General features: G+C 47.3%; 3 protein-coding genes across 8 annotated transcripts in view; 1 reads left to right on the forward strand and 2 right to left on the reverse strand.

Moving 5' to 3' along the window:
- Window positions 1-27,018: 27,018 nt before the first annotated feature.
- LACC1 (laccase domain containing 1) lies at window positions 27,019-45,330 on the reverse strand. 4 transcript variants are annotated; one of them, XM_038761874.1, is made up of 8 exons: window positions 44,412-45,330; window positions 42,471-42,590; window positions 41,141-41,751; window positions 35,080-35,261; window positions 33,419-33,584; window positions 31,536-31,761; window positions 30,224-30,399; window positions 27,019-27,289 (listed from the first exon to the last, which is right to left on the reverse strand). In XM_038761874.1, the coding sequence occupies exons 3-7, from the start codon at window positions 41,697-41,699 to the stop codon at window positions 30,225-30,227; spliced, it is 1,308 nt and encodes a 435-aa protein (XP_038617802.1). In that variant the 5' UTR covers window positions 41,700-41,751; window positions 42,471-42,590; window positions 44,412-45,330; the 3' UTR covers window positions 27,019-27,289; window position 30,224. The 4 variants fall into 4 exon arrangements, with proteins under 4 accessions (XP_038617802.1, XP_038617803.1, XP_038617800.1 ...); XM_038761875.1 differs by having other exon boundaries at window positions 35,080-35,258; window positions 42,471-42,610; XM_038761872.1 differs by having other exon boundaries at window positions 42,471-42,610.
- A 3,663-nt stretch (window positions 45,331-48,993) lies between these two features.
- Window positions 48,994-57,245, reverse strand: LIG4 (DNA ligase 4). Of its 3 annotated transcripts, XM_038761869.1 has the most exons (4): window positions 57,064-57,245; window positions 56,428-56,494; window positions 56,095-56,161; window positions 48,994-51,815 (listed from the first exon to the last, which is right to left on the reverse strand). In XM_038761869.1, the coding sequence occupies exon 4, from the start codon at window positions 51,807-51,809 to the stop codon at window positions 49,083-49,085; it is 2,727 nt and encodes a 908-aa protein (XP_038617797.1). In that variant the 5' UTR covers window positions 51,810-51,815; window positions 56,095-56,161; window positions 56,428-56,494; window positions 57,064-57,245; the 3' UTR covers window positions 48,994-49,082. The 3 variants fall into 3 exon arrangements, with proteins under 3 accessions (XP_038617797.1, XP_038617798.1, XP_038617799.1); XM_038761870.1 differs by lacking the exon at window positions 56,095-56,161; XM_038761871.1 differs by lacking the exons at window positions 56,428-56,494; window positions 57,064-57,245 and adding an exon at window positions 56,272-56,336.
- Window positions 57,246-57,363: 118 nt separating this feature from the next.
- ABHD13 (abhydrolase domain containing 13) overlaps window positions 57,364-71,073 on the forward strand; it is a 16,741-nt gene continuing 3,031 nt past the window's right edge. The window contains exon 1 of the mRNA XM_038761877.1: window positions 57,364-57,507. The gene's annotated coding sequence lies outside the window, so the exon portion shown is untranslated. The remainder of the gene's footprint in view (window positions 57,508-71,073) is intronic.

Genomic DNA, 71,073 nt, shown 5'->3' on the forward strand with positions numbered 1-71,073 from the left:
ATTTTTCACTGTACTTTATGTAAAGCCACAGTTTTATTGATAATCAGTCAATCAGTGGTATTTATTGAGTGCTTACTGGGTGCGTGCCACTGTCCTAAGCCCTTGGAAGAGTGCAGTACAACAGAATTAGTGGACATGTTCCCTGCCCTTAACGACTTAGGGTCTGGAGGGGACAATTCAGTCCTAAGAACGCTTCTTCGGTCTGAATTGGTTGACTAACTGAAGAAAAGGTGGCTATCGCGTACACTGTCCAGATAATGTCCGTCTTCCATTCTGCCTCGGGCTGTGTGCTTAATATCATTTCTACCAAAAAGAAAGAGAGACTGAAGATGGAAAGCCTTGAATTTTAATGAGTTTCTTTTCAAAGAAGCTTTGAAATGGCATCAACAGGATCGATTGGGTGCCCGTTGTGGACTGTGTGCTGACTGTGGGCTCAACACTGTGATAATAATAATAATTATAATAATGGCGTTTAATAGGTGCTTACTATGTGCAAAGCACTATTCTAAGCACTGGGGAGGTTACAAGGTGATCAGGCTGTCCCACGGGGGGCTCGCGGTCTTCATCCCCATTTTACAGATGAGGGAACTGAGGCCCAGAGAAGTGAAGTGACATGCCCAAAGTCACACAGCTGACAATTGGTGGAGCCGGGATTTGAACCCATGACCTCTGACTCCAAAGCCCGGGCTTTTTCCACTGAGCCACACTGCTTCTCTGTACTGAATGCCCAATGTGTATCTCGTACCATGGGATACTGAGCATTGCGGCTGAGCACTTTACTGAATGCCCACTATATGCTGAGCACTGTATTGAAGGTCCTTCCTGTTTTGAGATGGTCCCAAGCCCCCATATTGAGCATTATACTGAGCACCGACTATATAGGGAATACTGTACTGCATCCCTGCTGTGTCCTGGGCACTGTACAGAGTACCCACTGCATGCTGAGCACCGGAATGGGAATTTGGGGAACATAAAGAAAACGTAGAACTGGTCCCTGACCCTCCAAAATAGTACAATCTCATTTCTCCAGGTTTTAATCCATCAATCAATCAATCAATCGTATTTATTGAGCACTTACTGTGTGCAGAGCACTGTACTAAGCGCTTGGGAAGTACAAGTTGGCAACATATAGAGACGGCCCCTACCCGACAGCGGGCTCACGGTCTAGAAGACTGTTTTAGAAAGAAAGGTCTGAATGTAAATAGCACCGACCAGAAACACAAGTCCGTTCTGTTCCATCCTTGTAGCAACAGAGGCAGCTCTTACCAATTAAGGATGGAAAAAGACAAACAGACCTCCGTGGGTGTCGTCGGACAACTCGGAAAAGAAAAATCAGACCCACTCGAAATGATTCTTGTTTCTAAAATCAGACGTGGCGGCTCTGGCCCCCAGTATGTGGTATCCCCTCGATGCGACCAAATCTAGATTATAAAGGTTGAGCATTTCCACCTCCCGGTCTACCCCTCTGGCAACTGCACAGGGTAGAAATTCTTCTGAAAATTCATTCCCGTGGAGGAGCAGGAGAAAGGGCCAGAGGTCAGAATGGCGTGTGATGGAGTCTCTCGGCGAGAACAAGGGACGAGCTTCCGTCCTGACGGGTCCTGCTCTAGTGGGAGGGTCTGAATTTGAGGTGCCATCCTGCAGGCCCAGGGAGGGAGCCAGTAGTGTTCCGTTATTGCCTGGAACTCGGCAGCCGTGATGCCAAGGGGCACTGCCCATCAGTGGGGCATAGCTGGACCTGCTCTGCTGACCTCATCACTGCCCGCATGGCTGAACTGGCTCATCTGCGAACCTGGGGGGTGGGGAGGCGGGTATTTGTTAAGCAGCAGGGAGAAGCAGCGTGGCTCAGTGGAAAGAGCCCGGGCTTTGGAGTCAGAGGTCATGGGTTCAAATCCCAGCTCCACCCGTTGTCAGCTGTGTGACTTTGGGCAAGTCACTTCACTTCTCTGGGCCTCAGTTACCTCATCTGTAAAATGGGGATGAAGACTGGGAGCCCCCCGTGGGACAACCTGATCACCTTGTAACCTCCCCAGCACTTAGAACAGTGCTTTGCACATAGTAAGCACTTAATAAATGCCATCGTTTTTATTATTATTATTAAGCACTTTCTCTGTGCCAGGCACTGTACTGACCTCAGGGTTAGATAGAAGCTAGTCAGGTGAGACACATTCCATGTTCCACCTGGGGCTCACAGTCTTCATCCCCATTTTACAGATGAGGTCACTGAGGCATGGAGAAGTGAAGTAACCTGCCCAGGGTCATCCTGCAGACAAGTGGAGGAGCTGGGGTTAGAACCTAAATCTGTCCGACACTCTGAACTGTGTTCTGTCCACTAGGCTATATTGATGGTGCCAAAATCATCATCATCATCATCATCAATCGTATTTATTGAGCGCTTACTGTGTGCAGAGCACTGTACTAAGCGCTTGGGAAGTACAAATTGGCAACAGTCCCTACCCAACAGTGGGCTCACAGTCTAAAAGGGGACTTTTAGGGGACAATCCCGGGAATTGTCCAAGGAAGGGCCAGTTCAGCTGTGGTGGCTAACGGTGGGGACTGATCCTGTTGCTACTGAAGAGAGGACTGAGAGGAGGTCAAGTAGTTCTCTCGCCCCCCACCCACCGCTTGCTGCTCAGATTCCCGCCTTGGGAGCGGTGGCCTTAGCAGGGGAAGCGGAGAACAGCCTCTCTTCCCTTCTTTTCCCATTTCTGCTGGTCTTTCTTTTCCTCCCACCCTCTCTCTATCCCACACTCTCTCAGCCTCTCTCTTTTTCTCTCTCGCCCAACCCCACCTTGAATAGGCCGTGTCCAGGGAAGCAAAGAGGAGGCAGTGTACAATAGAGGGATCGCTTAAAGTTCAAACCCGGGATGCTAAGAGGTGGCCCCTTCTTGTCGTCTCCAATGTGGCGCACTTTTGGGGGGCCCCAGTGCCCAAATTTCCATCCCTCACCGCGTTAGATCCACTGAATCTACCTCCGCACTCAGTACCGCGCTTGGCACACGGTAAGCGCTGAACAAATCTTCGCGTTCAGATGAGAACGAGCCTGGAAGGCTGTGGGAATCAGTAGCTGATCGAAGGAGAGAAGCCAAATGCCACGAGGCCATGCTGAGTTGGGGAAGTGGTTGGAAACGAGCCGAGGCATTTCAGAAGAGAACAATACACTTTTGGTGGGAAAACAAACTGTACCATTGTAAATGGGGAAGTCTCTGTCTCTGGACAAATATGATTAAAAAAGATCCCCGATTGCCCCTTCTCCTGCAGAGTCATCGCAGGCCTTGCCGGATTCCCCAGCTACATTATGGGAGGCCCAGATGGGAACGGCAGAAGTTTTCCCACTAGACTCAGGATTCCGTTTCAAGTAAAAAGGGTCAGGGAGAAGTCAGGGGGAGTTTAGGGGTGAGGATCGACCAGGTGAAAATCGGAAGAGTGAGAAAAGATGAAAGGAATCAAGGTGAATTAGCCTGGGGCGGAGAAGGCTCGTAGTGGTCTTCTGGTAGAAAAAAATCATATCTGGAAGCAGCGTGGTCTAGGAGAAAGAGCCTAGGCCTGGAAGTTGGAGGACCTGGGTTCTAATGCCGGCTCCGCCTTTGGCCTGCTCTGTATCCTTGGGCGAGTCATTTCACTTCTCTGGGCCTTAGTTTCCTCATCTACAAAATGGGGATTCTCAACACCTGTTCTCCCTCCCACTTTGACCGTGAACCCCGCGTCCAATCTGATGATCTTGTATCTACCCCCGCGTTTAGTACAGTGGCACGTAGCAAGCACTGAACAGATACCCCAGTTAATTAACAATTCAGTGTTGACTGGAGCACTTGGGAGGGGTGGAAGCCGAGGGAAGGGATTTGAGGGCTTGTCCGGCAGACTATTCTCTCAGCAGCTCCTCAGAGCTCCAGTCATGGAGGAAGCTTCTGGGTTTCTGCTGTGGCCTCATGGACACCCGCTCTTCTGAATGACCCCACAGCTCTGGCCTGCCTCCAGTTTCACCGACGGTCAATAGAGAGAGAGTGCTGGTTGGGGAGATCTCCGTCGCATGGAGAATGAAAAGAAAAACTTTCAAAAGGCAGGGACTTGAGTCAGAGATGAGGAAAAACTTCCCGTCAGAACAGGTTGTTCCCCACACAAATGAGTTACCAGAGGAATTTCCTTCCCGAAGGTCTTTAGACTAAATATACACATCTGTTAGGCAGAATTCTGCCTGGAAGCATCGAGCTGGGGGAAATAGTCTCACAAGATCCTATCGAGCCTTGTAATTTTAATGTTTGGGAGTCACCAGATCCTGTGTGGGGGAAAGCCCCTTCCCATCCTGAAAGTTGCAATCTTCCACCCACATATTTCCTCTCGGTCTCTAATCTTAGACTGGATTTGCCATCGCTCCCCCAGATCGAAGGTGAGACCAGAACCGTCAGGCCAACAGTTCAGATAGGCTGGGCATGCAAGTCCTCCCAGCCACAAACCTCTCATCCCTGTCCTCGTTACGTTCTAGAAGCATTCATTCAATCATATCTTTTGGACGCTTACTGGGTGCAGAGCTCTGTACTGAGCACTTGGGAGAGCACGGTAAAACAATAGACACATTCCCTGCTCACAACGAGCTTACAGTCTAGGGGGTTTGGCGGAGAGAGGATCGCGGGGCTAAGACTAAACAGAACTGTGCCCTCTTGCCTGCTCTGCTTCTGACTTGCTGTTGAGATCCAACTGCTCAAGATCCGAATTTGCTCGTTCAGATAAAGCCCTCTGAGATTTCTGATGGAGACATCGCTAAGCTCTCGCCAAGTGTTATTACTGTAATTTAGACTGGACGGGATAAATCCCCCATCCAGGTGGTATTCTTTCTCGTCTCCCTCGATCTCTACTCCAGAGGCCATTTGGGGTCCTTGCTGGCCTTTCATTCATTCATTCAATCGTATTTATTGAGTGCTTACTGTGTGCAGAGCACTGTACTAAACGCTTGGGAAGTCCAAGTTGGCAACATATAGAGACGGTCCCTACCCAACAGTGGGCTCACAGTCTAGAAGGGGGAGACAGAGAACAAAACAAAACATATTAACAAAACACAATAAGTAGTATAAATATGTACAAGTAAAATAAATAAATACGGTAATAAATAAATAGGGTAATAAAGCAGAGCCATGAAAACCATCTTTCATTATTAGTTTTGAGCCCAGATTTTCTCCGTAACTTTGATCTGTAGAAGTGGGGATATGCTAGGGTGAAGCTCTTTTTGAAAAGATCACATGAGGCTTGTGAAGAGGAAGGACAGGTGGGGTTTTTTTGGTTTTTTGGTTGTTTTTTTACCATATTTACTTCTCAATCAATCAATCATATTTACTGAGCGCTTACTGTGTGCAGAGCACTGTAATAAGTGCTTGGAAAGTCCAAGTTGGCAACATACAGAGATGGTCCCTACCCAACAGTGGGCTCACAGTCTAGAAGGGGGAGACAGAGAACAAAACCAAACATATTACAAAATAAAATAAATAGAAATGGAGAGAGAGAAACAGAGAGGGGGCAGAGAAACAGAGAGACAGAGAAAGAGAGGAAGAAATAAAGAAATGGAGAGAGAGAGAGAGAAACAGAGAGGGGGCAGAGAAACAGACAGAGACAGAAAGAGAGGAAGAAATAGAGAAATGGAGAGAGAGAGCGAGAAACAGAGAGGGGGCATAGAAACAGACAGAGACAGAAAGAGAGGAAGAAATAGAGACATGGAGAGAGAGAGAGAGAAACAGAGAGGGGGCAGAGAAACAGACAGACAGAAAGAGAGGAAGAAATACAGAAATGGAGAGAGAGAGAGAGAGAGAGAGAGAGAGAGAGAGGGGAGAGAAACAGAGACAGAGAGGAAGAAATAGAGAAATGGAGAGAGAGAGAGAGAAACAGAGAGGGGACAGAGAAACAGAGACCGAAAGAGAGGAAGAAATAGAGAAATGGAGAGAGAGAGAGAGAAACAGAGAGGGGGCAGAGAAACAGAGACAGAGAGAGAGACAAACAGGCAGAGACAAAGAGAAACAGAGACAAACAGGGAAACAGAGACAGAGAAACAGAGACATGTCCAAATAAGCAGTGATGCAGTCCAGGACGCACCGGTCTTACATCAAGCACTTGAGATTTGGGCCTGAGGTTGCGCTAATTCCTGGATCAAGTTTGGGGAGGGGGTCAACTCGGAGACGGGGGGCTTGAGGAGAAGACGCTTCCACGAGGGCTGGGATGAGTAATATTTCGCCGGCTGGTGTCCGAGACGTGACCCCAGAAGGGTCCCTTACTGAGTCACGGCCGATACTTGTTGTCTGAGCCTCCCAGAGGAAATCTAACCTTGAATATTTTTGATAGACCGGAAAACAAAACGACCCATTTGAAGAAGAAGCTTGTATTCTCCTGACGGGAGAACGCACGCCCCACATTTCTTCAAGCTGCACACCCCAGTAGATACTCAGTCTTTTAGACTGTGAGCCCACTGTTGGGTAGGGACCGTCTCTATATGTTGCCAACTTGGACTTCCCAAGCGCTTAGTACAGTGCTCTGCACACAGTAAGCGCTCAATAAATACGATTGATTGATTGATTGATTGATTCAATAATCATTGTGGTATGTAGTAGGTACTTACCATGTGCCAACCCCTGGGGTAGATATTACTACTGTTTTATTCTTGTTATGGTATTTGTTAAACCCTTTCTGTGTGTCAAGCGCTGTTCTAAATGCTAGCTTAAATCAGGTTGTACACGGTGGGACTAGGATCTACCCCAGCATTTAGCACAGTGCCTGGCACATAGTAAGTCCTTAATAAATACCATTAAAAAAAAATCTCTCCTCAATTACTCAACTCATTGGTGCCCTATTAGATTAGGGTCTGAGGGGACCAAATCTCATGTATTTCTGATTTATAATATATATATCAGTGCTTAGAACAGTGCTCTGCACATGGTAAGCGCTTAATAAATGCCATTATTATTATTATTACTATTATAAGGCCGATGCAACTGCCAGGGAGAATTGGAATTAGTACTTATTCCAAGTCACCTAACGTCAAAGACCAAAGAGCTGTGGAACATCCCCAACGGTGAGGAAGGCGGGATGTCACAGACTTGTCAGACGGAATGAGTGGACCGATCTGGTTTCTACAAACATCTCGGGAGAGCATCCCGCCCTCTGTGAATCATACCCAGAGGTCATCCCCGCCAGTGACGAAATAAATATTTATCCTGATGCCAGCTGTTGAAGAAGAGTTTTGACGGGATGGGTCTGTGAATTTGGGGGTTTCCGTGGTTCCTTCCGAGTGGTTGGACAGTAACAGAGAAGCGGTGTGGCTCAGTGGAAAGACCCCGGGCTTGGGAGTCAGAGGTCATGGGTTCGAATCCCACCCGGCTCCACCACTTGTCAGCTGTGTGATTTGGGGCAAGTCACTTCACTTCTGTATGCCTCAGTTCCCTCATCTGTAATATGGGGATTAAGACTGTGAGCCCCACTTGGGACACCCTGATCAGCCTGTATCCTCCCCAGCGCTTAGAAAAGTGCTTTGCACATAGTAAGCACTTAACAAGTGCCATCATTATTATTAATAATAATAGTCACTGTGCTATCCGTTAAGCACTTTCTGTGTTCCAAGCACTGTGTTAGACACCACACAGGACGCAGTTCCGGTCCCACATAGGGCTCATAGTCTAAATAGAAGGGAAAAACGGATCTTGCATCCCCATTTTGTAAAATGTAGGTGAGGAAACCGAAGCACAGAGAAGTGAAGTGACTAGGCCAAGGTCACCCAGCAGGCAAAGGGCAGACTTGCGATGAGAACCCGGGTTCTCTGATTCTCAGGCCCATGCTCCTTCCCCTGGGCCACACTGCTTCCAAGCCTTCCCGTTTGTCAGCCGGCACCTCCGTCATCCCTTTCTCACCCCTCCACCAGCCTACCTGGACTCTGGAAACACCCCTCAATGACTGACGGGTTCGCTGGTGCAGTCAAGAGGGAAAAGCACAACGCAGTCTATCGATCAAGTAGATCAATCTCAAGTAGACCGTCTCTATATGTTGCCAACTTCGACTTCCTAAGCGCTTAGTGCAGTGCTCTGCACATAATAAGTGCTCAGTACAATTGAATGAATGAATGAGGCCCTAAAGACTAGGCCTAGAACTACCTGTATATATGTTTGTACATATTTATGACTCTATTTTACGTGTACTCTATATTTATATATTGTATTCTATTTATTCTATTCTATAGAATTCCTGTATTCTATTTATTTTGCTAATATGTTTTGTTTTGTTGTCTGTCTCCCCCTTCCAGACTGTGAGCCCACTGTTGGGTAGGGACTGTCCCTGTTGCCAACTTGGACTTCCCAAGTGCTTAGTACAGTGCTCTGCACACAGTAAGCGCTCAATAACTATGATCGAATGAATGAATGAGGCCCTAAAGACTAGGACTACCTATATATATATGTATTTAGGTACATATATATTACTCTATTTTACTTGTACATATTTATTCCATTTATTTGATTATGTTAGTATGTTATGTTTTGTTGTCTGTCTCCCCCTTCTAGACTGTGAACCCGCTGCTGGGTAGGGACCGTCTCTATATGTTGCCAACTTGTACTTCCCAAGCGCTTAGTACAGTGCTCTGCACACAGTAAGCGCTCAATAAATATGATTGAATGAATGAATGAATCAATCGATCAATCATTCAGTCAGTCGATCAGTGGTACTTTTTGAGTGCCTACTGTGGCGGAGTGTTGTATTGAGCGCTTAGGTTGATAGGTGTGTTATCCCTGTCCACAGGGAGCATACAGTCTACGGGAACGTGCTCCCCGTGGTTGCTTGGGAGGAAGGCGGTCCAAGCCCCGATTCCTAACTCTGAAAATATCACCGGCTCTAGCGCGGTCTCCCACACGCTTAGTACAGCGCCCTGCACATGATCAACAGTCAATAAATACCACCGATCGATTGATTAACTGATTGATTTCCAAGTCACGTGTTTCAGCCTGCAGTGGTGAACTACCCAAACTCCTCCCCCCCAACGCCACTTCAACTTCTGAGTGTTTCAAATACCGTATTTTACAGGTGAAAATTATAAATTGCTAAATTCTAAGCAGCTGTTATTATTGCTCTATGAGTGTGTCCTCCCCTTCTTGAATTTCAGTCCATCAATCAGTGGTGTCTATCATCATCAATCGTATTTATTGAGCGCTTACTGTGTGCAGAGCACTGTACCAAGCGCTTGGGAAGTACAAGTTGGCAACATATAGAGACAGAAGAAGAAGTTAGAGAAGTTAGGTTTCTAGACTGTGAGCCCACTATTGGGTAGGGACCGTCTCATGCTTACTGGGCAGAGTACTATAATAAGCGATTGGGAGAGTCCAGTACAACAGAATTAGCAAACACGGTCCCTGACCATAACGAGCTTTCAGCCTGATGGGTGGCTCATGCCTGAAATGATTTTCTGGTATTTAGTGATAGTATTTAAGTGCCCACTGTGTGCAAATCATTGTGCTAAACACCGGGAAAGGAGTCTCACAGTTTAAGAGTAAGTGGGAACAGGGAAGAGACACAGAAAGAAAGATGAAAAAAATATAAAAGATGAGGATGATGATAAACAGTGAAAAACCTAACTGCAGTAACAACAATAATAGTACACAAAATATGATGATGATGATGATAATTTATGAGTCTAGACTGACACATGGATAGTGGAGATAGTTATTCACAAATAGCTTAGCAAACACCCAGAATCACCAGTAAACTTAAGTAGAAGGAGTGCAATTTAATATAGTATTTATTCATCAGACTTTTCCCGTGTGCAGACCACTGCTCCGAGCACTTGGTGATGTGCAATAAAAGTAAAAGACACAGAAGCTAGTCCCCAAGAAGTTTATAGTCTAATGAGCACCGTTGTTTGAACTTGAGTTTATTTTCCCACGTTCCTCCTGATTATGCTTGCCAAAGGATTCGTTAAGGGGAATTATCTAACTTGTGAATTCATTCCCTGCTCTGAACTGTCTATTTAGTTTTAGACTTAAAATTTTTTTTTCAAATATAAGATCTAGATTTTCCACTATAAATATAAGTTAACAAAGGGTCAAGGGCCCCTAGTCTATTTTTTTTTTTTTTACAAATCCCTTGTGTAAAAAGGGATATGGCATATTCCGTGGACTTTGGCCATCCTTGCAAACTAGAATATCGTTCATCTCAGTTGCTAATGGAATCCATGAGTCGTTGGATTCTCTCAATAAAGCACGTTTATTGCTTTCCTTTGGCGTATTCCATGGACTTTGGTCATCCCTGCAAACTAGAATATCGTTCATCTCTGTTGCTAATGGAATCCATCAGTCGTTGGCATTTATTGAGTGCTTACTGTGTTCAGAGCATTGTACTAAGCACTTGGGAGAGGAAAACACAACATTATAAAAGACACATTCCCTGCCCACAACGAGCTTATAGTGATGAGAATGAGCTTACAGCCTAGGAATGGATTTTTCACACAAGAAAGCTCCCACAAATGCCTGGAGACCAGGTATGGGTCCAACAGTTTTCGTAAGTGAAAATTCATTGATTAATTAATTAAATTAATTTGTAATGAGACCAGGTATGGGTCCAACAGTTTTCATATGTAAATGAAAATTCATTGATTAATTAATTAAATTAATTTGTAATGAGACCAGGTATGGGTCCAACAGTTTTCATATGTAAATGAAAATTCATTGATTAATTAATTAAATTAATTTGTAATGAGACCAGGTATGGGTCCAACAGTTTTCATATGTAAATGAAAATTCATTGATTAATTAATTAAATTAATTTGTAATGAGACCAGGTACAGGTCCAACAGTTTTCGTATGTAAATGAAAATTCATTGATTAATTAATTAAATTAATTTGTAATGAGACCAGGTACGGGTCCAACAGTTTTCGTATGTAAATGAAAATTCATTGATTAATTAATTAAATTTGTAATGAGACCAGGTATGGGTCCAACAGTTTTCACATGTAAATGAAAATTCATTGATTAATTAATTAAATTAATTTGTAATGAGACCAGGTACGGGTCCAACAGTTTTCGTATGTAAATGAAAATTCATTGATTAATTAATTAAATTAATTTGTAATGAGACCGGGTACGGGTCCCACAGTTTTCGTCTGTAAATGAAAATTCATTGATTAATTAATTAAATTAATTTGTAATGAGACCAGGTACGGGTCCAACAGTGTTGGTATGTAAATGAAAATTCATTGATTAATCAATTAAATTAATTTGTAATGAGAAGATTTCACTAACCAAAGAGTAGACAAAACAAAGAAAAAAACCCTATTCGGTCCTGAATTTTAGGGTAATTCCACATTCCCTCAGTTATCCCGCTCAGTTGAGTTTATGGTAATGGTCGGAGAAAGTTTCTCACAGAAATCCTACTGACCTATTCTTTAGCCTCACTGTTGTAAACATGCTCTTATTCTCCCCAGCCGTATAACTTATCGCGGGATCAAATCTGCTTGTATGGAATTATTAAATCAGCCCGTCCCTGTTTCAAATATTCCGGGACTTGGCGGGAACCTAACTGGAATATTCCCAAGCCTAATGCTGGGAGTGCTGATTTAACCTCTTGTTGGGAACGTGGGCCCTTGAATATGCAGCCCAGATGCCAACTGTCAGCTGTGTGACTTTGGGCAAGTCACTTCACTTCTCTGGGCCTCTCCCCCTCGTCCCCCTCTCCATCCCCCCCAGCTTACCTCCTTCCCTTCCCCACAGCACCTGTATATATGTTTGTACAGATTTATTACTCTATTTATTTATTTTACTTGTACATATCCATTCTATTTATTTTCTTTTGTTAGTATGTTTGGTTTTGTTCTCTGTCTCCCCCTTTTAGACTGTGAGCCCACTGTTGGGTAGGGACTGTCTCTCTATGTTGCCAACTTGGACTTCCCAAGCGCTTAGTACAGTGCTCTGCACACAGTAAGCGCTCAATAAATACGATTGATTGATTGTGCCTCAGTTCCCTCATCTGTAAAATGGGGATTAAAACTGTAAGCCCCCCGGGGGACAACCTGATAATACTACTACTAATAATAATAATTGGCATTTGTTAAGCGCTTACTATGTGCAAAGCACTGTTCTAAGCACTGGGGAGGATACAGGGTGATCAGGTTGTCCCACGTGGGGCTCACAGTCTTAATCCCCATTTTACAGATGAGGTAACTGAGGCCCAGAGAAGTTAAGTGACTTGCCCAAGATCACACAGCAGACATGTGGCAGAGAGGGATTCGAACCCATGACCTCTGACTCCAAAGCCCGGGCTCTTTCCACTGAGCCACGCTGCTTCTCACCTGATCACCTTGTCACCTCCCCAGCGCTTAGAACAGTGCTTTGCACATAGTAAGCGCTTAATAAATACCATTATTATTATTATTATGATGATGTTTAATTGGGTCAAATATTGGTGTAAGACTTGGCGGTGTTCAAATGGTGGGCCTGCGAGACTTGCTGCCCCCTTCGGGAGAAGCGAGGAACTACCACCAACCACCCTGACATCATCATCATCATCATCATCATCATCATGGTCTTTGCTCAGCGCTTACTATGTGCCAGGCACTGTACTAAGCACTGGGGCGGGTCCGAGCAAATCGAATTGCACCCGGTCCCCATCCCACCTGGGGCTCACAGTCTCAATCCCCGTTTTACAGAGGAGGGAACTGAGGCACAGAGAATCAATCAATCAATCAATCGTATTTATTGAGCGCTTACTGTGTGTGCTCAATACTGTGTGCACTGTACTAAGCGCCTGGGAAGTACAAGGTGGCAACATATAGAGACAGTCCCTACCCAACAGTGGGATCACAGTCTAAAAGGGGAGTGAAGTGACTTGCCCGAGGTCACACAGCAGACAAGTGGCAGGGCGGGATTAGGACCCATGACCTTCTGACATTGCTCCCTCTTTTATATATATATATATATATATATATATATATATATATATATATATATATATATATATTCATTCATTCATTCAATCGTATTTATTGAGCGCTTACTGTGTGCAGAGCACTGTACTAAGTGCTTGGGAAGTACAAGTTGGCAACATATAGAGACAGTCCCTACCCCACAGTGGGCTCACCCTCTGAAAGGGGAGTGAAGTGACTTGCCCGAGGTCACACAGCAGACAAGTGGCAGGGCCGGGATTAGGACCCATGACCTTCTGACATCGCTCCCTCTTTTATATATATATATATAAATTATAAATTTATAAATTATATATATATATAAATTATAAATTTATAAAATATCAAATTTTATTTAAATTTATTTATTTAAAATTTATTTTATTTAAAAATTTATTTTATTTATTTATTTATCTCATTCGTTTTATTTATTTATTTATTTATTTTGTTTATTTTATTTATTTATTTATTTAGATTTATATTTAATATATAATATATTTGATGTAATATATATAATATATAATGTATTGAATATATAAATTATAAATTATATATATGTGTATATTCATTCATTCATTCAATCGTATTTATTGAGCGCTTGCTGTGTGCAGAGCACTGTACTAAGCGCTTGGGAAGTACAATTTGGCAACATATAGAGACGGTCCCTACCCAACAGCGGGCTCCCAGTCTATCTCTTTAGATTGATAGATAAGTCCATGTCTATCTAACTGTAAATGTACGGTGAACCCGTTGTCGGGTAGGGACCGTCTCTATATGTTGCCGACTTGTACTTCCCAAGCGCTTAGTACAGTGCTCTGCACACAGTAAGCACTCAATAAATACGATTGAATGAATGAATGAAGTGCTTACTATGTTTTTTAAGCACTGTTTAAAGCATAGGGCTAGATACCTATTAATAATAATAATAATAATAATAATAATAATAATAATGGGATTTATTAATCGTTTACTATGTGCAAAGCACTGTACTAAGCGCTGGGGAGGTTGCAAGGTGATCAGGTTGTCCCATGGGGGGGCTCACAGTCTTAATCCCCATTTTACAGATGAGGGAACTGAGGCCCAGAGGAGTGAAGTGACTTGCCCATAGTCACACAGATGACAATCGGTGGAGCCGGGATTTGAAACCTTGACCTCTGACTCCAAAGCCCGAGCTCTTTCCACTGCGCCACGCTGCTTCTCTTAATCAGGTCGGATACAGTCCCTGCCCCACATGGGGCTCACAGTCTAATCGGGGGCGAACAGGTAACCAATCCCCATTTTGCAGATGAGGAAACTGAGGCCACAGAAGTGAAGCGACTTGTCCCAGATCATATAGCAGGCAAGTGGCGATGCTGGGATTGAAACCCACGTCCTCTGGCTCCTGAGCCCACGCTTTATCCACTAGGCCACACTGCTTCCCTCCAACACCTCCCCCTCTTGCAGGTAAAACTGAGGTCAATTTATCTCGCTCCATTGAGAGAGGTCAGGGACAACTTCCCGTCTGCGGAACACCTTTTTTGCTGCGGCATGGCGTGGAGCCGACAAGTGGAAGTCCGCCTGGATGAATTCTCCCCCTGGATCTACTAAGGATGCAGCCAGCGGGAGGCACTTGGAATACTAAGTAGGAATGCGAAGGGTGGGCCCTGGTAGAGTTTGGGAGTCAGAAGGACCTGGGTTTTAATCCCTGCTCCGCTACCTGCCTGCTCTGTATGACCTTGGCCAAGTCACTTCAATTCTCTGGGCCTCAGTTCCCTCATCTGCCAAATGGGGATGAAGACTGTGAGCCCCATGTGGGACGGGGACTGTGTCTTACCCGATTTGCTTGTATCCACCCCAGTTCCTAGAACAGTGTCTAGCACATAATAAGCGCTTAACAAATACCACAATCCTTATTAGTAGTAGTAGTAGTACTAATAAATAATCGTGTTTGTTAAGTACTTATTACGTACCTGTATATATGTATATATGTTTGTACATATTTTTTACTCTATTTATTTATTTATTTTATTTGTACATGTCTATTCTATTTATTTTATTTTGTTAGTATGTTTCGTTTTGTTCTCTGTCTCCCCCTTTTAGACTGTGAGCCCACTGTCGGGTAGGGACTGTCTCTGTTGCCAATTTGTACTTCCCAAGTGCTTAGTACAGTGCTGCACATAGTAAGCGCTCAATAAATACGATTGATGATGATGATGATGATACCAAGCACTGTGAGAAGCGCTGAGGCGGATATAAGATCATCAGGTCGGACGCAGTCCCTGTACCACAGGGGCTTTACAGTCTAAAGGGAAGGTGAACAGATACTTAACCCCGTTTTAAAGATGAGGAAACCGAGGTACGGAGAAGTTAAGTAGCTTGCCCAAGGCCACACAGCGGACCGAATTAGGACCGAAACTTTCATACGCGTAAGCACTATGCACCTTGTAGCATCGAGGCATCAATTCCGTCCTCCTAATCTCTCTCCCCTGCTAGATTATAAACTCCTTGAGGGCAGGGATCACGTCTATTAATCCTCCCGTATTGTGTCATGGACTAATACAGTGCTCTGCACACAGTAAGCGCTCAATAAATAGGATTGAAAGAGTGCTGTTCCAAGGTGGATCCTATTGGTGGATTGGCGTGATTTTGTTTGAAGAGCCTCCTTTCCCCCACAGCCTCCTGACTCTCCCCCACCAAGGCAGACCTTGTAGACGACAAGCTCTGAGAGCAGACGCTCACTACAGGCCCTGTCCCACCGACTGCAGAAGACACCTCACAGCTAAGGGTGACCTCCTACCGGGATACTTCCACTCCTGGAAGACCGCACGGAGGTTGGAAAATCCGGATTCCCTTTTTGGCGTAAGGCAGACGGAACAAAGCAACCCCGTTTCCCAGTTTCAGGGTTGGGAACGTGGCGCAGTGGAAAATGAGCAAACCGTCTTCCACTTCGGACGGTATTAGGTTTCCCAACAAACGTCTCCTACTGGGATATCCAGAACTGCTGCTGAGGATTAGGCACCAGGCAAACATGCGTAGTTCCATGAAACATAAAAACTCAAGTGCAGTACGCTCACATAGTAAAAGACCAGGGACCATTAAAATCGAAATATTCCATTGATGTCAATAATCAGGGCCTTTTATCTATGCATCACGTGAGTACCGTAACTTTTTTTTTTCCATTTTCCGTTTCTCCTCTTAAATGAAGGCCATATGTTTTCCGATGACTATTTTCTGTTGAGGTTCTTCTGGCCGTATTCAAGCATCCCGTTTCAGGCCGTCCGTTGGCTATTTTTAAAGTTGCCTTGTTTTATTTGAGTTCGACAAAACGTGGAGATTCGACCCAAAGCCAAAGCCCTGAGCTGGTCTCTGAAGTGACTGCAGGTCATGCTTGACGTATGCTATTTGACTCTAAACCCCCTTCTAAACTGTAAGCTTGTTATGGGCAGGGAACGTGCCCACCGATTTTCTTGTATCGGACCCTCCCCAGTGCTCAATGCAGTGCTCTTCACATAGTAAGTGCTAAATAAATCCGATTGATTCATTCATTCATTCATTCATTCTGAGGGGCCACAATCATGGACTGCAGAAGGAAAAAACTGGAGAGAAAACTTCAATTGCGTATCTTTTATAAAGTTATCTGATCCATTCTTAACTTCAGAAGGAGTTCCTGGGGTTTTAATTTTCCTTAACTGGAGTCAGTCTGACTCAAACCTTTGAATACCTAACGCCACTGCTTAGCACAGTGCTTGGCACAGAGTCGACACTTAAAAATACCCCAATTATAATTAGTAGTATTAGCATTCGCAGTAGTAGCGGCTGTAGTACTAGTAAATGTCTCATTCGATTTGACTTGGTTTAACTCTTCCTCGCCACATGAGCGCTCAACATTTCACTCCCAGCTTCTCGGTTTGGCTCTGGGAATTTTCCTAATTCTTTCCCAACTCGGCCTTCTCTCGGTCCCTAATCGCCTTGCCGACGGAAAAGGCTAAGCGCTAGAGAATAGCTTGACGCCCATTTTTACCGTTTCTTTTGCAGGACACATCTGAATTGAGTGGTCTCGAGGGGCCTGCTGGAAAACGTGCTCTCTCTGTAAACCGAAACCCGCGGTCCTTCCGGAGAAAACAGTTGCCGCTTCGTGATCAGCTGAGACTGGGGTGATCCGACCAGAGCGGGAAGACCATCCGTGCCACCTGGGGGAACGGCCTCTCGGTAAGTTTTCCCGATTTCCTTGCTCACGTTCCCCTGCTTCCCTTTCCCTGCCGCGGGAAGCCGCGTGGCCCAGTGGATAGAGCACTTTCCCAGGAGACAGAAGGAGCTGGGTTCTAATCCCGGTTCTGCCACTGTCTGATATTATCACATCCCCCCACTGTCATCAGTAGTCACTGTCATCTCCAGAGTGCGCTGAGTTGAACCATTTCATTTGGTTCTCCAGACGTGCTGATCCACCAGTGGTAGTACTGTTTGAACACTCACGGCATGTACGGCTCTAGACTAGGTGTCTGCGAGAGTACGTTAGGAGCCAAAGGTCCAGACTCTTGGCTTCCAGGAATTTTCTGTTGTCCTCGGGGAACACCCTCTAACATTATGGGTCGTCGGCCCTTCTGTCTGTAGCAAGCCACTGGCCGTAGCCAGGCCAGATTTCTCCAAGAATTAGCTCAGGGGTTAATCAAGCCTGAGCCCTCCGACTCCTCACTCAATGGGTGGATTAAAAGGTTTTTGTTGTATTCCCCAGGCTAAGCTTTTGGTCTCTCTTTTGGATGTGGTGAACTGTGTTTGAAAAGGGGATACGTAATGCTGGTACTGTGCACGTGAAAAGCCTCCGTCACTCACGGCTCCCCAAGCTTCCCAAACAAATACGAACATCTCCATTTCGCAAGGCTGAGTGATTCTCTCAGAGTCAAGAAGTCGGGGGCAGAGTGGAATCTTTTAATATACCCAGATGCGTAACCCCAGTACACTGCATTCCTAAATACACTCCACTGTGATCGTTTTTTCATTCATTTATTCATTCAGTCGTATTTATTGAGTGCTTACTGTGTGCAGAGCACTGTACCAAGCGGCTGGAAAATACAATTCAGCAACAGAGACAATCCTTGCCCCCAGTGGGATTGTAGTCTAGAAGGGGGGAGACAAGCATCAAAAGGAAGCTTGTAACATTATTATTATTATATTATTATCATGACACCCCACAAAGTTACAGCAAACCATCTCTCTATGGATGGCCCCCCGTCGACCTCACCAGAGCCAACCTCCCATCTGCCATATAAGCTCGTGTTTTCCCCCTGCTCCTGGCTCCTTTTTGTTTTTAAATGGTATTATTTAGGTGCTCACTGTGTGCTAGAAATAGTTGATGTGGAGGTGGATGGGCAACCACTGGAGGTTCTCAAGGAGCGAAGAGAGATGAACCGAACGGGTTTTTAGAAAAATGATCTGGGCAGCGGAGCGAGGTGGGGACTGAAGTGGGGAGAGAATGGAGGCAGATGCAGTCGTCAAGGCAGGACAGGATAAGTGTTCTCGGTTCAGTATAGTGACAGTTCGGATGGAGGGGAAAGGGCAGTGAGGTGGGAGGAGGTGGGAGGCAGAGGAAGAGCCTGTGAAAGGTTAGGAAATGTCCAGCTTCCACGAAAATGGTGTTGAAATCGATCCGACTCCCTGTAGCAAGTTACGGCCAAGAAACTGACAGTCGGTTTCAAGGAGAGAGTCCGGGTTCCTCAGGAACTTGTACTAGTTAGGCACGGTCTCTGTAGGGTTTGACAAAAAAGAGAAAAACCAACCCCTCAGACCGCAGGAATGAACGAGGACCGTATAATTGAGTTGGAAAGGCTACCAGACCTGTTAGCAACTGGTACTTGAGACAGCTTAACTGACCCAAAAAGAAAAAAAAAAGATGCAGAAATGACTCTGCCAAATTTGTTGGGTTTTTTTTTTCAAAGGTTTCTAAGAAACCAGATGAATTACAGTCCAGCTAAGAGTAATGGGGTGAAGTCCGGTTGGGGGTACTTTATAATGGACTGAATCCAGAGCAGTGTGGCCTAGTGGAAAGAGCGCAGACACCTGGGTTCTAATCCCGGCTCCACTAATTGCCCGCCGGACAAGTCGCTTCCCCTCTCCGTGCCTCAGTTTCCTAATCTGTAAAACAGGGATTAGATACCTGTTCTCTCCATTCTCTCAGCCCATGTGGGAAAGGGACAATGGACGACATGTTTTTACCCTGTATTTATCAGAGTGCTAGGCACAAAGCAGACACTTTAACAAGTACCGCAAGTCTCATGATTATACAGGTCTATGTTAATCACTTATTGTGTGCCAAGCATTTTGCTAAGCACTGGGTTAAATACAGCAGCTTGGTATATTGGATAGAGCACGGGCCTAGGAATCAGAAGGTCGTGGGCTCTAATCCCAACTCTGCAACTTGTCTGCTGTGTGTGACCTTGGGTAAGTCACTTCACTTCCCTGTGCCTCAGTTACCTCATCTGTAAAATGGGGAATGAGACTGCGAGCCCCCTGTAGGACAGGGACTGTGTCCTATACGATTCGCTCGTATCCACCCAGCGCTTAGTACAATCAATCAATCGTATTTATTGAGCGCTTAGTGTGTGCAGAGCACTGGACTGAGCGCTTGGGAAGGACAAGTTGGCAACATATAGAGACGGTCCCTACCCAACAGTGGGCTCACAGTCATCATCATCATCATCATCAATCGTATTTATTGAGCGCTTACTGTGTGCAGAGCACTGGACTAAGCGCTTGGGAAGGACAAGTTGGCAACATATAGAGACGGTCCCTACCCAACAGTGGGCTCACAGTCTAGTACAGTCCCCGGCATGTAGTAAGTGCTTAACAAGTACCACAATTGTTATTGTTATTATTATTATGGTTATATTTGTGAAGCACTTACTATGTGCCTCCAGACTGAGAGCTCGTTGTGGGCAGGGAATGTGTCTGTTATTGTATTGTGCTCCTCTCCCAAGCGCTCAGTGCAATGCTTCGCACGTAGTAAGCGCTCAATAAATACCATTGAACGTGCCCACCTCACCGAGTGTACAGTGGCTGCCGTGCAAACCGCAGGCTGAAATCTGCCACAGAAACTGAGAAAATCGCTGTGAATTTAATTATGCGGGCTTAATTAAAAGCAGTGCCACAGGTCATTTCCCATACAGTGGAGAAGGCTAATTTCAAGCTGTGCTAGATTCTGGACTTGCACAATTCTCATTGGCGTAGTGTTGGCTTCATAAAAGGTCTGAAATTATGTAGGAGGCTAATCAAAATAATAACCGTTGTATTTGGGAAGTGCTTACTATGGGCCAAACACTGCACTAAGTGCTGGGGCAGATTGGACACAGACCTCGTTCCGTGGGAGGGGGAAAATGTCCACTGTCAATAGCCCCTTCCTTCCCTCTCCTTTAGCGTGGTTTAGTGATGATGACGAAGCAGCGTGGCTCAGCGGAAAGAGCCCGGGCTTTGGAGTCAGAGGTCCTGGGTTCAAATCCCGGCTCCGCCCCTTGTCCGCTGTGTGACTTTGGGCAAGTCACTTCACTTCTCTGGGCCTCAGTTCCCTCATCTGTAAAATGGGGATTGACTGTGAGCCCCATGTGGGACAACCTGATCACCTTGTATCCCCCCCAGCACTTAGAACAGTGCTTTGCACATAGTAAGCGCTTAACAAGTACCATCATTATTATTATTATTATTATTATGACATTTATTAAGCGCTTACTATGTGCCAAGCACTGTTCTAAGCGCCGGGGAGGTTACAAGGTGATCAGGTTGCCCCACACGGGGCTCACAGCCTTCATCCCCATTTTACAGCTGAGGGAACTGAGGCCCAGAGAACAGACAGAGCCCAGGCCTGGGAGTCAGAGGACCTGAGTTCTAATCCCGGCTCCGCCACTTGCCAGCTGTGTGACCTTAGGCAAGTCACTTGACTTCTCTGGGTCTCAGTTTCTGCCTCTGTAAAATGGGAATTCAGTGTCCGTTCTCCCTCCCCTTTACGGTGTGAACCTCATGCGGGACATGGGCCGTGGCCAACCTAATTAACTTATATCTAATCCCAGAGTTTAAAACAGTGCTTGACACATAGCAAGCACTTAAATATAATAATAATAATAAATAATAGCCAGGGGAAGAGAGGTGTTCTTGTCCAGAGAGGGATTCCTGCTACAGACCATAGCCCGTGTGGTATAAAGGGCTGTCGCTCTATTCATACAATCGTATTTACTGAGCGCTTACTGTGTGCAGAGCACTGTACTAAGCGCTTGGGAAGTAAAAGTCGGCACCATATAGAGACGGTCCCCACCTAACAACGGGCTCACATCATCATCATCATCATCAATTGTATTTATTGAGCGCTTACTATGTGCAGAGCACTGTACTAAGCGCTTGGGAAGTACAAATTGGCAACACATAGAGACAGTCCCTACCCAACAGTGGGCTCACAGTCTAAAAGGGGAAGACAGAGAACAAAACCAAACATACTAACAAAATAAAATAAATAGAATAGATATGTACAAGTAAAATAAATAAATAGAGTAATAAATATGTACAAACATATATACATATATACAGGTGCTGTGGGGAAGAGAAGGAGGTAAGAAGGGGGGATGGAGGGGGGACGAGGGGGAGAGGAAGGAAGGGGCTCAGTCTGGGAAAAATGTGGAACGCTTCACGAATTTGCGCTCACAGTCTACGCTGTAGCTCTCCCCTCTAGACCGTAAGCTCACTGCAGGTAGGGAGCGTGTCTACCCGTTCTCTTGTATTCTCCTCGCCCAAGCGCTTAGTACAGTGCTCCGCACACAGTAAGTGCTCAGTAGATAACACCGAGTGATTGACTGCTTGGAAGACGTCGTTTGAGTGGGAGCAGACAGAGCTGGTGTTAGGGGGTGGGAAAGCAGCCCACTCTTCTAGACTGTGAGCCCACTGTTGGGTAGGGGCCGTCTCTATATGTTGCCAACCTGTACTTCCCAAGCGCTTAGTACAGTGCTCTGCACACAGTAAGCGCTCAATAAATACGACTGATTGGCTACCCTTCCTGCCCCACCCACTTTGAGGGAGCAGAAATGACCGCGGTATTTGGTAAGTGGTTAGTATGCGTCCGCCGCTATACTGAGTGCTAGGGGAAGAGAAGATCATCCAGTCGGACACAGTCCCCGGCCCACAGTGGGTTCCCAGTCTAAGGAGAAGGGAGAACAGGGATTTAATCCCCATTTGACTGACTTCCAGGGGCGACTTTGACATTTGACAGCCTGGCCCTTTCATTTTATCATCAATCGTATTTATTGAGCGCTTACTATGTGCAGAGCACTGTACTAAGCGCTTGGGAAGTACAAATTGGCAACATATATTTTAGACTGTGAGCCCACTGTTGGGTAGGGACCGTCTCTATCTGTTGCCAACTTGTACTTCCCAAGCGCTTAGTACAGTGCTCTGCACACAGTAAGCGCTCAGTAAATACAATTGATGATGATGATTGATGATGAGTGGAAGCAACACCATAGAGGCTTTTCCAAGCCGTTCAAAACCTACGCGGTTGATTCGTTTGCAGAGGAAGCTCAATCGGGGCGAAGGGTTGGTCGGGCCCAGAAGACCGGATCAAACTTCAAATTGACTTTGGGCAATTAGGAAAAAAAAGGTCAGCGCTTAGAACAGTGCTTTGCACATAGTAAGCGCTTTATAAGTGCCATCATTTATTATCATTATGTCAGGTCCCTCGGTGGTCGAAAGCGCCCAAATACAAGATGAGAGGATTTGAGATCATTAGTGACAAATCAATCAGCCGGTGGTATTTCTTGAACTCTTACCGTGGGCAGGTCACTCTAGTAGACACCTGATTAGCCATGAATCTGGAACATAATCTTCTAGCTAGAGAGATGTGAGAGACTCCGAAAGGCTTAAAGAGGGTCATGTTTTATAGGAATCATAACAAAACACGCCCATTGCTCTCCACCCCAGCGAACCTCTTCCTAGAACACCTTGTCCAGTTCCGAGCTTCAGGGAGAAGCAGCGTGGCTCAGTGGAAAGAGCCCGGGCTTGGGAGTCAGAGGTCATGGGTTCGAATCCCGGCTCCGCCACATGTCTGCTGTGTGACCTTGGGCAAGTCACTTCTCGGAGTCTCAGTTACCGCATCTGTAAAATGGGGGTGATGACTGTGAGCCCCACGCGGGACAACCTGATCGCCTTGTGTCCCCCCAGCGCTTAGAACGGTGCTTTGCACATAGTAAGCGCCTAACAAATGCCATTATTATTATATTATTATGACGAACGAAAGATTTGGAGGGAGTTCAACCACCAAGTGGCTGGAAGCATGGGAGAGTGATCCCTATGAGGAAAAGTCAGAGGAGAATTTGGATAATAATAATAATAATATCATCATCATCATCATCATCAATTGAGCGCTTACTATGTGCAGAGCACTGTACTAAGCGCTTGGGAAGTACAAATTGGCAACATATAGAGACAGTCCCTACCCAACAGTGGGCTCACAGTCTAAAAGGGGGAGACAGAGAACAAAACCAAACATACTAACAAAATAAAATAATACTAATGGTGGTATTTGTTAAAGGCTTACTGTGTGCTGATTGATCCGTCAAGGGCATTCACAGAGCGCTGTGTGCCGAGCACTGTACTAAGCTCTTGGGAGAGTACAGTATAATAGAGTTGGTGGATACGTTCCCTGCTCACCAGGAGACTGCGGTCTAACACTGTACTAAGCGCCGGGGTAGATTTAAGATAATCAGAGCGGACGCAGTCCCTGCCCCACGTGGGGCTCACAGTCTAAGGAGCCGGAATAGGTACTGAAATCCTAGGGAGAACACGATGAAATAAAAACCTCCAAATATACGAAGGCCTGCTATACTGATACTTTGCTTCCAAGCACTAGCTTCGGCTCTTTCCTTCCCCTCAACTCATTTCTGCAATCCCTGCGTCTTTATTTCCCCGTGCATTTATGCTGCCTGTGGGTTGGTCTGCCATACTGTACTCTGCACCCTGGGAGAGCTTGAAGAATTCATTGTCTGTCTCCCCCTTCTAGACTGTGAGCCCGTTGCCGGGTAGGGACCGTCTCTATATGTTGCCGACTTGTACTTCCCAAGCGCTTAGCACAGCGCTCTGCACACAGGAAGCGCTCAATAAATACGCTTGAATGAGCGAATGAAAGCTGCCAAGAGTGCGGGACTCGGGAGACAAGGACCTAGCTCTGCAAGTATCTCCTCACTTGCCAAAACCCTCCGATGGTTGCTCATTCCTGTCCGCATCAAGGAGAAACTCCCGCTCCATCGGTAAGCTCCTTGTGGGTAGGGCACATGTCTACCAACTCTGTTAATAATAATAATAATGATAATGGTATTTATTAAGCGCTTACTATGTGCAAAGCAGTGTTCTAAGCGCTGTTACAGTGCACGCTCCCAAATGCCGAGTGCAGTATCTCAACGGATACGATCGGCTGATAGACAGGCATTGGAATTAAGGCCCAAATCATGTCTCTCACGGCTATTTATCCACCCTCTTCTCCCACTACACCCCAGCTTGCGATTTCCGTCCTAATCGTGCCTGTCTCTCAAGCTCTTTCCTTTCTGACCCCCTTCGTTCATACCCTTCCTGCTGCCCGGAGTTCCCTCCTCATTCACATCAGCCAGACCACAGCTCTCTCCCACCTCGAAAATCCTTCTGAAGGCCCACCACCTCCAGGAGGCCTTCCCCGATTAATCTCTCCCCGCCCTTGGTTTAATTCAATCAATTCCCCCAACTCAGTCAGTCAGCCGGATTTATTGAGCGCTTCCCGTGTGCAGAACACAGTACTCAGCGCTTGGGAGAGTACAATGCAACAATAAACTGACATATTTCCTGCCCACACCCCAATCCGCTGAACCGACCACGCAGTAATGTGCAGCTAAAAGCAGTGTGGCCTAGCGGAGAGACCGTCAGAAATATTCTTAGGTGCACATTGCCTCTTAGTGGATACACGATAGACTGTAAAAGGCCAAATTTGAAGACAAGCCTTTGGAAGATAAAAAAACACAAGAACAAGAGAATCGACATCAGTTTCGTTTCGGAGCACCCAAGGGAAACCATTAGCACTGCACCGGAAATTAACCTCAACTTAAATTCAGTGAAACCTTAGGGGGAATCACTTAAATCTTGTGTGCCTCAGTTCCCTCATCTGCAGAACGGGGATTCCGTCCCTGTTCTCCCTCCTACTGTGAGCCCCATGTGGGATGGTGATGGTATGTTAAGCGCTTACTATGTGCCAAGCACTGTTCTAAGCGCTGGGGCGGACACAAGGTAATCACATAGGGCTCACAGTCTTCATCCCCGTTTTACAGATTGAGGGAGCTGAGGCACAGAGAAGTGAAGTGACTTGCCCAAAGTCACACAGCTGACAAGTGGCAGCTTTTAGACTGTGAGCCCACTGTTGGGTAGGGACTGTCTCTATATGTTGCCAACTTGTACTTCCCAAGCGCTTAGCACAGTGCTCTGCACACAGTAAGCGCTCAATAAATACGATTGATGATGATGATGAAGTGGCAGAGCCGGGATTAGAGCCCGCGACCTCTGACTCCCAAGCCCGGGCTCTTGGAGCCACGCTGCTTCTCCGATCTGGCTGCAGCGCTTGACACGTAGCAAGCACTTAACAAATGCCGTAATTATGATTATTATTATCACTGCTATTATTGCGGTTGTTATTATTAATATTAATCGACGTACCCAGCATTTATGCTCCATAGTGGAAGGGCGAGGTGGAACATGCAGTAGTGAAATCACTCATGCCTACCTGGGCTGTGAGCCCACTGTTGGGTAGGGACCGTCTCCGTATGTTGCCAACCTGTACTTCCCAAGCGCTTAGTACAGTGCTCTGCACACAATAAGCGCTCAATAAATACGATCGAATGAATGAATGAATGGGCTGAGTTGAGTGAATAGGATTCATTCATTCCATCGTATTTATCCCAGCCTCAACTAACAACCCAAGAGGGGTGTGGGTAGGATACTATAGAGCAAAAATGTGGAATTCACACCTATCTGGCATTATCCATGGATGGCTGGAACTCAGGTTGCGTTGACCATTGCTTTATTTCAGCGTCTGTCTTCCCTGATAGAAAGTAAGCTCCTTGAAGTCACGTCTGCCAATTCTATTGTCCTCTCCCAAGCATTTAGTTTGGCGCTCTGCCCGGACCAAGTGCTCGATAAATAGAAAGGTAGTGATTCTATTATTGTAATTATGGTACTTGTTAAGTGCTCGCTATGTGCCTAACAGTGATCGAAGCAAGTTAATCGGGTTGGGAACAGTCCCTGCCTCACATGTATCCTCCCCAGCGCTTGGAACAGTGCCTTGCACATCGTAAGCGCTTAACAAATGCTATCATTATTATTATTATTATGGGGCTCACAGTCTTAATCCACATTTCACACCTGCAGTAACAGGCCCAGAGGAAGGGAAGGGGCTTGCCCACAGCAGAAAAGTGGTGGAGGCAGAATTAGAACCCAGTCCTTCCGACTCCCAGTCTCATGGTCTTTCCACGAGGCCAGGCTCTCTATTATACTTGTACGTATACTTCTCTATTATACTTGTACATATCTATTTATTTTATTTTGCTAATATGTTTTCTTTTGTTCTCTGTCTCCCCCTTCTAGACTGTGAGCCCGCTGTTGGGTAGGGACCGTCTCTATATGTTGCCAACTTGGACTTCCCAGGTGCTTAGTACAGTGCTCTGCACACAGTAAGCGCTCAATAAATACGATTGATTGATTGATTGATTCTCTAAGACTTCACATGCCTTATATCGTCTCTCGGAAAATCTTCCTAAAAGCAAACGAAGCTGGGGAGAAACAGGAGGAAATCTCAGGAGGTCGAGGCAGTTGGCGCATTCTGCTCAAGCGCTTAGTACAGTCCTCTAATGATAATAATAATAAGTGTGGCATTTTGTTGAGCGCTTTCCATGTGCCAGGCACTGTAATGAGCACTGGGGTGGATACAATCAAATTGGGTTGGACACAGTCCCTGTCCCAAATGGGGCTCACAGTCTCAATCCCCATTTTACATGTGAGGTAACTGAGGCACAGAGGAAGTGAAGTGGCTTGCCCAAGGTCACACAGCAGACAAGAGGCAGAGCCGGGACTAGAATCCGGGGGTCTCTGCCTCCCAACCCCGTGCTCTACGCACTAGGCCGTGCTGCTTCTCACATAGTAAGCGCTCGACTGATCATTTGATCGATCGGTTGCTTGAAAGCCTGCCGCTGCCCCCGCCACCACCAAACGGCTGTTCAGAGAGTCGGAAATTCTCTCGGGGACCAAGTTCTCCGTCTTCAGCATCTCCAGATTGAAGGCTGATGAACTCAAATCTCTGTGTTCTTTTCGCTGGGCTTCTCCACACGGGGCTCCTTTGTGGAAAATGAACAGGTGCTCTAGAAGACGTAAAAGAAAAAAGGCAGAGTATGGAAGGAAACAAAAAAAATCGGATATGAAACATCCCTCAAACATGGAGCATCTGCATGGGCTGTTCTTATCAGCATCCTGCTCCGATAGCTGGTCACATCCCCTTTGATTTTAGTGTCTGTCTGCCCTGCTAGAGAGCAAGCTCGTTGAGAGCAGGGACCACGTCTATTTTTTCTACTGCCCTCTCCCAAGTGCTTAGTACAGAGCTGTGCATCATCGTCAATCGTATTTACTGAGCGCTTACTATGTGCAGAGCACTGTACTAAGCGCTTGGGAAGTACAAATTGGCAACATATAGAGACAGTCCCTACCCAACAGTGGGCTCACAGTCTAAAAAGGCTGTAACGAGCACTCCGTAAATATCATCGATTTCATTTTTAATGATATTTGTGAAGCGTTTTGCCGTATGCCAGGCACTGTACTAACCCCGGGGTTAGATAATCAGATTGGATACCTTAATCCCCATTTTACAGATGAGGCCACCGAGGCCCAGAGAAGCAAAGTGACTGGTCCAAGTTCCCCCAGCAGACAAGGGACGGAGAATCCAGGTCCTCCCACTCCCCAGGTCCAGACTGTTTCCACTAGGCCACGCTTCTTGGTTGATTGATTGATTAATGGTGCCGACGCGGATGATTTGGTGGAACCTGAGTTGAAGTTGATGAGGGCACCTTTTTTTCATCGGGGCCCGCTGTCATTCCCAAGCGGACGTGGAGGGAGACCCTGTGGACTTGTCCCAAGGGTGCTCATTAATAAGAATGACAGTGGGATTGTTAAGCGCTTTCTCCGTGTCAAGCACCGCTCTAAGTGCTAGGGAAGATTCAGATTAACCAGGTCTTGTCCCACATGGGGCTCACAGTCTAAGTAATAATAATAATAATAATAATAATGATGGCATTTAAGTGCTTACTATGTGCAAAGCACTGTTCTAAGCGCTGGGGAGGGGAAACAAGACAACGAGGTTGTCCCATGTGGGGCTCACAGTCTTAATCCCCATTTTACAGATGAGGTAACTGAGGCTCAGAGAAGTTAAGTGACTTAACCAAGGTCACACAGCAGACATGTGGCGGAGTCGGGATTCGAACCTATGAACTCTGACTCTAAAAGCCCGTGCCCTTTCCACTGAGCCACGCTGCTTCTGGGAGAACGGGGATCGAACCCCCATTTTACAGCTGAAATGAAGAGACTTGCCCAGGGCCACGCTGCAGAAGCAGGATTAAAACTCAGATCCTCTGATTCCTTGGCCTGTGCTCTTTCCGGCTGGCCCCGCTGTGTCTCCGATCTGTCTGGGGGCACACCGTGAGTCCTGCATCCCAGCCATAGGAGAAGCAGCGTGGCTCATTGGAAAGAGCCCAGGCTTTGGAGTCAGAGGTCATGGGTTCGAATCCCGGCTCCGCCACATGTCTGCTGTGTGACCTTGGGCAAGTCACTTAACTTCTCTGAGCCTCAGTTCCCTCATCTGTAAAATGGGGATTAAGACTGTGAGCCCCACGTGGGACAACTTGATCACCTTGTATCCCCCCCAGCGCTTAGAACAGTGCTCTGCACATAGTAAGCGCTTAACAAATGCCATCGTTATTATTATTATTATTAAAGGACATGCCTTGAACTTGGTCACAGAGGAGCTTCTTGCCCCGTGTTGGGAAAAAGTAGGCTGCGCTAGACTATAAACTCCTTGAGAGCAGGTCAGTCGTACTTCTTGACCACTTACTGTGTGCAGAGCACTGTACTAAGCACTGGGGAGAGTACAGTAGCGTGGCTACTTAAGCAGCAGCGTGGCTCAGTGGAAAGAGCACGGGCTGGGGAGCCAGAGGTCGTGGGTTCAAATCCCGGCTCCGCCACTTAGCTGTGTGACCTTGGGCAAGTCACTTCACTTCTCTGGGCCTCAGTTCCCTCATCTGTAAAATGAGGGATGAAGACTGTGAGCCCCACGTGGGACAATCTGATCACCTTGTATCCTCCCCAGCGCTTAGAACAGAGCTTTGCACATAGTAAGCGCTTAACAAATGCCATCATTATTATCATCATCATCATCATCAATCGTATTTATTGAGCGCTTACTGTGTGCAGAGCACTGTACTAAGCGCTTGGGAAGTACAAATTGGCAACATATAGAGACAGTCCCTACCCAACAGTGGGCTCACAGTCTAAAAGGGGGAGACAGAGAACAAAACCAAACATACTAACAAAATAAAATAGAATAGAATAGATGTGTACAAGTAAAATAAATAAATAATATTTATTATATAATAGTAATATTATTACTATTATTATTACAGTTTAACAACGGCAGAGTGCATAGGAGTCAAAAATGGTAAGGGCTGTAATCCTGACTCTGCCCCTTGTCTGCTGTGCGACCTTGGGCAAGTCACTTCACTTCTCTGGGCCTCAGTGACCTCATCTGTGAAAGGGGGATTGAGGCCGTGAGCCCCACGTGGGACAGGGACCGTGCCCAACCCTATTTGCTTGTATCCACCCCAGTGCTTAGTGCAGTGCATGGCGCATAGGAAGCGCTTAACAAATACCATAATTCTTCTTATTATAATTGTTACTAAACGGACACATTCCCTGTCCGCAGTGAACTTACATGTCTATCGATTCTCCTGCACTGTACTCTCTCCTGCCGTTAATACAGTACTGCGCACACCATAGGTGCTCAAAAAGTACCACCGACGGATCGATTAACTGTCAGTCCTACGTTTGCCCGTAAGCCTGAGGAGGGTTTGTTTAGCTTTCTCTCACCTCACTTTTGGAATCCACGGGGAAGGAGCACAGTTATTTTTGGAGGTCAGTAGAGTGAGCATTTCTATCCCGGTGGGTTCTCCTCAGCAGGCTCGACCCAGAATGAACATCTCTGTGGTCTAATGAATTTTAGGTTAAAATAAGAAAAGGACCACCTACTGTACCTCAGTCTCTGACTGATATGAAGCCGATCTGTGTCCCAAAATTAAGGCCGTCGCGGACGTGGGAGAAAAACTTGTCAGGGTTACAGGACGTACAGAGAGTGAAATCCTGGTCCTTGTGGATGCTGGAATCACCGTGAATATTTTGGGGAAGAATCCCCCCACGTTCTAGAAGAACTCTGGGGGTGAAATGAACAAAAAAGACAGCAAGAGTTTGTAAGCAGTTAATGTAGCTTTCTTCATTCCCCTTCCGCCTTTTCTCCCTACCCCTCTCCCCGGCAGAGTGAAGTTGTGTTTTGAAGCAGGTTTATGAGCACAGACCAAAGGCCTGCTCCAGCAATAGGGAATCTTTCGAGATCCTGTAAACTTCAAGCATTTCCCCATCTGTAAAACGGTGATACTCTCCCAAGCGCTTAGTACAGTGCTCTGCACACCATAAGAGCTCAATAAATACCATCAATTGAGCTTTCTCTAGCTCTCAGTCTGTGAGCCCCATGTGGGACAGGGATTGTGTCCAATCTGATTACGTTTTATCTACCCTAGGGTTTACCCCAGCGCTTGGCACAGAGTGTTTAATCAGCACCAGCGTGGCTCAGTGGAAAGAGCACGGGCTTTGGAGTCGGAGGTCAAGGGTTCAAATCCCAGCTCCGCCAATTGTCAGCTGTGTGACTTTGGGCAAGTTGCTTCACGTCTCTGGGTCTCAGTTCCCTCATCTGGAAAATGGGGATTGATTGTGAGCCCCCCGTGGGACAACCCGATCAGCTTGTAACCTCCCCAGCGCTTAGAACAGTGCTTTGCACATAGTAAGCGCTTAATAAATGCCATTATTATTATTACCATTGTTGATGGTGTGGTTGCCATGACCCAAACGTCCTTCAGGTACCTCTACTCTACTGTTATATGGTTGATGAGCTGGGCCAGAAAAAGTGCCATTACTGGATTTCCAGGGACAAACTGGATAAATCATTTCTCTCAGAGACACTAAGAAAAACTCTACCATTATTTAGACTGCTCCGTTAGAAGAAATTCACCCCGAGATCATTTGTGTAGCTGGGGAGAACGAGAGGAAGAAAGAGAGAGGGATAAAGAGAGAAACAGGTAAGAAGAAACAGACAGAGAGAAGTCCTTTCAACTCCCAGGCCTGGGCTCTATCCATTAGGCCACGTCGTAGAAGGAAATCAGCGAGGTGACATAGGAGGGTGTGAAGGAAGAGTTCCTAGTGTGCTTTAAGTAAATGGCTCTGGATTTTAGCACTCAAGACCATATGAAAAAGCGCACGTTACAACATAGGTTTAAAAACAAAAATCATACTTACTTCGTGGCCCTCCGAATGTCGACATAGGGATTGGGAGAGTCAAAGAGTCGTACACACTTTGGATCGAGACTGTGAAATGCCTCTGCCGATTCCTTGGGAAGCGTAAAGCAGCAGGGTCCGATAGAAGGGCCCAAGACCACCAGAATGTCCTCCAGGTTGCAGCCGTATTCTGTCAGCATAGCCCTGACTGTAGCCATGGCTACTCCTAACAAGGTTCCTTTCCATCCTGGGAAACATCGAGAAGATTATCTCGTACCTACCCCAACGCTTAGTTCAGTGCCTGGCACATAGTAAGCGCCTAACAAGTACAATTTAAAAAAAAAGCAGGAAAACAAAAACATCAGTTAAGGTTTAAGACTCTTCTGTCAAGCCAACAAGGCCCTAATTCCAGTGAATCATAAACTGAATATATGTATATACGTTTGTACATATTTATTACTCCATTTATTTTACTTGTACATATCTATTCTACTTATTTTATTTTGTTAGTATGTTTGGTTTTGTTCTCTGTCTCCCCCTTCTAGACTGTGAGCCCACTGTTGGGTAGGGACTGTCTCTATATGTTGCAACTTGTACTTCCCAAGCGCTTAGTACAGTGCTCTGCACACAGTAAGCGCTCAGTAAATATGATTGATTGATTGAATAGGTTAGCCGTGAAGGGTGGTTATTTGCGTGGCTCAGTGGAAAGAGCACAGGCTTTGGAGTCAGAGGTCATAGGTTCGAATTCTGGCTCCGCCACATGTCTGCTGTGGGGCCTTGGGCAAGTCACTTAACTTCTCTGAGCCTCAGTTACCTCATCTGTAAAATGGGGATTAAGACTGTGAGCCCCACGTGGGACAACCGGATCACTTTGTATCCCCCCCAGTGCTTAGAACAGTGCTTTGCATATTGTAAGCGCTTAACAAATGCCAACATTATTATTATTATTATATTGCATCTAGTAACAGAATATAAGCAAAAATCAGGATGGTCTCTTGCTTCTGCCCAGGGTAATGGCAAATATATTGCATGTAGTAACAGAATATAAGCAAAAATCAAAGTGGTATCTTGCTTCCGCTCAGGGTAATGGCCCAAGCCTCACTTAGCAGCCCTGATGAACCCAGATTAATTAATCAATCAATCCATCTCTGGTATTTATTGAGTGCTTAATGTGCGCCGAGCACTATACTAAGAATTTGGGAGGGTACAATACAGTAGAGGTGGTAGACATGATCCCTTCCCACAAGGAGCTTACAGTCGAGAGGGGGTGACAGACATGAAATTACAGGTCAGAGCAATGGGAGAGTAAAGGGATAGGTTTCTAAATGCTAGGGATTGGGAGTGCGGGGGAAATATCCCGGACTGGAAAGACGCAGATCTGCCACGTGAAGGGGGAGGGAGTTTTAGGCCAGAGGGAAGCCTTGGTGTCAGCGGCGCGATAGAGGCGATCAAAGTTGGCGATAGATGAATAAAGCGTGCAGGTTGGGTTGTAGTAGCAGAGGTGAGGAAGGAGGGGGAGAGCCGATCCAGTGTCCTAAAGCCGACGGCGAGGGAGTTTCTGTTTGATGTGAAGGTGGATAATAATAATAATAATAATAGTAATGGCATTTATTAAGCGCTTACTATGTGCAAAGCACTGGATGAGTAACCGTCGGAGGTTTTGGAGGAGTGGGGAGACCTGGACTGAATCATTTTCTAGAAAAACGATCCTGGCAGCAGAGTGAAGTAGGGACTGGAGTGGGGAGAGACAGGAGGCAGGGAGGTCAGCGAGGAGGCTGATGGAGCAGTCAAGGCGGCATCCCAAGGATTCTGCGGATTTAAAAAGGCCCCGGAAGTCCATCCTCCAATCCTGCAGTGATTCCCCAAAGGAGGCTAGCCGTGTAGTGAATAACGAATACGGTTACCAGAATGGGCCACACCACAAGCCTTTTTGACCGGATCGGCAAAGAGCAGAGGTATGCAGTCGGCTCCCAGGGCTGCTAGGGTAACTCCTCTCTGATTGGTAGTGATTCCATCGTAGCAGTCAGGCTCCTCCTTCCCCATGACCCACACACCACTGGCGTGGTCAGTCTAACGGAAGGAGTGTTGGGAGAGGGTAAGACGGTTTGAAAAGAGATTTCCAACTTTGCCCTGAAAGTCCTTCCTACGCCATTTTGTATTTGAATTATTTCCTTAGAATGGCTTGAAAGTGTTTTATTATTATTAGTAGTAGTAATCATGATAATAGTGATAACACAACTACGGTGCTTGTTAAAGGCTTACCGGGTGAAAAGCACTGTACCGTACTGGGATATGGACAAGATAATCAGGTCAGACAGGGTCTCTGTCCCACCCGGGGCTCACCGTCTAAGCGGGAAGGAGGAGGATTTAGTCTCCGTTTTATAGACGACGTAACTGGGACACAGGGAAGCCCACGGTCATACAGCAGGCGAGCGGCGGAGCCGGGATTAGAACCCAGGCCCTCTTACAAGGGATTTGTTAAGTTTACAAGATCGAGGCATAAAGCTCTCCGTATGGGGAAAGACCAGACTGTCCTCTAGTATTTATAAGGGTGGTTTCTATAGTCTCTAGAATTTCCACCTAAAACCACTCTATCCATTAAACCTTTCTCTGATCCTACTGAACCCTAATTAACCAGGAGGGATTTGGGGATTATGTGGGGAACGGGGCATCAGTAATCCAAAATTCCATTCCGTTCTAGTTGGAAAAACAATAGCCGCTACTCTTCTACGGCGTTTTTCTACTTCCTGCTCATCATTCTTCTCAAGAAAAAGAACAAGGCAGGGATGCTGTCTCCCAGGGGAATAATGCCAAGGCAAAACTGTCACCTGTTCAACCTTTTTGGAAATTAAGAGCTCCAGAGGTGTAGCAGATCATAATGAATCAATTCTCATGTTTCCAAAAGGGAATAGGGAAGAAGAGAAGTAGCACGGCCTAATGGATAGAGCATGGGTTCTAATCCCGGCTCCACCCTTGTCTGCTGTGTGGCCTTGGGCAAGACACTTGACTTCCCTGTGCCTCATTACCTCATCTGTAAAATGGGCATTATGACCGTGAGCCCCATGTGGGACATTAACTGTGTCCAAACTGATTAGCTTGTATCTACCCCAGCGCTCAGTAATAATAATAATAATAATGGCATTTATTAAGCGCTTACTATGTGCAAAGCACTGTTCTAAGCGCTGGTTGGTTACAAGGTGATCAGCTTGTCCCCCGTGGGGCTCACAGTCAATCCCCATTTTACAGATGAGGTGACTGAGGCACAGAGAAGTTAAGTGACTGGCCCAAAGTCACACAGCTGACAAGTGGAGTGCCCGGCAATTGGTAAGCACTTAAAAATTACCGTAAAAAATGGGTGGGGTGAGGAGATGGCTATCCAGTGGCAAATGGAGAAACTGACTCAGCGTTGTACTCTCCCAAGCACTTAGTACAGTGCTTTGCACACAGTAAGCACTCAACAAATACAAATGAATGAATAACCGGTGCAGGGACACAGAGTTCACGTGGCCGGACTAGGACGGGGTCATCAGTTTCGACTAGGACACCTTGGACAGGCAGGGCTTACCTTTATGTGGTGAAATTTTTCTGGGTCAAATCCAGCCGCTTTAGCCAGCCGACGTAGGTTCTCCTTGACTACGGCCTTCGGATCTCTCCTTTTCGAACTACTGAAGAGATTGAAGGAGCTGAGAGTCGGTATATACGATATCCCACCTGCCCTTGTGGTGAATCCATGTATGAAAGCGTCTTCTGGAAAGAAAGGAAATCAATCAATCAATCAATCAATCAATCGTATTTATTGAGCGCTTACTATGTGCAGAGCACTGTACTAAGCGCTTGGGAAGTACAAGTTGGCAACATATAGAGACGGTCCCTACCCAACAGTGGGCTCACAGTCTAAAAGGGGGAGACAGAGAACAAAACCAAACATACTAACAAAATAAAATAAATAGGATAGATATGTACAAGTAAAATAAATAAATAGAGTAATAAATATGTACAAACATATATACAGGTGCTGTGGGGAAGGGAAGGAGGTAAGATGGGGGGGATGGAGAGGGGGATGAGGGGGAGAGGAAGGAAGGAAGGAAATACAAGAAGGATTTGGTTCTTCTCTCCTGAACACGGAGGAGAGAAAAAACAGGCAAGGAGCAGGAGAGATAGCATCATCGTCATCATCATCAATGGTATTTATTGAGCGCTTACTGTATGCAGAGCACTGTACTAAGCGCTTGGGAAGTACCCAGGCAGAAGGTCGGAGGCTTTGGCAACCGGTGAAGTGATATGGTCTCATGGTTTACTCAACAGTCCCACTTGCTGCTTTAATGAGAACCCGCTTCCCTAGAGGAAATCACTCTGGCAGAGCATAAAAGGGCCAAATATTTGAACAAGTTTTGCTCCAGGAACAGGCAAATGGAAACACCTGGCTATCAATCAATCAGTGATATTTATTGAGCGCTTACTGGGTGCAGAGCACTATACTAAACGCTTGGGAGACTACAATACAACAGTGTAACAGACACATTCCCTGCCCACAATGAGCTTATAGTCTAGAGGGGGAGACGGGAAGTAATATACATAAATTAGGACTATGAGCCCTTTGTTGGGTAGGGACCGTCTCTATATGTTGCCAACTTGTACTTCCCAAGCGCTCAGTACAGTGCTGTGCACACAGTAAGTGCTCAATAAATACGACTGAATGAATGAATGAATGTACCTAAGTGCTAAAGGGACTATAAGAGAAGCAGCATGGCCTAGTGGAAAGAACATCATCATCATCATCAATCGTATTTATTGAGCGCTTACTATGTGCAGAGCACTGTACTAAGCGCTTGGGAAGTACAAATTGGCAACATATAGAGACAGTCCCTACCCAACAGTGGGCTCACAGTCTAAAAGAGTGGGCTCACAGTCCTGAGAGTCAGAGGACCTGGGTTCTAATGCTGCCTCGGCCAATGGCTTACTGTGTGACCCTGGGCAAGTCACTTCCCTGCTCTGTGCCTCAGTTTCCTCAGGTGTAAAATGCGGATTCAGTATTCATTAATTCATTCATTCAATAGAATTTATTGAGTGCTTACTGTGTGCAGAGCACTGTACTAAGCGCTTGGAAAGTACAATTCAGCAATAAAGAGAGGCAATCCCTGCCCACATAGGGCTTACAGTCCAGAAGGGGGGAGACAGACGTCAAAACAAGTAAACAGGCATCACTATAAATAAATAGAATGATAGAGATATGCACATCAAAAGAAGTAAACAGGCATCAATATAAATAGAATTATAAATGTACTTATCAATCAGTCAATCAATCAGTCGTATTTATTGAGCACTTACTGTGTGCAGAGCACTGTACTAAGTGCTTGGGAAGTACAAGCTGGCAACATATAGAGACAGTCCCTACCCAACAGTGGGCTCACAGTCTAGAAGGGGGAGACAGAGAACAAAACCAAACATACTAACAAAATAAATAGAATAGATATGTGCAAGTAAAATAAATACAGTAATAAATCTGTACAAACATATATACAGGTGCTGTGGGGAAGGGAAGGAGGTAAGATGGGGGGATGGAGAGGGGGACGAGGGGGAGAGGAAGGAAGGGGCTTAGTCTGGGAAGGCCTTGTACATATTTACTATTCTATTTATTTTATTTTGTTAATATGTCTTGTTTTGTTGTCTGTCTCCCCCTTCCCGACTGCGAGCCCACTGCTGGGTAGGGACCGTCTCCAGGTGTTGCCAACTTGCACCTCCCAAGCGCTCAGCACAGTGCTCCGCACACAGCAAGCGCTCAAGAAATACGATTGATCCAATCAATCAATCGTATTTATTGAGCGCTTACTGGGTGCAGAGCACTGTACTAAGCGCTTACTAAGCGCCAATGCCTGGTCATTGGCGCCGCTGACAGGCAGAGAGCCTCCTTTATTGGAAGGGGCGGGGGGCGGGGAAGACTTTCCAATAGGAGGGAGGGCAGGAGGGTTCAGCTTTGGGCCAAGGTTAACCTGGCCCTACAGGTTGGACAGGGCTCTCCCTTGAACATCCAGCTCTTTCTTCTGGCTAAAATTAGCAGCAATTACAGAAAGGAAGGCTCTCGGTCCCCTCCGGCGAAAGGGGACGATTCTGGAAAAATTCCCTAGTTAGGCAATCCGTTTATGAGGGCGGGTTAGAGCAGGAGATTTTCCAAAGGGTCAAGGCTAGGTAGATGTCAGGACTCCTGTTATTCCCCTCTTTAATTTCATCATTCAAATCCCACGGTGACAGTCACCCATTTAAAAAGGTCCGATCTGAGAACAAAATCATCTTAGAACAAAATAATGATGTTGCTGCCATAATAGCAGTAAATGGACTTTTGACTGTTTGGGTGGAGGACCGAGAAGAGAAATAGTTGATAAACCTAAGAAAGAATCTAAACAGGTGGGTTTTTGTCCCCTGGGATTTTTGATTCAATAATAGGGCCCTTCAAGGCCCTACTGAGAACTCACCTCCTCCAGGAGGCCTTCCCACACTGAGCCCCTTCCTTCCTCTCCCCCTCGTCCCCCTCTCCATCCCCCCATCTTACCTCCTTCCCTTCCCCACTGCACCTGTATATATGTATATATGTTTGTACATATTTGTTACTCTATTTATTTATTTATTTGTTTGTTTTCCTTGTACATATCTATTCTATTTATTTTATTTTGTTAGGATGTTTGGTTTTGTTCTCTGTCTCCCCCTTTTAGACTGTGAGCCCACTGTTGGGTAGGGACTGTCTCTATATGTTGCCAACTTGTACTTCCCAAGCGCTTAGTACAGTGCTCTGCACACAGTAAGCGCTCAGTAAATACGATTGATGATGAATAATAATAATGGTGGTATTTATTAAGCACTTACTGTATGCTAGGCACTGTACTAAGGTCTGGGGTAGATACAAGATAATCAAGTCGGGCAGAGTTCCTGTCCCCATGTGGGGACAAGTCGGGCAGAGTTCCTGTCCCACATGGGGTCCCCAGTCTAAGGGGGAGGGAGGAAAAGGGTTTAAGGCCCATTTTACAGATGAGGCAACCTGAGTCCCAGATACGTTGAGCGACTTGAGTCGCACAGCAGGCAAGCGGCCGAGCCGGGATCAGAACCCAGGTCCCCCCGATTCTCAGGCCCGTGCTCTTTCCCCGCTGCTCCAGGCGCTTTGTCCACTTTGGACACTGAAATTCTCACCGCAGCGGCAGTAATAGGGAAGTTATCCTCTGGAGAAGTCATCTGCTTCCTCCATAAACCTTCTTTAAGCGGGTTGAACTCTTCTAATAACTAAACAGACGGCCATATTTATTGCGCACCTAACATGGTCCTAAACCAAGCGCCTGATTCTTGAAAATTGGGATGTCAGGGGTGTCTTAAAGCATCCCGCAAAGCCAGAAAGAGGGGTGCAGCCTTCCCTCCGTTCCCTTAAAGGGATCACCAGGGCAACCAGAATCCCCAAACACAACATCAGCGGGTGGGGCCCGGGCACGGGGTGGTAGGGGGGGCGGCGAGACATCCAGCTGCCACAGCCGCAAGTTAAAGATCACAAGGTCCCAAGCAGTTCCCTGTGGGCAGGGAATGTGTTTACCAACTTTGTTATTACTATACTCTCCCAAGTGCTTAGCGCAGTGCTCTGAACACAGAGCTCGATAAATCCCATTGATTGATTGATCCCAGCCGCCCCTCCCCGTGGCCCCTGGGACCACCAAATGCAAAGTGAGCCACGGCCTCCCAAGAAACACCCGGAGAGCTCGTTACCCCATGAAGGGCCACATTTTGGAACCTCTGGGCCTCTCCTGTGGGTTTTTGGGGCGGAGCAAAAATGCACCCCGTTTAGTAATAATAATAATAATAATAATAATGATGGCATTTATTAAGCGCTTACTATGTGCAAAGCACTGTTCTAAGCGCTGGGGAGGTTACAAGGTGATCAGGTTGGCCCACATGGGGCTCACAGTCCTGATCCCCATTTTACAGATGAGGTAACTGAGGCACAGAGAAGTTAAGTGACTTGCCCAAAGTCATACAGCTGACAACTGGCAGAGCTGGGATCATCTGGCGTCATCCCAGTGCACTGCGCCGGCAATGCGAGAGGGAAACGAGGGGCCGCAAGTGACCCTTTGCCTAATATAAACCCCTACAGGCTTACGTAAGCCCTTCCACTCCTTTAAGCCAAGGAAGAGAAAGATTGAGTAACAACCCTCTCTCCCCTCTCATTTCCTCCACCTGGAAACATGTGATATTTAGTCATCTGATTTGCCACTTAACCCAGCAGGTTTTTCTGATGAGCACCAAAATTCACAAAAGCCACCGTAACAAACATTCACACGTTTGGGGCTTAACTTCTTCTTTCACTTCTCCTGGACCCCTTTGGAGGAAGTGATGAGCAGGGAATAAATACGTCTGTAGGAGGGGATAATGTGCACTGAAATGAGGGGAAAGAAGCCAAGAGGCTTGATAAGCCACAGACTGGCTGAAGGATCCTTCGAGAATCTGGTGTTGATTGCGTCCATTTAGAGGATCAGATATGTATGGGAAGGGAAGCAGTGTTACCTAGTGGGTAGAGCACGGGCCTCGGAGCCAGAGGGATCTGAGTTCTAATCCCGGCTCCGCCACTTGTCTGCTGTGTGACTTTGGGCAACTTGCTTCACTTCCCTGTGCCTCTGTGACCTCGTCTGTAAAATGGAGATTAAGACTTTGAGCCCCATGTGGGACGGGGCTTGTGTCCAACCTGACTAGCTTGTAGCTACCCCAGCGCTCAGTACAGCGCCTGGCGCATAGTAAGCATTTAAATGCCATAAAAATGGGGGTGGGGAGGGGAAGGCTTAATTCTGACCAGGGCTGCCAGTTTGGGAAAGGAGGGGCTCACCAATCCAGAAAAAATTCTGTGTGGGACCCTAAGGAGAGAAAGAACTGTAACAACAATTAGCTCCGCTCTTTCAGCTCTTCTCAGTCTCTGGTATCCTACTCTTCTCTTGATGGTATTTTTTAAGCATACTATATGCCAGGCACTGTTCGAAGCCCTGGGGCAAATACAAGCTAATTAGACTGGACGCATTCCCTGGACGCAGGGGAAGCAGCTTGGCTCACTGGAAAGAGCCCGGGCTTTGGAGTCAGAGGTCATGGGTTCAAATCCCGGCTCCACCACTTGTCAGCTGTGTGACTTTGGGCAAGTCACTTCACTTCTCTGCGCCTCAGTTCCCTCATTTGTAAAATGGGGATGAAGACTGTGAGCCCCACGTGGGACAACCTGATTACCTTGTATCTACCCCAGCGCTTAGAACAGTGCTTCGCACATAGTAAGCGCCTAACAAATACCAACATTATTATTATTATTATTATTATTATTCCCTGTCCCACATGGAGCTCACGGTCCTAATATTTTGCAGACGTGGTCACGGAGGCACAGAGAAATGAAGCCACTCGCCCAAGGTCACACAGCAGACAGTTGGCGGAGCCGGGATTAGAACCCAGGTCCTTTGGACTCCCAGTCTCTATCCACGAGGCCATGCTGCTACTCTTCCCCTCCCTCCCTCCCTCCGTTCCTCTCCCCCCCCGCACACCCGCCAGTCATAAAGTGACCTCTCTCACTTACCTGACTCTCACCCTGTACTATTCACCTGGAAAACTGGGGCTAGTCATACCTGGGATCAAGTAAGACTTGAGAATAGTTAATTCTCCTTTCAGTCCCGGCAAGGTGCCCAAGTAGGTCTCAATGTCACTCCTGACGTCTTCCAATTCTCGGGCAGAGAGAGGTTCTTTCCCCGTGGGCCGGGGCAGAGGTTTCCCTTCCGTGTTAACTTGCAACTCTTCAAAGTCGAACCGATAGACATCGGTGAAGAGCTGGTCGACAAAAGCCTCCATTATCGCCTTCCTGGGAACCGGCGTGATGATTTTAATGCGACTCACGTCCTCCGCGTCAAGTCTCTGTTTAATCGCGTACAAGGCGGCGGCTTCGCCCGGCCCGCTCACAATCTCCAGTCCCCTTTGGAGCGGTTGGAGCCCACCCATGGTCTCGAGCAGTCGATTTTGCTCGTCTCCATTCTCGCCACCGGGATCTGGGCCACACATCACGCAGAGGAAGGGGGCTTCTGAGGCGCCGCCGCCTCCCGTCAGCCCCAGGGCGCTCAGGACCCTCTGAAGGCAGATGATCCGGGAACCCCGTCTCAGGCCAAACAGATCGATCAGGACGGCTTCTGCCATCTTTCGCTATCGCTTAAAAGCGGCTCCTGGGAGGAGCGGGTGTCAGAGAGCCCTGGGTCAAAAGAACCCAAAACAAGTTATAGCTTGCTAGTTCGGGAGTCTCGAAAGGGACGTCGCTTTATTCAAACATGGGCAAGGCCGTATATTTCCCTGACAAGGGATGATGATGGTATTTGTTAAGCGCTTACCACGTGCCAAGCGCTGGCGATGCAAGGTAATTAGGTTGTCTCACGTGGGGCTCCCAGTCTTTAATCCCCATTTTCCAGATGAGGCACAGAGAAGTGAAGTGACTTGCCCAAAGTCACCCAGCTGATAAGGGACGGAGCCGGGATTGGAACCCACGACCTCTGACTCCCAACCCCGGGCTCCTTCCACTAAGCCAAGCAGCTTCTCAACGGCGGTATTTATTGAGCGCTCACTGCCGAGCACTGTACTAAACCCTTGGGAGAGTACAGTAGAGCAGTTGGAAATGTCAGAAGGTGAGGATGACAGGTCACCTTTCGAACTCTTCCCATGAAAAATAACGCTGCTCTTGCATCTCTTTTTTTTTAAGCTATTCTTTCCCAATCATTCCATCAATAGTACTTACTGAGCGCTGACTCTACAGAGCCCCGTACTAAGCGCTTGGTGAGAGTACTGCCGAGTTAATAGACATGATCCCCGCTCTCAAGGAGCTTTCTGCCTTCCAAACCCGTAACGCCTCCCGGGACTCCTACCCACCTCTTTCCCCTTCGGCGTCCTTTTATTTAAAACAAAACAAACCCTACTCACCGGCCTACGTCCTCAAGTAGCTGGACAGACCTGAGTCATTCCCGCCGTGAAATTCCAGTCTTCCCCACATTGGAAGTTCGGCAGCGGCTCGTGAGCAAATTCTCAAACTCACCCTGGAAACTGGAGTCAGGAGGGGAAGTCTTAGTTTCAAGATTTGGAGGGAGCGGGAGAGAGAGAGACAGAGAAAGAGAGAGAGAGAGAGAATTGGGAGGTTGGTGGTGGGGCTTTTTGAGGGCAGGGATCATGTCTACCACCCTGTTGTACTCTCCCAAGGGTTTTAGTACAGTGCTCAGCACATAGTAAATGTTCAATTCATTCAATCGTATTTATTGAGCGCTTACTGTGTGCAGAGCACTGTGCTAAGCGCTCGGGAAGTACAAGTTGGCAACATAATGAATATCATTGATAATAATGATGGTATTTGTTAAGCGCTTACTATGTGCCAAGCCCTGTTCTAAGTGCTGGGGGGGGATACAAGGTAACAAGCTGTCCCACATGAGGCTCACAGTCTTAATCCCCATTTTACAGATGAGGGAACTGAGGCACAGAGGAGTTAAATGACTTGCCCAAAGTCACACAGATCCGTCTACGTCTTCCCCAGTGCTTAGTATAGTGCTTTGCCCATCGTAAGCACTTAATCCACCTATATTGTATCAACCACAGAGCCTCGTACACAGTAACTCGTAAAGATTATAATAATAATAATAATAATTAGTAAATACCATTGCTTCTTCCCCAATGCTTAGTATAGTGCTTTGCACATCGTAAGCACTTAATCCACCTATATTGTATCAACCACAGAGCCTCGTACACAGTAATTCGTAAAGATTATAATAATATAATTAGTAAATACCATTGCTTCTTCCCCAGTGCTTAGTATAGTGCTTTGCACATCTTAAGCACTTAATCCACCTATATTGTATCAACCACAGAGCCTCGTACACAGTAACTCGTAAAGATTATAATAATAATAATTAGTAAATACCATTGCTTCTCCCACCACTACTACTATTACTGATGGAAGCCACACTATGTGCTTGCTTCATCACCATTTTGAACAGTGCAAGGACTTTGGCTCTAAATAACTTCAACTAGCAGCCCGCTGTTGGGTAGGGACCGTCTCTATATGTTGCCACCTTGTACTTCCCAAGCGCTTAGTACAGTGCTCGGCACACAGTAAGCGCTCAATAAACACGATTGAATGAATGAATGAATGAACTAGCAAATAATGAAGTAGAGGGATATATAATGGGCAGGGAATGTGTCTGCTGAATCTGTTGTGCTCTCCCAATCAATCAATCAATCAATCAATCGTATTTATTGAGCGCATACTATGTGCAGAGCACTGTTCTAAGCACTTGGGAAGTACAAATTGGCAACACATAGAGACAGTCCCTACCCAACAGTGGGCTCACAGTCTAAAAGGGGGAGACAGAGAACAGAACCAAACATACCAACAAAATAAAATAAATAGGATAGAAATGTACAAGTAAAATAAATAAATAAATAAATAAATAGAGTAATAAATATGTACAACCATATATACATATATACAGCGCTTAGTACAGTTTTCTGCATCTAGTAAGTGCTCAATAAATGCCCCTGATTCATATGTCCTCAGGTTACCTAGGAAAAACTAAACCAAATGAAAAAACTTTACAACATCTCCAAGCTCTTGACACTGCAGGGCTTTTCCTGGTAAGCTTCATGGAATCGCCCAGCAAGACCAGGGGCAGGGAAAGCGGCCGCCAATTCGGTTGTACTGTGCGCTCCTGAGCGCTCAGCAGAGTGCCCTGCACGTAGGGAGCGCTCAGAAAATACCGTCGATTGACCGATGGATTTTCAGACGCCCTCGCGGGAACCGGTCAACGTCTGCGATACTAGTTGGGAAGCGTCCCCACCTCCCCGGGCCGGGGGCTGAGGCTGGTAGTCTGTACTCACAGAAGCCGGCCTGGAAAAGCAGATATCCCGATGGGCCCCTGGTCAAGCTTCCTGGAGGACAGGGAGGCAGGAAGGACAGGAGGCAGGGAGGAAGGACAGGCGAGAGGAACGGATCGGGGTTTCCCTTTAAGCACAGAGAGGTCAGAAGCAACCAAAAGAGCAAAAAACCAGTCCAAACAAAAACCGGGCCGAGCTCCGTTTCCTTAAGACTCTGGTACCCAAGGCCTCAGGCGAGAGGAACGGATCGGGGTTTCTCTTTAAGCACAGAGAGGTCAGAAACAACCAAAAGAGCAAAAAACCAGTCCAAACAAAAACCGGGCCGAGCTCCGTTTCCTTAAGACTCTGGTACCCAAGGCCTCAGGCGAGAGGAACGGATCGGGGTTTCTCTTTAAGCACAGAGAGGTCAGAAGCAACCAAAAGAGCAAAAAACCAGTCCAAACAAAAACAGGGCCGAGCTCCGTTTCCTTAAGACTCTGGTACCCAAGGCCTCAGGCGAGAGGAACGGATCAGGGTTTCTCTTTAAGCACAGAGAGGTCAGAAGCAACCAAAAGAGCAAAAAACCAGTCCAAACATAAACCGGGCCGAGCTCCGTTTCCTTAAGACTCTGGTACCCAAGGCCTCAGGCGAGAGGAACGGATCAGGGTTTCTCTTTAAGCACAGAGAGGTCAGAAGCAACCAAAAGAGCAAAAACCAGTCCAAACAAAAACCGGGCCGAGCTCCGTTTCCTTAAGACTCTGGTACCCAAGGCCTCAGGCGAGAGGAACGGATCAGGGTTTCTCTTTAAGCACAGAGAGGTCAGAAACAACCAAAAGAGCAAAAAACCAGTCCAAACAAAAACCGGGCCGAGCTCCGTTTCCTTAAGACTCTGGTACCCAAGGCCTCCTCCTCGGCAGGGGAGGACAGGGAGGGACCTGAGGGAGAAAGGGGGAAGAATCTCTGGTTCAGTTGAAAGGGAAGAAAAGGGTTAACCCCTCTTCTAGCCCCCACCCCTCCAACACACTGTCACACTCACACACTGGGCACACAAACCCAACCCACTCGCCTGGTTCCCGGCAGCAGCGGAGTCGACTCTTCGACTGGTTCCGGGTTACAAGCCCAAAGCCGACCAGGCCACCTGGGTTTTGCAAGGGTCTAGGGTTTGTGTGTGCGGGCGTGCATGTGTCTGGACGGTGGTGGTGGGACTCCGCAGGAGGCTTTTTTGCACGCAGGCACAGAAAAATCCCCAAGAAATAAAGGGTGAAACACGATCTTGCGAGCCAAAGCACTGCCGGCAAGTCAGGGCAGGAGAAGGAATGCAGGAATGGGAGGAGGTGGAGGGAGGTGGGTGTGGGAGAAAGGGACCCTAATCTCTCTCCAGGGAAAGTGAGGTGTGTACGTGTGGATCAGGGTGTGCACGCAGACACACACAGGTGAGGGAAGACGTCATTGGCAAGACCAATGGGCTGAGAGTCAGGAAAACTGGCGCCTAATCCCAGCTCCATCTGGGGCCTGCTGGGTGACCTTTTTTTTTTTTTTTAAGGGCATTTATTAAGCGCTTACTATGTGCAGATCACTGTTCTAAGCGCTGGGGAGGTTGCAAGCTGATCAGGTTGTCCCACGTAGGGCTCACAGTCTTCATCCCCATTTTACAGATGAGGGAACGGAGGCACTGAGAAGTGAAGTGACTTGCCCAAAGTCACACAGCTGACCATTGGCAGAGCTGGGATTAAGTTAAGTGGGCAAGCCACTTGACTTCTCTATTCATAATAATAATAATTATGGTATTTGTTAAGCGCTTACTATGCGCCAGGCACTGTGCTAAGTGCTGGGGTGGATGCAAGCAAATCGGTTGGGACACAGTCCCTGAACTGGCATCCGAACTGGCAAGATTCACTCATTCAATCGTATTTATTGAGCGCCTACTGTGTGCAGAGCACTGTACTAAGTGCTTGGGAAGTACAAGTCGGCAACGTGTAGAGACAGTCCCTACCCAACAGTGGGCTCACAGTCTAGAAGGGAGAGACACAGAACAAAACAAAACATATTAATAAAATAAAATAAGTAGAATATGTACAAGTAAAATAAATAAATAGAGTAATAAATACGTACAAACATATATACAGGTGCTGTGGGGAAGGGGAAGCTTAGTTAAGTGCTTAGTTAAGTGCTTACTATGTGCCAGGCACTGTGCTAAGTGCTGGGATGGATACAAGCAAATCAGTTGGGACACAGTCTCTGAACTGGCATCTGAACTGGCAAGATTCATTCATTCATTCATTCAATCGTATTTATTGAGCACTTACTGTGTGCAGAGCACTGGACTAAGCGCTTGGGAAGTACAAGTTGGCAACATCTAGAGACAGTCCCTACCCAACAGTGGGCTCACAGTCTAAAAGGGGGAGACAGAGAACAAAACCAAACATACTAACAAAATAAAATAAATAGAATATGTACAAGTAAAATAGAGTAATAAATACGTACAAACATATATACATATATACAGGTGCTGTGGGGAAGGGGAAGCTTAGTTAAACGCTTAGTTAAGCGCTTACTATGTGCCAGGCACTGTGCTAAGTGCTGGGGTGGATACAAGCAAATCGGTTGGGACACAGTCCCTGAACTGGCATCTGAACTGGCAAGAGTCATTCATTCAATCATGTTTATTGAGCGCTTACTGTGTGCAGAGCACTGGACTAAGCGCTTGGGAAGTACAAGTTGGCAACATATAGAGACGGTCCCTACCCAACAGTGGCACTTACTATGTGCAGAGCATTAGTAAGTGCTTACTAAGCAACAGGTTAGATACAAGATATTCAGGTCAGGTTTAGTCCCTGTTCCACGTGGGACTCACATTTTCAGGGAATGTACTGCCCTCGTATTGTGGGTTGGGCCTGCATAAATAATAATAATGGCATTTATTAAGCGCTTACTATGTGCAAAGCACTGTTCTAAGCGCTGAGCACTGTTCTAAGCACTGCATGGTATCTAGACTGTTGAGGACAGAAGCAGCTTTGAATGATGTATTAATCGGGAATAAACCGATGTCAATACAAAATTTTCTGCAGTAATAATAATAATAATAATGATAATGTTGGTATTTGTTAAGCGCTTACTATGTGCAAAGCACTGTTCTAAGCACTGGGGTAGATACAAGGTACTCAGGTTGTCCCACGAGGGGCTCACAGTCTTCATCCCCATTTTACAGATGAGGGAACTGAGGCCCAGGGAAGTGAAGTGTCTTGCCCAAAGTCACACAGCTGACAAGTGGCGGAGCCAGGATTTGAACCCACGGCCTCTGACTCCAAAGCCCGGGCTCTTTCCACTGGGGCACGCTGCTTCCCCAGTTCTGCTGCAGAACTCCGCTTATTTGTTTTATCGGTTTCGATAAACTCTTCTCACTTATTGTCGCTCCACCTGTACTTGTCTGAAGCAGATAATAATAATCAATATGGTATTTGATAAGTGCTTACAGTATACCAGGCACTGTACTAAGCGCTGGGGTGGATACAGGCAAATCCTTTGTCCCATGTGGGGTTCCCAGTCTCAATCCCCATTTTACAGAGGAGGGAACTGAGGCCCAGACAAGCGAAGTGACTTGCCCGAGGTCACACAGCAGACTGGTGGCAAAGTCGGGATTAGAACCCATGACCTTCTGACCCTCAGGCCCGGGCTGTAGCCGCTAAGCCAAGCAGATGTCCAAAGAGCGTGTCCATCTTCTCCTGAAAAACGATTCTCAAACAAGATTTGGAGATTCAATTCTATTTTATTTCAGCACGTCGATACATTTAAAAATATTAAAATACAAAACTGTTATTCACACCTTCTCCCTTAACACATTCCAAATTTCATTTAAAAATAAAACAGAGGGTCCTTCGTTCTATAAAGTTTTAGTTTTAATCCACGGGGGATTTTAGAGTCTTCAGCTTTAATCACAGTGCGCCGCCAGGAAAATCACTGAGGAGTACGATCTAGGTTACATCTATCTTGTCAAAATACTTGGCATGGCCTTATTAAAACTCTGCACTATTCATTTTAAAACCAAATCATTTTTTCATCTTTAACATTACGCATCTAAAATATTAATTCTGCCTTCTGGGATCCTAAAGTAACCGGATGATCACAGCCAGTTGTTTCTAAAACAGCGCCGGATAGGTTTAGATTTATTTATACCCGTTCTGTATTGATTATCTGATAACAGATTGGGGTTATTACTTGAGGCCGATGATGTTAAAATTTTTCCTTTAAAAACATGGACAATTATTCACTCTGTTTAGCTCAAACACTTCATCAAGGCGGAGCCTTAAATGGCAAAAACGACTTCAGAAAACTTCATTAAAAATGCATTTGGAGTTAGCCCTGTGTAGATTTTAATGCTTAAAAATTAAAGCCACTGGGTCTCAGGTGACGGGTTTCCCCTCTTTGCTGAACAAACAGCCTGTGCGTCTTTCTTTTGGCCATAAAATCCCGCTGGACGGATATTGACCGCCTCGCTTTTACCCCGTCCAGCTTCCTTTCGGTTGCAGGACTTGCAAATTACTGTTTTACTACGTCTAATAATGCCCTTTAAGCAGAGGCTTCGAAGGGACAGGCAAACGTCCCAGAGGTGAGATAAATAATTAGAGACGTCTTTGGCTTTCCGTGCGCCCTCGCGCACGCCCGGAGGTCCCGCGTCCACCGGGAAAGCCGACGGCCTTAAATCAAGTACCGGGATTCCTGCTGTAACGCGCCCCTCTCTATGGAGTGCGTCACCCACAGGTCCCGGAGGATTTTGAATTTTTTCCGGAGAGTTCTCCGGAAGGCCTTCAGCTCCCCGACTCGACTCTGGTCTTCCCCGACGATCACGTGGGAGACCCCTTCTCGCAGACGGGCGACGACGATGGCGCCGTGGAACCGCAGCTCCAAGGCCGTGGTGGCCAGCCCCGTCCCCGGGACCCCGGTGCCGGGCCGGCCCGCGGCAGGGTAACGGTCCACGTAGACCGTGTGGCGGCGAAACAGGCCGAGGGGGCGGCTGTCCCAGGCGTAGCGATCTTCCACGTCGGCGATCACGGGGGCCATCTCCCGGGGCCCCCGCTCCGGGACGTCTTTCATGCCCGAAAAGAGTTCCTTCAGCTGGTCCGGGCTGGTGTCCGCGAAGTAGCTGTCCCCGAAGCGGTCGTACTCGCGGGCGAAGTGGCGTTGCGTGGCCGGAGTCACGTGGACCATGAAGCGCGGCTGCCAGGGCAGACACCGCCTGGCCTCGAAGCAGTCCAGGAGCCACTGGGGCCTGACCACGTCGTGCCCGTTGGAGGAGATGACGTTCCTCACCCGGACGTTCTCGGTGCCGGCGATGACGCAGTAGGTGTCCGGCCCCGGGTTCTGCACCACGCACCCGCCCAGCTCCGCTATCCGGCTCTCCAGCTCGGCCTTCGGGTGGCTGTCCGTCCCGCTCATGACGCAGAACTCCACCTCCTCGAAGACGTCCGCGACCCGGCGGACGTCGGCCAGGTCCGGGGCCTTGCGGTGCTCGACGACCCCGAGCGGCCTCTTGGCCCTGGGGGCGGCCCTCCGCTTCTTCCCCTGCGGCTCCCCGTCCTCCGCGGGGAAGTGCCTGGAGGCCAGCTTCCCGGAGGCCCTGCCGCGGAGCCGTTGCAGCTCTTCCGCGGTCATGCACTCGTGCCACGCCTTGTCCTCCCGGATCCTCTCGATCCGCGGGAAGCGCAGCGTGCAGTCCGTCCTGTACATGTCGCTGCCGACGATCTCGGCGGCCTTCACCTGGACGATGACCGAGTGGCAGGGCTCGATGTAGACCTCGGGCTTCTCCGTGCCGCAGGAGAGGCAGCCCGGGGGAGCTCTCTTCCGGTAGGGCTTCCAGTGTTCGGCCAGCTTCAAGCCCAGATCGTACAGCTCCTTCATGGTGTAGCCGGAGCCGACCCGGCACAAGGTGCGAAACACGGAGGGCTTCTCGCCCGGCGGGGGCGTTTCCGCCACCGCACACAGGAAGTGAGACATCATCCCGCCCCGGGAGCCTTTCCCCCAGTACCCGCCGACAATCAGAAGGTCCAGCTCGTCCATGATCCCGTTCACGTACTCCGGCTTGATCTTCAGCCACCCTTCTCCGCGTTTGTCCGGCTTGTAAATGGACGAGGGATCCTTCACCATGATCCCCTCTTCCCGCTTGTCGATGGCTTCGTTCAGCGCGTCGATCACTTCCCTCTTGGTGACGGCCTGCGCTTTCGGCACCGCTTCGATCCTCCCCTCCACCGGGGTGAAGACGCCGAGGAGGATCTCGTGCCGCCCGCGCAGGGTCTCGTGGCCCAGCTTCCTGTCGTCGACCATGAGGACGTCGAAGACGCAGAAGCACGTCTGCAGGTCGGAGTCCTCTTCCATCCTCTTGACGTCGAACCTGCTTCCCTTCTGCGTGAAAGTGCGGGTGGCCGAGCTGTAGGCCATCATCTCGCCGTCCAGGATGCAGTTGCGGAGGCCGGCCCGGAACGCCCCGTGGATGAACGGCGTTAAGGAGCCCTCGCGGGGGGAGGCGCCGAACTGCTCCGTGTAATCGTACCCGTTGCGGGAGAAGAACCTGTAGACGTCCCCGTCCTTGTGCATCTGCATGCGTTCCCCGTCTAGCTTGGTCTCGATGTAGAAGCTCCTCTGGTTCATGGTCTTCTCGATCTTCTGGATGTCCGCGACGGCCGCCAGCATGGGCTTGAAAGGGGAGAACAGGGCGATGGAGATGTCGCTGAGCCCCACGGAGGGCTCGTGCAGCTGCCTGCACACTTTTTCCAGGTCGGTGGTGACGTTGTACAGCTCGGCGGCGTCCCGGTGGAAGAGGGAGAACACGGCCTGCTGGCTGAAGCCCAGCTTCAGGTCCTTGATGATCATCCGGATCAACCACTTCTGCTCCAGGGCGGAACTCTGGGTTATCAGTTGGAGGAGGCTCCTCTTGACCAGGTCCTTCCTCTTGGCGGAGTTGTTGCTGGCGACGGAGTCCAGCTCGTCGTTCACCTGCTGGACGGACAGGCAGCCTTGGCGGCGGCACCTCCGCTGCAGCACGAAGTAGGCGACGGTGGCGAAGTCGCCGGCATCCCCCCGAGCCCCGGTGGGCGCTCGGTAGTTCAAGAGCTTCAGCGCGTCTTTTCCCTCTCTGGGGAGGTGGAGCAGCTCGATATAAAGTTTGGCCAGCATGGTTTCTTTAATGCCGTAGGCCACCCGCTCTCGCTCGAGCTGAGGCAGAATCAGTCTCATGGCTGGATAAAAGGAATCCGCCACCCCCGCCGCCTTCTTATAGAGGGCGTCGTGGAATTTCCTCCACGAGTCTAGAAACTCCGTAAAGTGCTTGATCTTCTCTGGGCGTTTTTTGCTTCTCTGGATCCTTTCCAGCGTGGAACACAAATCGGCGAAGGGCACGTGGGATGCCACCGTTCGTTGTGGAGAAGTCATGATTCCCTGCGTAAAGACAAAAAGATGGACACCGGACGCTCGTCTTGGGCAGGGGACGCGTCTGCTGATTCTGCTTTATCGTACTCTCCCGACCGCCTGGAATGCCCTCCCTCTCCATGTCTGCGGGACAATTACTCTCCCCACCTTCAAAGGCTCACCGCCACATGTCTGCTGTGTGACCTTGGGCAAGTCACTTAACTTCTCTGAGCCTCAGTTCCCTCATCTGTAAAATGGGGATTAAGGCTGTGAGCCCCATGTGGGACAACTTGATCACCTTGTATCCAACCCCAGCACTTAGAACAGTGCTCTGCACATAGTAAGCGCTTAACAAATGCCATCATTATTATTATTATTATTATTATCAGAGGCACATCTCTCTTCCAAGAGGCCTGCCCTGACTAAACCCTCGTTTCCTCTGGTCCCAATCTATCAATCAGTCGTATTTACTGAGCGCTTACTGTGTGCAGAGCACTGTACTAAGCGCTTGGGAAGTACAAGTTGGCAACATAGAGAGACGGTCCCTACCCAACAGCGGGCTCACAGTCTAGAAGGGGGAGACAGAGAAAAAAAACCAAAACATATTAACAAAATAAAATAAAATAGATATCACCCTTGGATTTGCACCTTTTATTCACCACCACCACCCCCCAGACCCACGGCACTTACGTCCGTGTCCGTGATTTATTTATTATTTATATCTGTGATTTATTTATTTATATTAATGTCTGTATCCCCCTCGAGACTGCTCACTGTGGGCAGGGAATGTGTCTACCGACTCTGTTATATTGTTAGACTGTACTCTCCCAAGCACTCAGTAGCGTGCTCAGCACATGGTAACCGATCAATATGACTGATTGACTGGTCTGTGCCTCACTTTATTCATCTGTAAAATGGGGGTTAGACTACTATTCTCCTCCCCTTCAGAGACGTCTGATCTGATGCTACTGAATGTACCCCCAGTGCTTGGCACATAGGAGCAGGGAACGTATCCGCCCATTCCGTTGTACTGTCTTCTCCCGAGCGCTCAGTACAGTGTTCTACACATAGTAAGCGCTCAATGAATACCATTGATTGATTAATTGATAGCAAGCACCACAATTATTAAGGGTTTCGGTGGCACAGGAGGGCTGAAGTTGCAGTTGAGAGATGCCAAGTGGAGAAATTAGCAATTAACCAGGGAAGGCTTGGAGATGGGCGGTTTCGGGATTTGGGGCGCAGTGCTCTGCACACAGTAAGGGCTCAATAAATCGACGAAGGTGGCCCCAGGCCCGGCCCTTGCCCCCGCCAGCGGGACACCGGAGCGGGAGGTCACCCGTCGGGGGCCCAGCTCCCCCTGGCCTGTCCCCTGCAGCCCCTCCAGCCCGCCCTGCCCAACGTGGAGCAGCACAACTCTAGACTGGAAGCTCGCTGTGGGCCGGGAATGTGTCTGTTATATTGTATTCTCCCAAGCGCTTACAAGCAGCATGGGGTAATGGAGAGAGCACAGGCCCGGGAGCCAGAAGGTCGTGGGTTCTAATCCCAGCTCTGCCACTTGTCTGCTGTGTGACCTTGGGCAAGTCACTTTACTTCTCTGGGCCTCAGTGACCTCATCGGGAAAATGGAGATTGAGACTGTGAGCCCCATGTGGGACAGGGACTGGGTCCAACCGGATTTGCCTGTTTTCACCCCAGCGCTTAGTACAGTGCCTGGCACATACTAAGCGCTTAACAGAGAAGCAGGGTGGCTCAGTGGAAAGAGCCCGGGCTTCGGGGTCAGAGGTCATGGGTTCTAATCCCTGCTGCGCCACTTGTCAGCCGTGTGACTTTGGGCAAGTCACTTCACTTCTCTGGGCCCCACTTACCTCATCTGTAAATGGGGATTAAGACTGAGAGCCCCACGTGGGGCAACCCGATTACCTTGTATACCCCCCAGTGCTTAGAATAGTGCTTGGCACATAGTAAGCGCTTAACAAATGCCATTATTAATTAAATGGGGATGAAGCCTGTGAGCCCCATGTGGGACAACACGATTACCTTGTATACCCCCCAGCGCTTAGAATAGTGCTTGGCACATAGTAAGCGCTTAACAAATACCATCATTAATTATTTAAATGGGGATGAAGCCTTTGAGCCCCAAGTGGGACAACCCGATTACCTTGTATACCCCCAATGCTTAGAATAGTGCTTGGCACATAGTAAGCGCTTAACAAATACCATCATTAATTAATTAAATGGGGATGAAGCCTGTGAGCCCCACGTGGGACAACCCGATTACCCGGTATCCCCTTAGATCAGAAGCGCTTAGAACAGTGGTTGGCACAGAGTAAGCGCTTAACAAATACCAACATTATTATTATTAGATAATTATTAGATAATGGAGAAGCAGCGTGGCTCAGTGGAAAGAGCCCGGGCTTTGGAGTCAGAGGTCACGGGTTCAAATCCCGGCTCCGCCAATTGTCAGCTGGGTGACTTTGGGGAAGTCACTTGACTTCTCTGGGCCTCAGTTCCCTCATCTGTAAAATGGGGATGAAGACTGTGAGCCCCCCGGGGGACAACCTGATCACCTTGTATTCCCCCCGCAGCGCTTAGAACAGTGCTCTGCACATAGTAAGCGCTTAACAAATGCCATCATTATTATTATTATGACGTAATCATCCGGAGCGGAGGAAGCAGCAAAACCCGGACCCCGGAGCGGACGCCGCCGGACCCGGAGTCGACGTCATCGGATCCGGGTGAGTCCCCCTTCACCGCGCATGCGCGGATCCCTTCCCGGCCGGCCGAGCTCCAGGCCGGGCTTTGCCGAGGGCCGGCGCAGGCGGGAGTCCCGGCAGTCCTGCCCCCATTCATTCATTCATTCAGTCGTACTTACTGAGCGCTTCCTGTGTGCACAGCACTGTACTAAGCGCTTGGGAAGGACAAGCTGGCAACATCTAGAGACGGCCCCTACCCAACAGCGGGCTCACAGTCTAGAAGGGGGAGACAGACAATAAAACATATAAGCCAAATAAAATAAATATGTACGAGTAAAATAAATTCATTCATTCAATCGTATTTATTGAGCGCTTACTGTGTGCAGAGCACTGTACTAAGCGCTTGGGAAGTACAAGTTGGCAAATAAATAGAGTAATATATATGTACAAACATATATACATATATACAGGTGCTGTGGGGAGGGGAAGGACGTAGGGCGAGGGACATGGGGAGGGGAGAGGAACGAGGGGGCTCAGTCTGGGAGCCCCCAGTACGGAGGGCGGGTTTATTTATTAGACGCTTACTATGTGCCAAGCACTATCCTAAGCGCTGGGGAAGTTACAAGGTGATTACATAATTATTACAATAAGTATTATTAACAAATGCTGTTATTATTATTATTATTATTATTATTATTATGTGGAGGACAAGCTCACCAGGGCAGGGCCTCCCCTCAAACGTCCCACTCCTCTCACTGTGGAGGCCCCCCGTACAATATGTACAACTATGTACAAATAAAATAAATAGAGTAATAAGTATTATTATTAACAAACGCTGTTATTATTATTACTATTATTATATGGAGGACAAGCTCACCAGGGCTGGGCCTCCCCTCAAACGTCCCGCTCCTCTCGCTGTGGAGCCCCCCCCGCGCCCCCCCAATATGTACAATATGTACAACTATGTACAAATAAAATAAATAAATAGAGTAATAAGTATTATTATTAACAAATGCTGTTATTATTATTATTACTATTATTATGTGGAGGACGAGCTCACCAGGGCTGGTCCTCCCCTCAAACGTCCCGCTCCTCTCGCTGTGGAGGACCCCCCCCCCCCATATGTACAATATGTACAACTATGCACAAATAAAATAAATAAATAAATAGAATAATAAGTATTATTATTAACAAATGCTGTTATTATTATTATTACTATTATGTGGAGGACAAGCTCACCAGGGCTGGGTCTCCCCTCAAACGGCCCGCTCCTCTCCCTGTGGAGGCCCCCCCAAAATATGTACAATATGTACAACTATGTACAAATAAAATAAATAAATAGAATAATAAGTAGTATTATTAATAAATGCTGTTATTATTATTATTATTATTATTATTATTATTATTATTATTATTATTATGTGGAGGACAAGCTCCCCAGGGCTGGGGCTCCCCTCAAACGGCCCGCTCCTCTCGCTGTGGAAGCCCTCCCAAAATATGTACAATACGTACAACTATGTACAAATAAAATAAATAAATTAATAGAATAATAAGTATTATTATTAACAAATGCTGTTATTATTATTATTACTATTATTATGTGGAGGACAAGCTCACCAGGGCTGGGTCTCCCCTCAAACGTCTCGCTCCTCTGGCTGTGGAGGCCCACCCCCAATATGTACAACTATGTACAAATACAATAAATAAATAAATAGAGTAATAAGTATTATTAACACGTTATTATTATTATTATTATTATTATTATTATTATTATTATGTGGAGGACAAGCTCACCAGGGCTGGGTCTCCCCTCAAACGTCCCGCTCCTCTCGCTGTGGAGCCCCCCCCAATATGTACAACTATGTACAAATAAAATAGAGTAATAAGTATTATTATTAACAAATGCTGTTATTATTATTATTACTATTATTATGTGGAGGACAAGCTCACCAGGGCTGGGTCTCCCCTCAAACGTCTCGCTCCTCTCGCTGTGGAGCCCCCCCCGCAATATGTACAACTATGCACAAATAAAATAAATAAATAGAGTAATAAGTATCATTATTAACAAATGCTGTTATTATTATTATTATGTGGAGGACAAGCTCACCAGGGCTGGGCCTCCCCTCAAACGTCCCGCTCCTCTCACTGTGGAGGACCTCCCCCCAAATATGTACAATATGTACAACTATGTACAAATGAAATAGAGTAATACGTATTATTATTAACAAATGCTGTTATTATTATTATTATGTGGAGGACAAGCTCACCAGGGCTGGGCCTCCCCTCAAACGTCCCGCTCCTCTCGCTGTGGAGCCCCAATATGTACAATATGTACAAATAAAATAAATAAATAGAGTAATAAGTATTATTAACAAATGTTATTATTATTATTATTATTATTATGTGGAGGACAAGCTCACCAGGGCTGGGCCTCCCCTCAACCGTCCCGCTCCTCTCGCTGTGGAGCCACCCCGCAATATGTACAATATGTACAACTATGCACAAATAAAATAGAGTAATAAGTATTATTATTAACAAACGCTGTTATTATTATTATTACTATTATTATGTGGAGGACAAGCTCACCAGGGCTGGGGCTCCCCTCAGACGTCTCGCTCCTCTCGCTGTGGAGGCCCCCCCCAATATGTACAATATGTACAACTATGTACAAATAAAATAAATAGAGTAATAAGTATCATGCTTTTATTATTATTACTATTATTATGTGTAGGACAAGCTCACCAGGGCTGGGCCTCCCCTCAACCGTCCCGCTCCTCTCGCTGTGGAGGCCCCCCCCACACGGCCCAACCGGAGGGCCCGCGCATGCGCAGAGGGGGGGGGGGCGCGAGGCTCGCGACCGGAAGTGGAAGAGCCGCCCCGGGCCGGCCGGCCGACGGCAATGGCGGCCTGAGGGGAAGGCGAAGAGGGAGGAGGCTGAGGAGGAGGCTGAGGAGGAGGAAGAGGAGGACGATGATGATGACGACGCCCAGCGGCGGTGCCGAGGTCCCTGCGGCCGAGGAGCCTCTCTGAGTAAGCGGGGGCCTCCGGGGCGGCGGTTGGGGGTGTGTGTGTGTGTGTGAGGGGGCCACCTGGGCAAGGCAGGACCGGTCCTTGGCCTCTTTCCCGGCAGCCCCCGCAACAGGTGGCCCTCGGGGATGCTGCCCACCGTCACTCATTCATTCATTCAATCGTATTTATTAGTATTAATAATAATAATGATGGCACTTTATTAATAAGTTAATAATTTTTAGACCGTGAGCCCACTGTTGGGTAGGGACTGTCTCTAGGTGTTGCCAGTTTGTACTTCCCAAGCGCTTAGTACAGTGCTCTGCACATAGTAAGCGCTCAATCAATACGATTGATGATGATTTTATTCAGCGCTTACTGTGCGCAAAGCACTGTTCTGAGCGCTGGGGAAGGTGATCAGGTGGGCCCACAGTCTCCATCCCCAGTTTCCAGATGAGGGAACCGAGGCCCAGAGAAGCGAGGTGACTTGCCCAAAGCTCCCCCCAGCCGACAAGTGGCGGAGTCGGGATTTGAACCCATGACCTCCGACTCCAAAGCCCGGGCTGTTTTCCAGTGAGGCAGGAGCGCGTACTGTGTGCAGAGCACTGGACTAAGCGCTTGGGAAGGACAAGTGGGCAACATAGAGAGACGGTCCCCACCCCAACAGCGGGCTCATCACCGCCGTGGGCCCACCAAGCCCTCCTGGCCTGGCCGCCCCACTTTTATTCATTTGTTCATTCATTCAGTTGTATTTATTGAGCGCTTACTGTATGCAGAGCACTGGGCTAAGCGCTTGGGAAGGACAAGTGGGCAACATCTAGACTGTGAGCCCGCTGTTGGGTAGGGACCGCCTCTATATGTTGCCAATGTGTACTTCCCAAGCGCATAGTACAGTGTTTTGCACACAGTAGGCGCTCAATAAATACTATTGAGTGAATGAATGAATGAACATCTAGAGACGGTCCCTACCCAACACTAGGCTCATCACCGCCGTGGGCCCACCAAGCCCTCCTGGCCTGGCCGCCCCACTTTTATTCATTCGTTCATTCATTCATTCAATTGTATTTATTGAGCGCTTACTGTATGCAGAGCACTGGACTAAGCGCTTGGGAAGGACAAGCGGGCAACATCTAGAGACGGTCCCCACCCCAACAGCGGGCTCATCACCACCATGGGCCCACCAAGCCCTCCTGGCCTGGCCGCCCCACTTTTATTCATTCGTTCATTCATTCAGTTGTATTTATTGAGCGCTTACTGTGTGCAGAGCACTGGACTAAGCGCTTGGGAAGGACAAGTGGGCAACATCTAGACTGTGAGCCCGCTGTTGGGTAGGGACCGCCTCTATATGTTGCCAACGTGTACTTCCCAAGCGCATAGTACAGTGCTCTGCACACAGTAAGCGCTCAATAAATACGATTGAATGAATGAATGAATGAACATCTAGAGGCGGTCCCTACCCAACATAGGCTCATCACCGCTGTGGGCCCACCAAGCCCTCCTGGCCTGGCCGCCCCACTTTCATTCATTCGTTCATTCATTCATTCAGTTGTATTTATTGAGCGCTTACTGTATGCAGAGCACTGGACTAAGCGCTTGGGAAGGACAGGTTGGCAACATCTTGAGACGGTCCCTACCCCACAGCGGGCTCATCACCGCTGTGGGCCCACTAAGCCCTCCTGGCCTGGCCGCCTCACTTTCATTCATTCATTCATTCATTCAGTCATATTTATTGAGCGCTTACTGTATGCAGAGCACTGGACTAAGCGCTTGGGAAGGACAAGCGGGCAACATCTAGAGACGGTCCCCACCCCAACAGCGGGCTCATCACCACCGTGGGCCCACCAAGCCCTCCTGGCCTGGCCGCCCCACTTTTATTCATTCGTTCATTCATTCATTCAGTTGTATTTATTGATTGCTTACTGTGTGCAGAGCACTGGACTAAGCGCTTGGGAAGGACAAGTGGGCAACGTCTAGACTGTGATCCCGCAGTTGGGTAGGGACTTACTACAGCACTCCGCCCAAACCCGACCGCTCGCTAAATACCCCCGATTGACTCAAACACCAGGGTAGCATCATCAGGTCTGACTCGAAGCTGTCAACTCAAGCGCTTAGTACAGTGCTCTGCACACAGTAAGCGCTCAATAAATACGATTGAATGAATGAATAATCATAATTGTGGTATTTGTTAAGCCCTTACTATGTGCCAAGCACTGTATTGTGCTTGCTACTACAATGCCCCGCCCAAAGCTGAGTGCTCGCTAAATACCCCCGATTGAATCAAGCGCCAGGGAAGCATCATCAGATGCCACTCAACTAGCCATGGGAAGGGAACCTGTTTCTGATCATAATTATGGTGTTAAGTGCTTACTATGTGCCAAGCACTGTATTGTACTCTCCTAAGAGCCTAGTACAGCACTCTGCCCAAAGCAGGCACTCACTAAATACCCCCAGTTGATTCAAGCACCACACTAAGTCCTGGGGTAGCATCTTCAGATCCGACTCTAAGCTGTCAACTTGTTATGGACAGGGAACGTATCTGCTGATTCTAATAATAATAATGGTATTTAACTGCTTACTCTGTGCCAAATACTGTATTGTACTCTCCTAAGCACTTAGTACAGTGCTCCACCCAATGTAAGCGCTCACTAAATATCCCCAATTGAGTCAAGCACCAGGGTAGCATCATCAGAGCCAACGCTGAGGCATCCACCCGTTATGGACAGGGAACATGTGTGCGGATTCTGTAGTATCGTACGCTCCCAAGCGCTTAGTACAGCACTCTGCCCAAAGCAGTTGCTCACTAAATACCCCTGATTGATTAAAGCAGCGTGCTGAGCACCAGGGTAGCATCGTCAGGTCCACCTTTAGGCTATCAACTCGTTATGGGAAGGGAAACAAGCGCAACAAACAAAGCAAACGCTCAGCAAATACCCCTGATTGATTCAAGCACTGCGCTAAGCACCAGGACATCATCATCATCATCAATTGTATTTATTGAGCACTTACTATGTGCAGAGCACTGTACTAAGCGCTTGGGAAGTACAAATTGGCAACATATAGAGACAGTCCCTACCCAACAGTGGGCTCACAGTCTAAAAGGGCAGCTTCAAGATCATCAGAGAAGCACCATGGCTCAGTGGAAAGACCACGGGCTTTGGAGTCAGAGGTCATGGGTTCAAATCCCCACTCTGCCAGTTGTCAGCTCTGTGACTTTGGACAAGTGACTTAACTTCTCTGTGCCTCAGTTACCTCATCTGTAAAATGGGGATTAAGACTGTGAGCCCCACGTTGAACAACCTGATTACCTTGTATCCCCCAGCGCTTAGAACAGTGCTTGGCACAAAGTAAGTGCTTAATAAATGCCATTATTATTATTATCAGATCTGATTGGACTATCAACTCATTGTGGGCAGGGAATGTCTCTGCTGATTTTGTAGTATCAGTTCTCCCAAGCACTTAGTACAGGGAGCACTCAGTAAATCCCATTGAGTGTACCCTCTCAAGCACTTAGTACAGTGCCCTGCACATAGTAAGCTTTTACTAGTAGGCATTCAGTAAATACCCTTGATTGATTGATGCAGATCCTGACCTCCATGGGGCTCCCAGCCCGAAGGGGAGAGAGAATGGGTTGGGTTGCCCCCACCACCCCCGTGCCCATTTTACAGATGAGGAAACTGAGGCACCAAAGAGGGGGTAGGACAGCTTCCAGCCAAGGGGCACCCCCTCCCCAGCCCCCTCAACGTCTTGGCTGCTTCGTCCCTCGTGGAGCAGAGACAGGTTCAACCTGCTAAGTGACTCCTCTCCCTCTCCTCTCCAAAGGGCGCTTCTCCTACATCCCGACTCCCAGTGCTCCCAGCGCACCCAGAAGGCAATCAGTAAATGCCTTTGATTAATGGATGGATGGAGTTGGGAGTCCCAGCTTTAGGTACCTGGGATGTGGCCACCCTCACGGCAGTAAGTGATCGCTTCCCAATTTCCTGACCGGTGGAGCGAGCTGGAAAACCAGGGAAATCTCTGAAAGCTCACCTCTCCCACTCCGTTCGTGTCCGTTTGGAAACTTAGCCCAGTCCCTTTATTCAGCCCCACAAGACTCAAGTCCGTAGCCATAATTTATTTATATTCGTGTCTATCTCCCCCTCTGGACTGTAAACTCCTTGTGGGCCAGGACCGTGTCTGCCAACTCTGTTATATTGCACTCTCCCAGGCGCATGGGAGAGTATGGTGCTTGGCATACAGAAAGTGCTCAATAGATAACGATTAGCTGATTGAACGTCAAGCCTCCCTGTATTAAGAGGCATCTCCTCACAGATCAACATCTAAAGTCCTCCAAAAGAAGAGGAGACGATAAAACAACGTGCAGTATTAGGTTTAGGGAGGGATGGTAATCTATCGGTGGTATTGATTGAGCGCCTAGCGTTTGCAGAGAACTTGGGAGAGTACAATATCAGGAGCTTACGAGTCATAATTTATCGAACTCCTTAATATAAATCAGCAGGATGGAGCTGTATTCAAACTTTTTATTTTATGGTGTTTAAGTATTTACTTTGTGTCAGACACTGTACAGTCTCACAGTCTAGAAAGGGGAGACAGACAACAAAACATGTAGACAGGTGTCAAAATTGGCAGAACAAATAAAATTAAAGTTGTTGGTCTGCATCCCGGGCTCCCTTAGAAGTGAGGCGGTCACTCAAACTGGACCCAAGCTTCCATGTCGAAGAAAGCTTTTTTTTTTATGTTATTTAAGCGCTTACTACGTGCCAGGCACTGTTTTAAGCACTGGGGTAGATACGGTAGTCAAGTTGGACACAGTTCCTGTCCCACAGGGGCTCACAGTCTTAGTCCCCATTTTACAGGTGAGGTGACTGAGGCCCAGAGAAGTGAAATGACTTGCCCACGGTCACGCGACAGGCAAGTGGCGGAGCCGGGATTAGAACCGAAGTCCTTCTGACTCCGAGGCTGGTCCTCCATTCACAAGGCCACCTCCTGCCTAGTACTCTCAGTGGGTTTCCTTTGCCACAAGAGTTGAAGTCCCCAAGGTACGCCTGGGACTCAGAAGGACCTGGGTTCTAACCCAGCTCCACCACTTGTCTGCTGTGTGACCTTGGGCAAGTCACGTCACTTTTCTGTGTCTGTTACCTTATCTGCAAAAAGGAGATTAAAAGTGTGAGCCCCAAGTGGGACACCCTGATTACTTTGTGTCTACCCCAGTGCTTAGAACAGAACTTGGCACATAGTAAGTGCTTAAGAAAAACCATAATTCTTCTCCTTCTTCTCTGGACCTCTGTTCCCTCATCTGTAAAATGGGGGTTAAGACTGTAGGCCCCATGTGGGACAGGGACCGTGTTCAACTTAATTAGCCTGTATTTACCACAGTGCTTACCATAGTGCCTGGCATATAGCAAGTGCTTAACAAATGCCATTTAAAAAAACAAAAAGTCCCCTTTCTTGGTTGCTGCCACGGAGACCTAAACCCCAGTGTCAGTCTTTCATATTTTTTGAGTGCTTACTGTATGCAGAGCACTGTACTAAGCACTTGGGAGACCACAATGCAGCAGACCCATTCCCTGCCTACAACGAACTCACAGTCTAGAGGCGGAGAGGGATATTAATATAAATTATGGATAAGTACTTCTGTGGAGCTGAGGGAGGGGTGAATAAAGGGAGCAAATCAGGGCAACGCAGAGGGGAATGAGAGAAGAAATGGGAAGGCCTCTTGGAGGAGGTGTGCCTTCAATAAGGCTTCGACGGGGCCAGTGGGGGAAGCGCGAGGGTCTGTTGGAAAGGTAGAGAGAGGGGCGAGAGATGGGCGGCGAGACAGACGAAATGGCAGCACAGTGAGTAGGTTGGCAGTGGAGGAGCCAAATGTGTGGGCTGTCGGGTCGTAGTAGGAGAAGCAGCTAGACCTGCTCTACCTTGGGTAGAGCCGATGGCTATGAACAAAGGGAATCACAGTTCCCGTTTAGACCAAGAATAAGGCCAAGACTCTGCCCCTCCCCTCCCTTAATCCTCAAGGATTCTCCCCTTTTACTCTCTTTCTCTGTTTTCCAGTCTTCAACTCTCGACACCCTTTTTCCATTTCCTCAGCTCTCCCAAATCTCTCGGAAACTCTCCCATCTCTCACCTACTTCCTCTGCGGTTTTTATAACTAGTGCCACAAGTGTAATGCACTAGACGAGGCAGAGTGGATCAAACCGTGATACCATTTATGTGACGGGTAGCCGGTAGTAAATTAAATCAGCCGGCAATTGGAGAGACACGAGGAAATATCCCGAGTCTGCTTTTCGGCAGGAAATACGCTCGCAGATGCAGATGGGCTGCTAAGCGGTTTGCGGGCCAGTGGAGGTGAACCCGTTGTTGGGTAGGGATTGTCTCTATTTGTTGCCAAATTGTACTTTCCAAGCACTTAGTACAGTGCTCTGCACACAGTAAGCGCTCAGTAAATATGATTGCATGAATGAATGAAGTACCGAAACCACCTTCCCCGACTTTATATATTGCATATGAGTCTTAAACTTCATTTGTTTTAGTGTAGACAGGTGAACTTTTTGGATGAGTCTTTGGAATACCAACTTTTTTTTTTTAAATGCTTCTGAGGAAAACCCAGCTTCGGTATGTAGTTCTCGTTCCTTCCAAAGTCATAATTTGGCGGAGAGGAGGAGGAAGAAGTTAGGCAGTGCCTCTCATTCAGTTTGCTGCCTGCCTGAGACCTGTCAGTGCAGCAGCCATAATGGGAATAGTAATCGATCAGAAACTTGGTTTCAAAAATAGTTGTTTGGTTAGAGGCCTGTGTTGCATCTCACGATTATAACTGGGTTTTTCCTGGTGAAGCAGTGGGCATTGGGTAGGTGTTAATGGCCCTGGTGTCACCTCACTTAAACTCTTCTGCATCACTAGTCAGGGTCTGAATGCTCACTTAGGTCAGTGGCGGGGCTCTGCAAAATTTTTTTCAGGCCCAAAGACACGCTCAGTTCTCGCAGATCTCCGGGCGCCACGTGTCAGAGTGACGCGGCGTCTGAAAAGACGGCTGCAACACGTGTGCGCGGCGGTGGTCCGGGTGTGAGCATCCACCCGGGCCCTTTCCTTACGTCGGGGTTCATCAGGAACGGGTCCCTCTCCCCCTTATTCTTAGGAGAACTGGCAAGATTTTTCTGAAGTCCTTAATCCTGCAAAGTTGCAATTTCCCTCCCAGGGTTATCGAGGCTGCCCTGTCACCATTTTAAGTCTTCCCCACTCCTCCTCTACAGCATTTTTTTCCTCACCGGATCAGGAAAAGACGACCATCCGAGAGCAGCGAATTCTCAGTTACCTCACAAATGCTAATTACAGTGAAAATTAATAGAAGGAGGCAGAACATGTTCCAGTTGCTCCAAGTCTGTCTCCTGATTTCCTTTAGGCGTGACCTAATTCCTCCCAGACCTAAGCATGTGCTGCTTTTCTTGGCTGAGCGAAGACTGTAAGGAATCCCTTTCCCGATCAGAACAGTAGTCCATCCAGACGCTGTGGGGTCCGGGCTCCAATTGACAGAGGCTTGGAGGACTTTTAGACTGTGAGCCCACTGTTGGGTAGGGACTGTCTCTATATGTTGCCAATTTGTACTTCCCAAGCGCTTAGTACAGTGCTCTGCACACAGTAAGCGCTCAATAAATACGATTGATGATGATGATGGAGGAGCCGTATCCTTGACATTGATCCTAATGTCTGCAGTTAGACTGTCTGACATCCTTTAGCTTTCCCTTCCAGTAACCCATTCAATCAATCAGTGATTTTTATTGAGCACGTACTTTGTGGAGAGCACTATATTCATTCAATCGTATTTATTGAGCGCTTACCATGTACAGAGCACTGTACTAAGCGCTTGGGAGAATACAATAAATACAATAGACACATTCCCTGCCCACTATGAGCTTACGGCGCTTGGGAGAGTATGGCGTAGTGGAAGTAGCATGGGCCTGAGAGAAGGTTGTGGGTTTTACACCTAGCTCCAGCACTCGTCTGCTGTGTGACCTTGGGTGAGTCATTTCACTTCTCTGTGCCTCAGTTTCCTCATCTGTAAAATGGGGATTGAGACTGTGAGCCCCTTGCGGGACAGGGACTGTGTCCAACCTGATTTGCTGGTATCCACCCCAGCACTTAGTACAGTGCCTGGCACATAGCAGCAGCGTGGCTCAGTGGAAAGAGCCCGGGCTTTGGAGTCAGAGGTCATGGGTTCGAATCCCGGCTCCGCCACATGTCTGCTGTGTGACCTTGGGCAAGTCACTTAACGTCTCTGAGCCTCAGTTACCTCATCTGTAAAATGGGGATTAAGACTGTGAGCCCCACGTGGGACAACCTGATCACTTTGTATCCCCCCCAGCACTTAGAACAGTGCTTTGCGCATAGTAAGGGCTTAACAAGTGCCAACATTATTGTTATTATTATTATTATTATTATAGTAAGTGCTTAACAAACACCAGAATTAGTTTTTACAGTGGGAAGCAGCGTGGCCTAGTGGACAGAGCACGGGCCTGGGAGTTAGAAGGACCCTGTGTCTAATCCTGGCTCCGTCCCTTGTCTGCTGGGTGACCCTGGGCAAGTCACTTCACTGCTCTGTGCTTCATGGCCTTCATCTGTAAAACGGGGATTAAGACTGTGAGCCTCATGTGTTAACATCACATAGTTTCTTTAGAATATGAATCAATACATTTTTTAAAACTTAAGCTGTCTCACAACCCCAGTAATTTCAATATGCAATTTCAGTTAGCAGTGTCTACCCATGTCAGGAGCATTAAGTAGCATTTGATGACTTCTTGATTGGCCTCTTCTTCAAAACATGCTGACAGCTTTATGAGCTGGAAGTATGTCTTCAAAAGTCTTTGAGGCAGTGGTTTATTTGCTGCTCTACCCTGATACTTATGCTGCAGAAGCTTACCTAGAGGAAGACATGCAAACAATTATGAATTATTTGCAGTTTCAGTCCAAGTGTGGAGTAAGTCTGAAGGAAACTGGAACATGTATTGGCCCATACCTGGGAAACCCTACTCCCAATACACACAACCAATGTGGAAGAACTTAGTGTAAAAACTGCAATAGGTTTTTGCCACCTAGACAAAACACTCTCCATTGATGCATGGATAGACAAAGAGAGGGAAAATGGAAATAAAAAGGCATGTCTCAGCAGGCTGCATTGATCAGTGGTATTTATTAAGCACTTACTGTGTGCAGAGCATTGTACTGTGTACTTGAAAGAGTCCTCCCAGCCTGAAAAACTGAATTCAATTCTGTTCTAAATCAGTCCCGCCACCATACAGGTACTTTTTAGCTTTAATTCATCGGTGCCACCTAGTACTCGTCCTCCAAAGAATTGAGGAATCCCTAGAGGGAACTTTTAACCGGTGTCAGTAACTACTGTAAGTTGAGAGAAAAGGGGGAGAGGGATGGACAGGAAAGGAAAAGCAGTGATGGCAAAGAAGGCAGCAAAGAGGAGCTCACGCACCAAGCAAAAATGTGTGTGAGTCCAAGACCTTGAGGTTTTTATTAATAATAACTTGCATTTATAGAGTCCTTTCATCTCCCCAACCTCCTGCGGCGTATGGGAGAGGGAGGTATTTATTATCCATCCCCGATTTAGGTATGGAAACGGAAAGCTCGGAGCGGCTAAGTGAGTGTTTTCTGGCTCTGAGGCCCTCCGGCCACCTAGTAGACCAAGCTGTTCTCCCAGGTGGCAGCCACGGTTGGGATTTGTAGATTGTCGTTCCTGGTAAGCCTTCCCCAGCCTCTCCCCTCCGCAGTGTTTACCTCAGCACTGCGCAGAAGGCCTTCCTAAAGCGCTCCCTGACACACTTCTCCCTGCTCCCTGAGCACCCGCCCCGCGCCCCCCGAGGCCCCTGCGAATCGAGAGCAAACTCCCCACAGTTGGTTTCAGGGGTCTGCACAAACTATCAGCACATGACAGACCAATCACTCCACCAAAGGTATTTATTGAGCGCTTACTGTGTGCAGAGCACTTAGAGCCGATAGACTAGATCCCTGCCCAGAAGGAGCTCGCAGTCTGTTCCCCACAACCCACTGTCTTGGTTCTTCCGAAGCTATCTCAACTGCTCCTCACTCGAAAATCTCCTTCCTCCGCCCCCTCATTCGCACCGTTCCCCTCGATCCACAGACAGATCACGGCCCTCCTGAAAGCACACCTTTTTTTTTTTTTTTTGATGGCATTTATTAAGCGCTTACTATGTGCAAAGCACTGTTATAAGCTCTGGGGAGGTTACAAGGTGATAAGGTCCCACGGTGGGGGGCTCACAGTCTCAATCCCCATTTTACAGATGAGGGAACTGAGGCCCAGAGAAGTGAAGTGACTCGCCCAAAGTCACACAGCTGACAAGTGGCAGAGCTGGGATTTGAACCCATGACCTCTGACTCCAAAGCCCGGGCTCTATCCACTGAGCCACGCTGCTTCTTCTGCTTCTTCTGACAAGCCTTTCCTGATTCCTTCCCAGCATCCCAGGTGATCTCAGCCCATCAGTCAACTGTGGCACCTGGGGAATCATGTATACTTTTCCTCACTATTTAGGTATATGCACTCGATCAAGTAATTATACAGGCAATTCTTTATTTTGATTACTCTGTAAACACTTGTGTCTTTTTCCTCCATTAAAATCAGCTCATTGTGGCCAGGAATCTCATCTACCAACTCTGTTCTACTCTCCCAGGCGCTCAGTGCTCTGCACGCTGTGAGTGCTTAATAAATTTGATGGATTGATAGATTAAAGTATAAGTTTCTTATGGACAGGGAACGCCATTGGCTTATTTTGTCCTCCCCAAGTACCTGCTGTGTTGCATTGCCCTTTATTAGGTACATGGGATGTACCCAATGAAGAAGGGGCACATGTTTGTACATATTTGTTACTCTATTTTATTTGTAGGTATTTATTCTATTTTATTTTGTTACTATGTTTTGTTTTGTTGTCTGTCTCCCTCTTCTAGACTGTGAGCCCGCTGTTGGGTAGGGACCGTCTCTATATGTTGCCAACTTGTACTTCCCAAGCGCTTAGTACAGTGCTCTGCACACAGTAAGTGCTCAATAAATACGATTGAACGAATGAATGCTCCCCCTTCTAGACTGTAAGCCCACTGTTGGGTAGGGACCGTCTCTATATGTTGCCAACTTATACTTCCCAAGTGCTTAGTACAGTGCGCTGCACACAGTAAGCGCTCAATAAATACGATTGAATGAATGAATGACTATCCTGTCGAGACAAGGAGCTCCTCCCTCAGTATTTCATCCGGAAACCTGAAACAGAGGGATCTGTGCTCTGGGCTTTCTAGGACAACCCCCCATGTAAAAAAAAAAATGCATTTCTTACCATTATGCTTGTCCTAACGGTGACGCATTCGACTGCAAGTGATCATCAGTAGCCCGGTGTTCTTTTTAATAATGTTGCAGTTCTTCTTTGGTGGACTTTTTTTCATCTCGACCCATTTTCCATCTGGCCTTGAACTTGTATCGCGCCTGCGACAGTTCTGCTGGACAAGGAAATGAGCAAATGAGTATATTTTTGTTCCGTTAGGCTTACAAAAGATAGCAAAAAAACTATGATCAACTAGGACAGGTGGGAGAGGGAGTTTACAGTGTCGTAGTCGTCATTGGATGGTAAGGGAAGTCTATTTAAGTTCGCCTAATCAATCCATCTCTTTTTATTTTAATTGTTTTTATAATATTTGTTAAGCACCTGCCATTCGCCATGCACTGTTTAAGCACTGGGGTAGGGGCAAGGTAATCAATTTGGACAAAGTCTGTGTCTCACATGGGGTTCACAGTTTTAATCCCCATTTTCCAGATGAGGGAACTTATCGATCCGTCAATCAGTGGGATTTATTGAGTGCCTACGGTGTGCAGAGCAGTATACTAAGCGCTTGGGAGAATACAACAAAATTAGCAGGTACGCCCCCCCGCCCATTACGAACTTATAATGTAGAGGGGACTGTAACTGTAACAGGTTCAGAGAAGTGAAGTGACTTCCCCAAGGTCACACAGCAGGCAAATGGCAGAGCTGGGATTAGAACTCAGGTCCTCTGACTCCCAAACCTGTGCTTTGTCCATCAGTTGTATTTATTCACCAATCAGTGGTATATATTAAGTGCTTACGTGGCTCAGTGGAAAGAGCACGGGCTTTGGAGTCAGAGGTCGTGGGTTCGAATCCCGACTCCGCCACATGTCTGCTGTGTGACCTTGGGCAAGTCACTTCACTTCTCAGAGCCTCAGTTACCTCATCTGTAAAATGGGGATGATGACTGAGCCCCGTGCGGGACAGCCTGATCACCTTGTATACCCCAGAGCTTAGAACAGTGCTTTGCACATAGTAAACGCTTAACAATGCCATCATCATTATTATTATTATTATTTTCTTCTAGGAAAATGGATATTTGAGTTAACTAAAATATTAGAGCTATATATAAATATATGTGTATATATGTCAAGCGCTTACTATGTGCCAGACACTACTAAGTGCTGAAATATTAATACTTGAGTATTCTGTAGTGCTTTTATTACCAAAGTGCTCTCCCATGAGTTCATTTCAGTCCTCACAACAACCTTGTGAGATAGGGAGGGAGGCAGGTAATATTATCCCCATTTTACAGGTGGGGAAACTGAGGTACAGGGAACTTAAGTGACTCGCCCACGGTTGTATGCCAGGTTGACAGCACGTTTTGGACTCGAACCCGGGTCCTCCGGCTTCTGGACTGTCGCTGTACTTTACATGGTTTGCCGGTGTTTCCGAGGTCAGATTTGAATCTGCAGCTCTTGAGCAAATTTTGAAACTGAAAAGGCCCCAAAGAGGATATTGTACGTCATCAAGGAAAAACTCTCAAGCCTCTATCTAGTCCACTTGAAGCCAGGATATTTTTCTGTAACTTATAAATTTATCATTCAGTCGTATTTATTGAGCGCTTACTGTGTGCAGAGCACTGTACTAAGCGCTTGGGAAGTACAAGTCAGCAACATATAGAGATGGTCCCTACCCAACAGCGGGCTCACAGTCTAGAAGGGGAAGACAGACAACAGAACAAAACATGTCTAGAACTCGAGTGGTATTTATAAAATGAAGTCTTGGGTTTGTTTTTTGGGTTTTTTTTTAGCAGTAAGTTCATTTGCTTTTCCACCAGCTGAGCCACAAAATGACCGGAATAGGCCTAAATTGTTTTTATTGGAAAGGAAAATATCTTTGTAAAGGAATTAAATAGAAAAACGTCAGGACTAAAATCTCTCGCAAGGGGGTCTCTTTCTGGAGAAGCAGCACGCTGTAGTGGACAGAGCTCAGGTCTGGGAATCAGAATCTGCCACCTGTCTGCTGTGTGACCTTGGGCAAGTCACTTCATTTCTCTGGCCTCAGTTACCTCATCTGTAAAATAGAATTGAGACTTTGAGCCTGATTTGCTTGTATCCACCCAAGTGCTTAGTACAGTGCCTGGCACATAGTCAGCACTTAATAAATACCATTATTATTATTATTGTTATTGGAACAGAAACTTGATTTTTAGATCACTTGGCAATGTAATTGCTATCTTACCTGGGTGTGATTTGTGTTGAATTTCAATTCTCATCATCACTTAGAT

This window comes from Tachyglossus aculeatus, chromosome 20 (genome assembly GCF_015852505.1).
Source record: "Tachyglossus aculeatus isolate mTacAcu1 chromosome 20, mTacAcu1.pri, whole genome shotgun sequence".
In the NCBI taxonomy this organism is placed as follows: domain Eukaryota; kingdom Metazoa; phylum Chordata; class Mammalia; order Monotremata; family Tachyglossidae; genus Tachyglossus; species Tachyglossus aculeatus.

What these genes read in the sequence shown, in the direction of transcription:
- LACC1 (XM_038761874.1), bottom strand. Translation starts at nt 41,699, where the DNA reads ATGGCAGAAGCCGTCCTGATCGATCTGTTTGGCCTGAGACGGGGTTCC. An exon ending in CAAGTCTTACTTGATCCCAG is followed by an intron (nt 35,262 to 41,140) that starts GTATGACTAGCC and finishes CTTTCTTTCCAG; the next exon opens with AAGACGCTTTCATACATGGA. An exon ending in AAAAATTTCACCACATAAAG is followed by an intron (nt 33,585 to 35,079) that starts GTAAGCCCTGCC and finishes TCCTTCCGTTAG; the next exon opens with ACTGACCACGCCAGTGGTGT.
- LIG4 (XM_038761870.1), bottom strand. Translation starts at nt 51,809, where the DNA reads ATGACTTCTCCACAACGAACGGTGGCATCCCACGTGCCCTTCGCCGAT.